The sequence below is a fragment of the Lactuca virosa genome, chromosome 6 (assembly GCF_052849685.1).
Source record: "Lactuca virosa cultivar CGN04683 chromosome 6, Lactuca_virosa_CGN04683_v6, whole genome shotgun sequence".
NCBI classification, from domain to species: domain Eukaryota; kingdom Viridiplantae; phylum Streptophyta; class Magnoliopsida; order Asterales; family Asteraceae; genus Lactuca; species Lactuca virosa.
In genome coordinates, this window is record NC_136431.1 from 232051225 (window position 1) to 232123313 (window position 72089).

The 72089-nt window shown below is 37.6% G+C and overlaps 3 protein-coding genes across 3 annotated transcripts in view; 2 read left to right on the plus strand and 1 right to left on the minus strand.

Moving 5' to 3' along the window:
• The first annotated feature begins 14483 nt into the window (after positions 1 to 14483).
• LOC145120971 (uncharacterized) lies at positions 14484 to 16076 on the plus strand. Its single transcript, XM_079056756.1, has 2 exons — positions 14484 to 14657; positions 15344 to 16076. Exons 1-2 carry the CDS (start codon positions 14513 to 14515, stop codon positions 15925 to 15927), a joined length of 729 nt encoding a protein of 242 aa, XP_078912882.1. The 5' UTR covers positions 14484 to 14512; the 3' UTR covers positions 15928 to 16076.
• A 3000-nt stretch (positions 16077 to 19076) lies between these two features.
• LOC145122823 (Cupredoxin superfamily protein) lies at positions 19077 to 21243 on the minus strand. Its single transcript, XM_079058392.1, has 4 exons — positions 20984 to 21243; positions 20558 to 20670; positions 19330 to 19866; positions 19077 to 19198 (listed from the first exon to the last, which is right to left on the minus strand). Exons 1-4 carry the CDS (start codon positions 21126 to 21128, stop codon positions 19133 to 19135), a joined length of 861 nt encoding a protein of 286 aa, XP_078914518.1. The 5' UTR covers positions 21129 to 21243; the 3' UTR covers positions 19077 to 19132.
• A 50668-nt stretch (positions 21244 to 71911) lies between these two features.
• Positions 71912 to 72089, plus strand: part of LOC145122368 (uncharacterized) — a 1022-nt gene continuing 844 nt past the window's right edge. Inside the window, exon 1 of the mRNA XM_079057976.1 lies at positions 71912 to 71916. Coding sequence (XP_078914102.1) covers positions 71912 to 71916 — 5 coding nt within the window. The remainder of the gene's footprint in view (positions 71917 to 72089) is intronic.

The following is a 72089-nucleotide window of genomic DNA, read 5'->3' on the forward strand; positions in this document are numbered from 1 at the left end:
TTGGTCCTTTCAGGATCCTTGCCCGGTGGGCAAGGTATTATATAGGCTGGATTTACCAGCCGACTGAGCCCGATTCATAGTACGTTCCATGTCTATCAGTTGTGGAAGTGCCTGGGCGATGATTCCACAGTGGTACCATTGGATGATATTCAGGTGGATGAGCGTCTGCACTATGTGGAGAGACTAGTGGCGATTCTTCACAAGAAGACCAAGACCTTGCGGAACAAGGTAGTAGAGTTGGTGAAAGTGCAATGGCAGCACCGAAAGGATTCCGAGTGGACATGGGAACCCAACAAAGAGATGAGAGAGCATTACCCCGAGTTATTTACATCAGCGGACTTCGAGGACGAAGTCTGATTGAGGTGGGGGAGAGTCGTAAAACCCATTTCAGATATGAGTCGATTCATTATATTTTAAGTTTTCAGTCTTGGGTGGCCACGACGTGGTGGAGCTTCACCACGGCATGGTGATGTTCTCATGATCGTGGGATTTAATGACCCTCCACGGAGTGGCAGCTGATTTTGGAAAAAACCCTAATCCTTGGGCTTTTGGGCCAATTTAAAGGACACTATGGCTAGTGTTTCGTGATCATTCAACCTCCATTACCCTCTCAAGATCAGAAACCCTAACCATAGCCTCCCTTGTTAAGTGTGAATAGTTGTGTGGTGTTTTGTTGCATTTTGAAGGTAGAAGAAGAAGGTGTTAGCCCAAGGATCAAGCAACAACTCCTCTCTGTCTTTGGAATCATTCTCTGGACCATTTGTAAGACCTAAAGTTTCCATCTTGATGATTCTTTGTCTGTAGATCTAGTTACTTTGGTCCATAAGAAATTTTTGGTTGGTTTGAAGTGATAAAGTTTGCAAATTTATGACTCTCCTGAGTCCCATGAACAATATATCTTGTAGATCTAGACTATGGTTGGGGTTCTTATCCATGCATGAGTTTTGGTCACTTTTTGCTGATTTTGACCTAAAATAGATTCTAGACATGCATGTCTATAAAGCACCCACCTTTATGTTAGATATGGTATTGGAAACTCTTTTGGAGTGGTTGGGTTAAGGACTTTTCGGATTAAGGGATTAATGATTAAGTCCTTGTTGTATTTTGCCTTATTTAGACCTAGGGTATGAGATCTTGACCTCTTTGGGAGTCTTAATGGATAAAGTTGGAAGCTTTATCCATTTAGACAATAGAATGGACCAGATTTGAGCTTTGGATCTCTTAGAATTGAAGAAAATGGCTTAACACATTAAGTTGTTAGAAACCCAATGCCCACAGCGTGGACTTAGGTCGCCACTGCATGGCGAATAGGAAATGCCCGACTGTATTGTTGTATAAGGGCCACATCGTGGTCATGGATAGCCACGACGTGGCGGTTGACTAATGTAATGACCCAAAAATTAAGACTAAAAACTTTTCGTTTTTAAATTAATAAAACTATTATCCAAAACATCATCATAAAAACCATGGTGGAACAAGCGTATCAACAACATCACAAAACATCAGAGTAACATAAAATATGGAACGAGGTGGTGTGCGCACGACAATCATCCTGGGCTCTTCCCTTCGCACCAGAAGTACCTGAAAACATAAACTAAAAACCGTAAACACAAAGCTTAGTGAGTTCCCCAAAATACCACATAGCATACATAATAAACATATAATGGGCCCCGCTCGGTATACAGATCTGTCAGTCATCGGGCCCCGCCCGGTATACATATAAACATATAACAGATAAACACATAACAGATGCAACAATCACAAAGATAAATAGCATACAGAATGGTCATCGGGCCCCGCCCGGTAAACATATAAAGACATAACATATGCAAGAGTCACACATACATCTAGCATCCTAACCATAATAAACCATGGGCCGGCATTAGTGCCTTCGACCCACTGAACACAATGAGGAAACTCATCTCTAGCTGCTGAAACACTCAAATGAATCTCGGTCTGCTGGTCCGAAAAATCCCCGCCCTATCATCATCAAAATAATATCCAATTAATAATTGGATCTCGACCCATAACCAAGAATCTAAGCTTCTTAGCCCATAGCCAAGGTAAAAGACCATTTTACCCTTTTTCTTACTTGGCCCAAAACCAAGGCCCAACCCAACTGCTCAAAAGGCCCAAATCCTAAATGGCAACCCAAAGCCCAATATGGCCCAATCTTCCAAATTGGGCCTAAAACCTATAATGGGCCTAAATCCAAGGAAGCCCAATATGCTAGTCAAAAGCCCAAATCATAAGTCTAATGGCCCATCAAGGCCCAACGTACGTCTCAGACTCCCAAACCACTTCATTAAGCACTTAGACAGTTAAGACCGTTTGCCAAACTCTCAGATCTGGTCCCTAAGGGCGACTTAATACGTAAAGTTGGCAACTTTACACCCATGCATAGCTTAATGAGACCCAACACTAAAAAAGAAGCTTAATAAAGCTCTTAACACTTGCATGGACCAATATCTTTCATAAAGTTTGCATTTTTATGAACAAGGGACCACCATGGAGCTAATATCTAACATCCATTGCTTCTGGAGTAGATCAAAAACTCAACTTTAACTCAAAAGACTCAAAGATGCATAAATAAAACCATAAAATAAATCTAGCACAAATGACCATCAAGGTGAGAGCTTTTTACCTCAAAAGGCTTGCAAAGGTGAAGGTAACTATGTGACAACCCAAAACTTTGTCCGTTTCCGTTGCGTGATTTCCGTTAATAAAATTTCGAATTCATTAACTTTTCCGTCAAACTTCTTGGTTTAGAAAATGATCTAGTTATATATAATTAAAATTATTTACGAGTCGGAACCAAAAGTCGCGCGGAAACCCGAATATCTCGAAAACCAAACAATTCCGGCCTAAGTAGGGTTACGACCGTAAACTAGTTTACGACCGTAAACCCGTTTACGGCCAGTAAAGAGTGAACCCCACCACCGACCACAAAACCCCTATAAATACGAGACCTCCACCTTCATTTGAACACTTCTGGCCGAAAACTCTCTCCTTCTCTCTCTAAGAACCTTGACCGTAAACACCTAAAAACACCTTCAAACTTCGGGAAACATCGAGAAACACCGTTTGGAGTCACTTCGGAACGTATGGAGCACTTATCTCTTCGAAATCAGCACCGTTGTTCTTGAGTTTACGGTCCATCTTCAAAGACCGTAAACCCTGTTCTTGAGTTTACGGTCGTAAACTCACCAAGCCTTCAGAAATCGTAAACTATCAGTCGACCGTAAACCCTTGTTCACGGCCGTAAACACCTTTTAAGTGGTGTTTTTGGCTGAAAACCCACTTTCATCGATTCGATCAGTCCCGGTAACATTCCACAACCGAACACAAGTGTTCTTCTAACACTTGATCTATCGAAATCGCTAATTTAGATACATATATGTATTTATTTGATAATAGGATTCCGTTAAGTGTCACGTGCAACAACTCGAGGAATCTTCATTTCAGTCAGCGCTTTCACACAACAACTGTGAGTTCATACCCCTACATTTTCCATATTTTCAATGTTTTCAGGGGGGGGGGGAATACAAGCTATACATAAATGTTTTCAAAAACTCATGCAAACCTCATACTTTAACCCTTTTGCACTATGTTGAGCATAAGGGACGTTTTCACAATAATTGCATAGTTTTCCGGACACGCTATTCACTATACATGCAGACTATAATCGGTATAGTTTGGGATTTTTCTAAAACATATCAAGTATAGAACTTTCACTACTAAACGTATGCACTAAGACAGAAACAGTTTACAGTTTACATCACTACTTTATCATGGTATTCATAACTGTAATTATCGCTACATACGGTATACATACGGATTTTCACTATGGTAGAACGCTACTACACTACATGTAAATTAGATTGTACGATACTGTGAGGCGCTACTTCACTACTGTACCCTTAGGTGTACAGGGATAAATCCTATCATAGTATAACCAGAGTCTCCTGGAGGGAGAGCGTGAGATTTGTGAATAGATCTATTCGGGACTGACAATCCTACACCCGAACTGCTAGCTACAGTTGGGCAGGCATGCCTAGGGTGACAAATGTCATTTAACTCGACGCCTGAAGAACGTTGGAAAGGTCTCTAGTCATATCAAGCATGGTTATACGACTCACAATATGTATAAATCACCTTTATTTTACAACTTGACATTCTTCAACAGTTTTATTTACACTAAATAGAACTAATACACACTACAACCGGAGAACTTTCAGGGTTTTCAAATAGAAACGAACATACAATGGTTGCACGCACAAAATACTATTACATCATGATTAGCATTAGCTAGTCACATGAAGTAATAATTTCGCATATCACTACAGTTTTTAGTGACAAACATTCATGGTTTTATACAGAATTGAGAACACTACATTTTCACTAAAGAAAATATCAGATTTTCTTGGAACTATACAAACATTTTACGAACTCATCAACGATTTTCACTACAAACCACCGCTTATGAACTCACCAGCTTTATGCTGATATTTTTTTTCAAACTGCTTGTATTCTCAGGAAATCAGTAGACAAGTACTTGCTGGATTTTCGAGGAACTGGAGCAATAAGAGTTTTATGTTTATACTATACAAAACTAATGGACGTAATTTAAACAAAGTTTCAACTGATGTAAACATTTTTTTTAAGTATTCACTGTAATGGTTGTGTTGCTATGATTGCTGTTATTCATTGGTTGTGATGCTACACATGACGTCCTCTGCCCCGGAACGTTTCCGCCATCGATTTCGGGGTGTGACAGATTGGTATCAGAGCCATTGTTTATAGTGAGCTAGTATACCGAACCTTACGTGGTATACAACTATAAACACTAAGGGGCCTCTGTGCTCTACGCTAAAAGTACACTTTCAAAAATATGAATATTTTTATAAAAAGTATACGAGCATGCATACCTAACAGAATTCGTGTCACTAGTAGAACAAAACAAAAGTATTTGGATGTTGGAACGCTGCGGTTAAACCTGGGCAGTTATGTAATCATGTCTAGGGTGAATATAGTCTGATCAACTATATTCAGTCGAGACATGACCAACATGTGCTTGAAAGTAACTGTGGTGTTACAGCAGACCTAAAAACTTACCAAAATCATTCCACATAAAATACTATAGGAGTATTTTAGCTAGAGCCAAACTCAGTATACATATTCACTCTAAGCGTTTCTACCTCTTCTTCCTTAAGCGATAACTTACTTGCGTTAATAACCTTTCTATGCTTATCGCTCGGTAGTGTACTTTTATTATCAGGACGAGATATATCTTGTTTTATATATATCTCGAGGACTTACCATCCTCTTCTTCCTGATTGATTTCTAGAATGAGATGCCTCCCCGACCAAGACCCATCAGAAGGAACGACGACACTCCGCCACCACCACCACCTCCTCAGTTCGACCCTGTCATGTTTCAGGCAGCAGTTACCGCCGTCGTGACTGCAGCTATGGCACAAGTGAATGCTGGTGGGGATGGAGGTGGAACCGACCCGCAGAGACAAGATGGAAGTCAGGGACATCAAAAGGAGTGTTCCTACAAGGACTTCATGACTGCAAAACCCAAGTCCTTCGACGGAAACGGAGGTTTCATCGCCCTGACTCGATGGTTCGATAAGATCGAATCCATCTTCGAAATTTGTGTATGTTCTGAAGCAAACAAGGTGAAGTTCGCCGCCTGCACCTTCACCGACAGATCCTTGACCTGGTGGAATGGTCGAGTCAAAACCCTAACCCTGCCAGTGGCTAATGCCATGGGTTAGTAAAGACTGAAGGAGCTCATGCTCGCAGAGTACTGCCCGAGGGGCGAAGTGTAAAAGTTGGAGCACGAACTCTGGAACTTAAAGATGAAGGGTTCCGACATCGCTGCCTACACCGCTAGATTCTGTGATTTGGCTCTCCTCTGTCCGGGGATGGTCACCCCGGAAAGCAAGAAAATCGAAAGGTACATCTGGGGACTGACACAACCAACAAAAAGGAATGTCTTGGCTGCTAGACCAATTACTTTTGAAAACGCCAAGGATCTGGCACAGACTCTAATCGATCATGGAATCGATCTGGATGAGGTGGCAGCTGTCTCCGATCCACAAAAAGAAAGCGGTGGGAAGAAGAAGAAGTTTGGTAACAAACGGAAGGGTCAGTCTTCGCAGGAGCCCTCCAAGAAACATCAAACAGTGGCAGTTCATGCTGTTACTGCTCCAGCCACTGTCCCAACCACTCAATCTCCTACCAGTGGTTATGCTGGAAAACTAGCCCTGTGCAACAAGTGTAATTTCCATCATCACGGGCCCTGTCGTGAGTTGAATTGCAACAGCTGTGGGAAGAAGGGACATACAGCTCGATACTGCAAGACACCGGCTCAACCAACCAACCAGGCTCCGAGAGCAGGCGCTGGTCAAACTTGTTATGGATGTGGAGAGGTTGGGCACTTCAGGAGAAACTGCCCCAAGGCAACGACTGGTGGCAATACAGGAAGAGTTCTGGTGATGGGCCAGGAGGAAGCAGTTGCTGATCCTACCGTTGTTACGGGTACGTTCCTCCTTGATAACTCTCATGCATGCATTCTTTTCGATTCTGGTGCGGAGAGGAGTTTTGTTAGTCATGCATTCAAACACCTAATCAAATGTAAATCCTAACCTTTGACCAAAACATTTACCGTCGAGATCGCTAACGGAAAGAAGGAGAGCACTAACGACATATTCATAGGCTGTACTCTTACCCTAGACAATTATTCGTTTCCCATCGACCTTATGTCTGTGTCCATCAAGAGCTTCGATGTCATTATCGACATGGATTGGTTGAGTCCCAATCGTGTTGATATTCTTTGCTTCGAGAAGGCTATCCGTCTCAATCTTCCCTCTGGTGAAGCTCTCATGATTTACGGAGATAAGCTTACCTCGAACCTCCGTATCATTTCATGCATCAAAGCTCAGAAGTATCTGCGAAAGGAGTGCCATGCATTTCTAGCTCACATTGTAGACGAGACGCAAAAAGTTAGAAACCTCAAGAGCCTCCCCGAAGTCTGTGACTTTCCTAACGTTTTCCCCGAAGATCTCCCAGGAATCCCTCCCGAGCGCCAAGTCGAGTTTCGTATCGACTTAATCCCCGGAGCTACTCCTGTAGCTAAATCTCCTTACCGTTTAGCACCAGCGAAAATGCAGGAATTATCCAGCCAGCTCAATGAGCTGATCAGCAAAGGATTCATAAGGCCGAGTTCCTCACCCTGGGGAGCTCCGATCTTATTCATGAAAAAGAAAGATGGATCCTTTCGGATGTGCATTAACTACCGAGAGCTGAATAAGCTGACCATCAAGAACCGTTATCCCTTACCCAGGATCGATGATCTCTTCGACCAACTTCAGGGAGCCAACTACTTCTCAAAGATAGATCTAAGATCAGGGTACCATCAGTTGCGGGTTCATGAGAATGATGTGCCCAAAACAGCATTCCGAACTCGCTATGGACACTACGAGTTTTTAGTAATGCCCTTTGGTCTAACCAACGCACCAACAGTATTCATGGACCTGATGAATCGGCTGTGCCGCCCTTTCTTAGACAAGTTCGTGATTGTGTTCATCGACGATATACTTGTCTATTCGCGGAGTGATAATGATCATAAACAACACTTAAGGCAGGTGTTGGAAACATTAAGGGCAGAAAAGCTATACGTGAAATTCTCGAAGTGCGAATTCTGGATCAGGAAGGTAAATTTCCTTGGACACGTGATTAGCAAGGAAGGAATACACGTGGACCCTTCCAAGATCAACGCGATAGAGAATTGGTCTGCACCGAAGACACCCACAGAAATCTGGCAATTCTTGGGTCTCGCGGGCTATTATCGCCGGTTTATTCATAATTTCTCCAAAATCGCAAGGCCTTTAACTACCCTGACACAAAAGGGTATAACCTTTAGTTGGGGAGTTAAACAAGACACTGCGTTTCAAACCTTGAAACAGGCCCTATGCAGCGCACCTATCTTGTCCCTGTCCGAAGGAACGGAAGACTTCGTAGTCTATTGTGATGCATCCAATCAGGGCCTAGGGTGTGTGCTCATGCAGAGGGGAAAGGTCATCGCCTATGCTTCGAGGCAGTTGAAAACACACGAGGTCAATTACACAACTCATGATTTGGAGTTGGGAGCAGTGGTCTTTGCGTTAAAGATCTGGAGACACTATCTCTATGGAACCAAGTGCACTATCTTCACCGACCATAAGAGCTTGCAACATATTTTTGATCAAAAGGAGTTGAACATGAGACAACGGCGATGGGTAGAGCTACTCAGTGACTACGAGTGCGAAATTCGTTATCATCCCGACAAGGCCAATGTGGTATCAGATGCCCTCAGTCGAAAGGAGTATTCAGGACGTAAGGTAAAGGCACTAACAATGACCATCCATTCCCATTTATCCGCGCAAATCAAGGAGGCTCAGCTGGAAGCCTTAAAACCAGAGAACATGCCGGGTGAAGCCTTGAGAGGAATGGAAAAGAACCTAGAGATCAAGGGAGACGGAGTCTATTATTTCATGGACCGGATCTGGACCCCAAAGTTCGGTGGTTACAGAGAGGTTGTAATGAACGAAGCTCACAGGACGAAATACTCCGTTCACCCAGGGTCGGATAAGATGTACTTGGATCTCAAACAACTCTATTGGTGGCCAAACATGAAAGCGGAAATTGCTACTTTCGTGAGCAAGTTCCTGACTTGTGCCAAAGTAAAAGTAGAATATCAAAAGCCCTCAGGTTTACTTCAGCAGCCGGAAATACCTGAGTGGAAGTGGGAAAGGATAACCATGGATTTTATCACCAAGTTACCCAGATCTCCGAGTGGGCACGACGCCATTTGGGTAATTGTCGATCGGTTGACAAAATCCGCCCACTTCCTGCCAATCAAAGAAAGCTTCAAGATGGAGAGACTCACACGGATCTACCTTCAAGAGATAGTTCACCTTCATGGTGTACCTGCATCCATTATCTCCGATCGAGATAGCAGGTTTACATCGAAGTTCTGGCAGTCACTACAGAAAGCTCTTGGAACTAAATTGGATATGAGCATGACTTATCATCCGCAGACTGACGGACAGAGTGAGAGAACAATTCAGACATTGGAAGACATGTTGAGAGCCTGCGTCATCGATTTCGGCGCATCATGGGACACTCATCTTCCTTTGGTTGAATTTTTCTACAACAACAGCTACCATACCAGCATCAAGGCTGCGCCGTTTGAAGCCCTCTATGGCCGTAATTGCAGATCCCCTATGTGTTGGGCTGAGGTGGGTGACACGTAGCTAGCCAGGGGTCAAGTCCCCGACAGTACTCTCACTGGTCCCGAGATCATCCGAGAGACAACTGAGAAGATTGTACAAATCCGGGAACGACTGAAAGCCTCACGAGATAGACAAAAGAGCTACGCCGATAAGAGGCGAAAACCATTGGAGTTCCAGGTTGGTGACCGCGTCCTTCTGAAGGTCTCACCCTGGAAAGGCATGATACGCTTTAGGAAGCGTGGAAAGCTAAACCCAAGGTACATTGGACCGTTTGAAATCCTTGCTAGGATCGGTCCCGTAGCATACAAACTCCATTTACCGCGAGAGCTCAGCAACATCCACCCTGTTTTCCACGTATCGAACCTAAAGAAGTGTCTGTCCGATGAGACACTTGTGATTCCTCTCGATGAGATTGAAATCAACGAGAACCTCAACTTCGTGGAAGAACCGGTCGAAATCATGGACAAAGAGGTCAAACGAACGAAACAAAGTCGCATCCCGATAGTGAAGGTTCGCTGGAATGCCAAACGGGGACCTGAATTCACTTGGGAGCGCGAAGATAAGATGAAGCAGAAATATCCGCATCTCTTTCCTAATCCATGATTTGTATTCTATGTTCGAATTTCGGGACGAAATTCCCTCTAACGGAGGGATGATGTGACAACCCAAAACTTTGTCCGTTTCCGTTGCGTGATTTCCGTTAATAAAATTTCGAATTCATTAACTTTTCCGTCAAACTTCTTGGTTTAGAAAATGATCTAGTTATATATAATTAAAATTATTTACGAGTCGGAACCAAAAGTCGCGCGGAAACCCGAATATCTCGAAAACCAAACAATTCCGGCCTAAGTAGGGTTACGACCGTAAACTAGTTTACGACCGTAAACTCGTTTACGGCCGTAAACCCGTTTACGACCAGTAAAGAGTGAACCCCACCACCGACCACAAAACCCCTATAAATACGAGACCTCCACCTTCATTTGAACACTTCTGGCCGAAAACTCTCTCCTTCTCTCTCTAAGAACCTTGACCGTAAACACCTAAAAACACCTTCAAACTTCGGGAAACATCGAGAAACACCGTTTGGAGTCACTTCGGAACGTCTGGAGCACTTATCTCTTCGAAATCAGCACCGTTGTTCTTGAGTTTACGGTCCATCCTCAAAGACCGTAAACCCTGTTCTTGAGTTTACGGCTGTAAACTCACCAAGCCTTCAGAAACCGTAAACTATCAGTCGACCGTAAACCCTTGTTCACGGCCGTAAACACCTTTTAAGTGGTGATTTTGGCTGAAAACCCACTTTCATCGATTCGATCAGTCCCGGTAACATTCCTCAACCGAACACAAGTGTTCTTCTAACACTTTATCTAACGAAATCGCTAATTTAGATACATATATGTATTTATTTGATAATAGGATTTCGTTAAGTGTCACGTGCAACAACTCAAGGAATCTTCATTTCAGTCAGCGCTTTCACACAACAACTGTGAGTTCATACCCCTACATTTTCCATATTTTCAATGTTTTCAGGGGGGGGGGGGATACAAGCTATACATAAATGTTTTCAAAAACTCATGAAAACCTCATACTTTAACCCTTTTGCACTATGTTGAGCATAAGGGACGTTTTCACAAAAATTGCATAGTTTTCCGGACACGCTATTCACTATACATGCAGACTATAATCGGTATAGTTTGGGATTTTTCTAAAACATATCAAGTATAGAACTTTCACTACTAAACGTATGCACTAAGATAGAAACAGTTTACAGTTTACATCACTACTTTATCATGGTATTCATAACTGTAATTATCGCTACATACGGTATACATACGGATTTTCACTATGGTAGAATGCTACTACACTACATGTAAATTAGATTGTACGATACTGTGAGGCGCTACTTCACTACTGTACCCTTAGGTGTACAGGGATAAATCCTATCATAGTATAACCAGAGTCACCTGGAGGGAGAGCGTGAGATTTGTGAATAGATATATTCGGGACTGACAATCCTACACCCGAACTGCTAGCTACAGTTGGGCAGGCATGCCTAGGGTGACAAATGTCATTTAACTCGACGCCTGAAGAACGTTGGAAAGGTCTCTATTCATATCAAGCATGGTTATACGACTCACAATATGTATAAATCACCTTTATTTTACAACTTGACATTCTTCAACAGTTTTATTTACACTAAATAGAACTAATACACACTACAACCGGAGAACTTTCAGGGTTTTCAAATAGAAACGAACATACAATGGTTGCACGCATAAAATACTATTACATCATGATTAGCATTAGCTAGTCACATGAAGTAATAATTTCGCATATCACTACAGTTTTTAGTGACAAACATTCATGGTTTTATACAGAATTGAGAACACTACATTTTCACTAAAGAAAATATCGGATTTTCTTGGAACTATACAAACATTTTACGAACTCATCAACGATTTTCACTACAAACCACCGCTTATGAACTCACCAGCTTTATGCTGATATTTTTTTTCAAACTGCTTGTATTCTCAGGAAATCAGTAGATAGGTACTTGCTGGATTTTTGAGGAACTGGAGCAATAAGAGTTTTATGTTTATACTATACAAAACTAATGGATGTAATTCAAACAAAGTTTCAGACAAAGTTTCAACTGATGTAAACATTTTTTTTTAAGTATTCACTGTAATGGTTGTGTTGCTATGATTGCTGTTATTCATTGGTTGTGATGCTACACATGACGTCCTCCGCCCCGGAATGTTTCCGCCATCGGTTTCGGGGTGTGACAGATTGGGAGATGGAGGCTGGTCAATAAATGCACTTAGGGTTTCGTTTTCAGGGTATAGGGAGATGGAGGCTGGTCAATAAATGACCAATAGGTGGTTTAAGTTGTTTAAATAAGGTGCAAACTGTAATTTTTAGGGTTTTCCCAAACCATGCGTACGCCCAGCGTACATGGGTGAACCCCACGACCAGCAAAGAGGTAGTACGCTAAGCGTAATCATAGAGTACGCCCCGCGTACTAGCCAAGGACCAAAATTAAAATATTATGCAATAAGGTCTAAAAGGAAACTTACAATATTACGAGTGTTACAACTAAATTCAACGTTGATCGTTGACTTTGACAGTTGACTTTTTGGCTTGAGTTGACTTTTGGTCAAACTCCTAGATTTGGAAGAAGATCGAAGGGATTGCCTCGTGTAACTGTATAGGTGGTGCATAGCATCGGTATTTCTGGCAGTGAGAGCAGTAGCAGTTGATTATCGACTGAGAGGTGAGTCTCTTCACTATACTCATGGGTCGAAGACCAATATCGGCTTATTGGATTATGTTTGTAGGATGATAGATGTCTTTGTGACACTTGTTGACATGCTTGTATGTGCTTGTTATCTTTATGACTCTTGTTGATATGATTGTATGTTGATTGTATGTGGGGTGAAATAGACCTAAGGGTGAAATAGACCCGTTTGGTTGAAAAATATCGATTGAGTTGAAATAGACTAGGGGATGAAATAGGCTCGGGGGTGAAATAGACTCGTTCGGTTGAAGAATACTGATTGAGTTGAAATAGACTCAGGGATGAAATAGGCTCGGGGTTGAAATAGACTTGTTACAACTTCGAGCCGATATGAATGTATGGTATGGGGTAATTTGGAGAAATTCACTAAATTTTGTGCTTACGGATTATGTTTATGGTTTCAGATACTTCCGGTTCCAAAGGGAAGAGCTCGACATGAGTGTACCTCATCCACCAGTATTCTGCATGATTTGATTGATTTGTACTCTGATGATTGTATGACATGTTTTATACTATGATGGGTTTTCAAATTAATTGAATGGTTGTTTTGATCGATTTAAAAGGAAAAACTTTATTTAGAAGTTTTGAGACGTTACAGTTTATTACCCTACAAGTCTGTTAGTTGTTAACTAATTTTTGTTAATGACCGAAAAATTAGGCCAATACGAGATGTCGACTATTGTCGAGCTTTCTGATCGGCCTAACACTTGGGCGTGGCAATTATCTAATACGGATGTCTTTATGGTTAACTATATTAGGAGAACTTTGGATGATTATTTTTACCGAATACCAATATCGAGACCAGATGCAATAGGTCGCTTAGAAAAGTTAATATTTTTGTTTGGCGTCTAGTTTTGAATCGTCTTCTTTTACGTCAAAATCTGGTGGAGAAGGACTTGGATATTCCCTTGGTCTATTGTCAGGTATGTCATGGGGACCCCGCATATATTTTGCATTTGTTTATTAAATGTGAGATAGTTGTGAGAACGTGGAGTGCTATATTCAAATGGTTAGGGTTAGGTATGCCTTTAGTGTAAACGGTAGCTATGTTGTTCCAATGGGCAGGCATGAGTTCGTTGAGCATAAAGAAGAAGGCATTGGTTGCTTTGATCCTGATCACTATCATTTGGGTGCTTTGGAGTTATAGGAACGATGTCCGTTTTGCAAGGAACGCATACATAAAACAGTTTATTTTTAATTCGTATAGAGATTTTTTATTTATTTGGCTCAAAAGTAGAAACCCAAAAGATATTGGATTTGGGGTTGACTGGTTAAGAAAACCAAACCAAATGCCATAGCTTTGTAAGTTTTCGATTTCCTCTATTGCTAGAATCCGTGATCAAAATGAGTTAGGGACAAGAGGGAAATTATCTTTTGTGCACCTCAAAAGTGAAGTGAGCCAACAGTTGTACCCAACTCAAGTTTTGACATTTTAGAGACACCAAAAAATTTACCCCTTAAGGCCCAGATGCAGGCTTGAAAGTTGAAACTAAGGCCTACTTTCATTTGATAACACTTCTTTGTTGTGGATGTCCTAGAGAAAAAAGATATAGTAAGAACAATTTTTTTCTTTTTGCAAATTACGATTTATCTTTCCCTGTCAACTAAGAGACCATCAAAGAATTTATCCCACTCCTAATAACATTTCTCCTAAATGTAATAAGGTTTCTTTTTCTAGTAAATAATTGAACATGTGCCAAACCTGAAAAAGTAGTCAACTTCACACAACAAGAATCCTGGCCCAAAAGATTAAATTGCAGCCCATTTCAAATATTCCACCACAACATATGAGAAGCAATGCATCTATTCCTTAACTTGTCATGTTCCATAGCTTTAGAAACACACCTATATACTAATATATATGTATTATCCTCTATAACTTTTCAAAACTCACCTTCCCTTCAAGTTTCGTACAACATATTCATAGAAAGATGTCACTTAATTTCGACAAAAAACTCATGAAAGTTGCTGATGAATTTGCCGATTTCGACCTTTTAAAGACAAAGAACCAACCTGGTCCTCATTTTCGGACTCAAGAGACAGAATCCATGTTCATCCTCAGTGTCCAACTCCAAGGTTTGTATGAAGTTGACATGCATAAAATTTTGAATTAGCTTTTTTGATTGTTAACATAGTAAATATATTTGATGTAGTGTTCAATATTATAGGATGTATAAGAACCCAGTAAATATAATAATAATATGTTATGTCAATGTTCTATGGGTAGTGTTTGATGTGAACTCAAGGAAACAAATAAAATAATTCCTTCTATTGGAATATGAAGATGTTGTCTTGTCTGATATACAAAAGTGGACAATGTAATCATTTTATTAATTTTCATTTCTTACTCGGACAATATCTTTTCTTTCAATCAGACCTCGAATGGAATGGAATAAAAAAAATTCCAATATAACTAAATTATATTATTATTTATTAAAAATGACTAGAAAATATGTTTTTGTTTTTGTTTTTGTTTTTTTTTAGTGATCTTTTATTATCTTTCTTTTGTTATTCTCAGAAATAAAAATTTCATTAACCAAAATTAAATGATGTAGAGACTAGCGTATAGTTATAACTTGTAACTATACATTGTATATATCCATAGAAGTTCCTTTAAAAATTCGTTACATTCTTATGGTCGATCAAAACATGCTCATATAATGTAAAGACTTATCTCATATCTTATTCATTCTATTACTTTGTTCATTATATTTCATCCAACAAAACAAGCTCTTAGTTTTGAATTGAATGAAATCCTACAGGTTATAAACGAACACATATAAAGGTTGAGAGAAACAAAGATGGGAATATCACAATACATGGCGAAAAACCATTTCAAGATACATTGATGGTTGGAGGAAAAGTCATAAAGAAAGATATCAAAATGCATGGATTCCGAAAACCATTCAAAATCCCACAAGGGGTTGTTTTGGATAAAGTTAAAGCTAGGTTCAATGAAGACAACTCAGAACTTGTAATTCGAATCCCAAAAGCTACAAAAGGCTTCATCGGGATTGGAATTGAGGAGTTGAAAACAAAAGAAATCCCATCAGAATCCACAGAACTATTACATATTTATTCCAATGGAGAGTTGTCAGAGCAAGAAATTGAAGAGAAAAATGTTCAAGATTTCACACAAAATGTAAAAGAAGAACAAGTTGAAACTAATGATGGTGAAAGCAAAGAGCATGATAGCCAAGAACCAAAATTGCCACAAAGGAGGTTCAATATATGCACTCCAGTCGTGTTTGGATCCACTATCTTTGTGTCTCTCATCGTATTGGTTTTCCACTTGGTCCAATCTAAAAAACCAATAAAACAACAAAAGAAAACAGATGAAGATTAGTTTAAAAGTAGCCTTTATTAACGTTATTGATCATGAAAGATCGTTTGCTATAAGAAATAAATTTGTAATAGTATGTTATATTTATGATTTGTTTTTTATTGTAAATCACTTGTATATAGTTTAATTGGAATGAAAAGTTATTTATTGTTTCTAAATTTATTATATTTTTGCACGGGTGAAAAAAAAAACATAAAACGGAATCTAAAAATTACATGGGTTTTGTGGCTGCAAAACCCAATTATATAAATCTCCCTGTAAGTTGCCTTTTTTTCGTAAGTTTCTTCTAGTGTTTTTCTTATTTATAACATAAAGTTGTTAAAAAAAAAAAAAGTCTAAAAATTAGTAAACTAGATATATAGCAAATTATCTAAGTACTCATGTGGTTGACTAAAACTTGTAGATTCGGTTCAACTTTTGATTTCGCATTTTATTGTGGTTTTGCATTATGGTCCTTCAATTTTTCATTATGTCCGAAATTTATTTTTATTTTGTAAAGAAATTTGGGGTATTGACATTAAAACATTAAGGAGTAATGTTTTAATATAAATTAAGTAGGTGTAAGATCCGTGTAGTATACGGGTTTATTAAAAATAAAAGTTTAATATAAAATTATAAGCATTATTTAATTTTTAAAGCAATAGTTTAACATAAATACAAATAATATAATAAATAAAGTAATTAATTTAATATATATTCTATGAGATTTGAAACAAAAAGAAAGAAACATTTAAAGAGCATTTATTCTGATATTTATTATAATGATCTACCTTATATATATAAACCTTACTAAATTTTGATTTTAAATTTAAGAAAAAATGAAAAATACAAAAAAACAACAAGTGGAAAAAAAATAATTCAAAAAATCCTAGAAAATGACACGTGTCAAATTCAATAAGAACATGACATTTGGCAAAAATATTTTTCATTTATTAGGTTAGATTATTATATGGTATGATTTTTTCATCAATCTTTTTGTGTTCTGTAATAGCATGTCTAATCCCTGATTAGTTGGTTGTTATTATAAACATTATAGTCGATCATAATCATATTACAAAAGTAATCATGAATGAATATTTGGTAATATAAAAGTAATCGTGAATGAAGATTTAGTAATATTCATGGGGATGAATATTAAATTTTGAGATAGCAAAATTCACATGTACTCACTAGTGATGTAACGTTGTCATGTAGAAAGGGCGATTGTGTTATTCTTTAATGTATGTCAGGTTCCAACTATTACTCGTGTAATTTGCCTGTGATATATTACACAATCGTGTAATACATTGGTTGAAATTCTTCATGTCTTTATAACTTCTTCGATACAGATCTAATTGTTTAGCCTCTCAGCATAAAGTATTGTATAATTGATTAGGGGATTTTTATGTATCTAAAATAATGACTCTAAAAGTAAATAACATATAAGTAAAATTGATGATAAGTCAAAGTTTTTGAAAGATCCGATGGATTCTATTTTATGAGACCATGTTATCATTTATGATATAACATTGTATTCCATTCTATATAAATTGATACCAAAATACTAACATAGTATCTTTATTTTTCAAAGTATTTAACCAAAACAATCTCTTTGTGAAAAACAAGCTCATGAGTATTAAAGTATGTAATCTTTGGTTAACACTAACATTGATTCCAACAATTAAGTGTTTGTTAATTCCATCTCACAAAACATGTTTGCATTTCACAAATTGCATAACTTGAAATTGGCCATGGTGAAAATAGTTGACAATTATACATTTAATGAAGAAAAAAACCAAAGATTGTAGATAGATTTGAGACCTAACAAAAAGTCATGAAATCAAAAACATAGTTCTTAACTAGAAAGAAAGATAGCCACACATGACTTACTAAAATCGAACTCTAAAGCAAGATAAATCACCAAATTTAACTTACAAAATGAAAACTAAAGTGCTTTTAAGTGTTTGATTCAACAAAGTCTCTTCAAAAATCGTCTTGTCTGAACTTTGGAATACGCAAACACAGTCATGTTGCTGTTATTGGAATTCTTTACCTTCCTTTAGTTACATGGCCGTGTAACTTCGTACTTTGGAAAGCACGGTTGTGAAATTCTTCAATACATGACAGGTTCCAACTATTACACGGTCGTATAATCAATTTTTGAAATATTACATGGTTGTGTCATATACTAATTGAAACTCTTTATGCATTCATAACTTCTTTATTATATTGATCCAAAAAACTTTAAACTTTGCCCACAGCCTCTTGATGTTGTTCCAATAAACAACTAAAAGTGTGAATTTATTAACTTGGGATACTGACTTCTAACTACTAACCATCTACTAACCATCTGTTAAAAAAAACAATGTGCAATTAATAAACTCCCACAAAAAAACAATGTGCAATTAATAAACTCCCACAAATTTCCTGAAAAGGGACAATAAAAACATAAACTAAAATACAATGAATGACATTAAATAAACATGTAAAAAAGTGCATTATATACACTATAAAAGAAAGAAATGGTTCTAGGATAACAATTTAAAAAAATAATAATAATTTATAATAAATAAATAAATAAGTAAAGGTCCGTAAGTGATCCCTACCATCTCGTCACTTTAGGCTTCTCTCTTGCTACCAACCTCTTGAGTTGCAATACACAAATTTTGCATTGAAAACTTATTGTTCTAACCTAATAACCTTTATTAAATTGTTCTAATTTTTATAAAATTGAAGTGTTACAACACGCATGTATTAATATTTTTATGAAAATTAAAGTGTTACAACATCCATGTGTGCTTCCAAAGGAATATGAGATTGCTTATGGCTATATTTCAACCACACAGGAATATACCACATTAAGGTCAAGATTCCTACCTTATATGGAAATTTTGATCTATAAGTTTTCATTCAAAAGTCCTATGAACTAGAGAAATCTTTTGACACCACGAACATAGAAGCTTTGAGGACAAATATATATATACAATGACATTGCACTCTTTGTTCAATAACAACAATAATAAAAGGGAAAGAAAATATGAACAACAAAGCAGCCAATTATTCTAAAGTAGGGTCCAAAAATGATCCATAGAAAGATTGGTACAATAATCATCAAATTTCACCATATTAATTCAAATCTCACATGCACCTACCCCACCCCCCCCCCCCCCCCACCCCACCACCCTAACCCGAATCCACTTTCTCTTTATACATAACCTGCCACCCATTTTCACAGCAACACCACTAACAAAACCACACACCAAAAAGCTTTAACAACGCTTACAAACCCCACAACCTGCAAAAAGAACAAAAAAATTCCAATAATCATCATCACTTTATTCCCCACATGCATGGTTATGTTCTTCACATTAAATAGATTATTTAAATGATTACTGAAAAAAGAAATTATGTAATGATTACTAATACCTGTAATAATCTATGATGACCAGAACTTGGCACCGGTCGTATGGTGGCGGAATCCACTTCTCCGGTCGGCAAAGGCACCGCCGGATTACTGTTGATGAAAGGTAAAGAACTGCCGCCTTTTCTTGGACCACCACCCATGGGCCCACTCGTCGGAAAAATTGCATTCATCGGAGATGGGCTAGGAGATGTTAGTTCTTGTGGAAGGTTAGGCCATGGGTAAGATGGAGACGATGATACAATACCTCCACCTCCACGTCCACCACCACCGCCGCCGCTAGAGCTAGTAGGTGGTGGGGTTGAGGATACAGCTTTCCCATGACCACCACCGGAGCTAGTAGACGGTGGGGTTGCAGATACAATATTCCCAGAGGGTGGCTGTGCCGCCGCCGTCGGTGGTTGAGGGAGTGGTGGCGCCGGTGAACTTTCCGGCGTGTGAGAAGAGTAGACTTTAATGGCGAGCTTGTGGTCGTCGTCGCAGGCTTTTGTGGAGACATTTTTGAAGGCGAAGTAGAAGGAGCCAAGACGCGATGGATGCCACTTCATTCCAAAACAAAAATAAATAAATAAATTATTTAAAAGGGTTAACTTTTATATTTTTTTATTAATACTTTTGTAATTATTAAAGTTTACTTTGAATATATAATCATAAATATAACTGTTTTACTTTTTATTAAATCAATAATGAACTGTTTCAAGTAATGGTTACAAATGAGTAAAAAATGATATTTTATAAATAAAAACATCATAATTACTTTTTTTAAGGTTAATATAAATTTTATTTATTGCAGCCACATTAAACTGAATATCAGGATTTAAAATCACATAAGCAATTTTTAATGCTGTTAAAAAAGTGTCAAATTTAGGATTAAATTAAGGAGCTAATTAGAGGGGGAAAAAAGTCGACACTTTTACTAAAAGTGAAATGTATAACAGATAAAGCCGATGCTACAATGATTTAAAGGATTCAATGCTTTTTAAAAAGAAAAGTAAATGTTGTTCGTAGTTGACCTTTTTCTTTTATGGAATGTACAACAGACGATGCACGCTGTACAATGGTTTAAGACACTAATCCATTAAGTTTAAGCAAAGAAAAACACAGAAACAAACGCATGGAAGCTTTGCTTCGAATAGAATGTACAACACATAAAGCATATGATACAATGGTTTAAGCAACAAAAATAGCACACACTAAGTGTGTGAGAGAGAAAGAGAGAGTAAGAGAGATTACAGTGAAGGTGGGAGCTGAAGGAGTGAGAAGAGTTGATTCAGTGAAGTTGCACAAATTGAAGGCTCTTCTGTTCTTGAAAATGTATAGACTGTAGTTGTATTTGTGCCTGAAAACTGAAATTTCCAAAAATTAGATTAAATTAATTAAATAAAATCAAAACCCCACAAAAAAAATTAAGAAAAAGAAAGTGAAATTGGAGGTATTCCATAAAAGAGAAGCAAACATTTGCAAAAAAATGAACTTATAAAACAAAAGAAAAGTGGAATTTGGATTCATCCCACAAAAAAGAAAGATTTTGTTTGTGAGAAATGGGACTTAGTAGTTAGAACAAGAAAACGATATAAACAGAAAGGTGAAATTGGACTTATCCTATAAAAAGGAAATATAAATTGCAAAAATGGGGTTCTTGAAGCTCTTGAAACTTACTAATGGAGTCACCAATTTGAACACTAGGGTTCTTCCATTGAGAAACCCCATCAACCACAAGTGTTGAGGAATCAGTAAACTGTTGCAGAAACAGAGTGATGAAAGTGAAGAAGATTATCACACCATTAATGTATTTCACCTCCATTAAAACCCTTCTCTTCTTCTTCTTCTTGTTAACTCACTTGATAATTTGCAGAGAAATAGAGAGGTTTTAGTGAGAGTGGAGAGAAAAATGAAAGCTTTGAGGTTGATATTTGAAAGCAAAAATGGGGCTTTTTTGGTCACGGGGAGAGAGGGGGACTGGTAAATTCTTGAAAAGTGTGTAATTATTTTACTAGGGTTAATGTGCATCTTTTAATGAATGATGTACAAGTGTGTGAAGCATTTATAACCTACATGGAGAAGAAGGTGGTGGCTTAAAGTAGAAAGAGTTTGCAAAGATTTAAGGGAGGTTTGTCACACATAATGTACAACCATTATGACATGTTGTACATGTCAATGGAGCTTCGACTCTTGGTCTAGGCAAAACATGGTTTGCAAATATGTAAGCCAAAAAATAGCAACATGTTTATATTTATGAATTATGAAAATTTACAATTATCGTGTTGTGTTTTTTATTTTATTTAAAAAGAAATTGTATTTTCTAAAATGTTTGGTGTGTTTAAATTTTTTCCTGAAAATTATTATATTTTGAAATTACTTTTCAGTTATAATTAGATTTGCATTTGGTGTTAGTTATAATTAGATAGAGTTTTGGGAAAACACAATAGTATATAGGAAAATTAAGAATATTATGTTATAATACCAAAACAATATTTAGATATGTTGCTACTTTTTATTACATTTTAGAGACTCCACAATGTAAGTAGTATAAGAGTTGAATAAGGTGATGATTAGAATTGAATACGAGTTGAATGAAATGTGGATGATGACATGAAATAGAGTTGAATAGAAGAAATGACTGATCATTAAATGGTTCAATAGAATGAATAAAATGGTCATTAGGATTGAATAGATGTTTAATGAGTTGCGGATGATATTGTATAGATGTTTAATGGATGATGTCATTGAACTCTATAAAATTTAATAGATTGTAGATGTCCTTAAGATTTTGGTGGACTTGAATGGTTCATTAGAAACTCCAACCTAGGTTTACTTGCTACCATTTTATTCATTACTTTAATATTTTTGTTTTATATTAAATTATTTAACAAAAATAAAATATGTATATAAAACTGAAGTTATGTTCAATATTTGTCATTTTCATAAAAGTAAAAATAAAATTGATTGATAAAAATTTGAGTAAAAATATTTGACATCGATTTCATTTTGAACATATCCATTAGATTTGTTAATGGTGTAATCTATTTTATATTTTTTTATGTACTTTGTTATAAATTAAGTTATTATATAAAAATGATTCCGATGAAAATTGAAAATGTAAACCAGGAGGATATAATATTATAAGTTTAAAGTAAGATGGAGGGAGTAAAGGAAAATATGTAGCAAAACTGGGACCACTTTTTACATCCATCGTGGGGAAGAAACGTCCTGTGCCACATGGCTTGAACCTTATGTACACTACGGGAGAGAAAAACCTTGGACCGACCAACACAGATAGGAATAGGGTTAGCATGATGTGATTCTTTGTGGTGTTTGTTAGAATTAAACTGTAAATTATAATAATATTTGGGTGAGTATTGGTGGCATGAGTATGGCAAAAGAGGAGGTGGCACACGTGGTATTTAGAACATCTCCAATCCATTTTTATTTTTCATTTTTTTCTTTCATTTTTTCTCCAACCCTCTTATAGGATTATGAAAATGACACATTCTTAATATCCTATCCTCCTCTGCTATAAAAAATGACACAGTTTAATCATGAAATTAAGGCATTTCAGTGTGACAATGGGGGAATTTAACAACGATGCCTTTTATGACTTGTGTGATACTAATGAAATTTCCATTCGTTTTTCTTGTCGATATACATCTCAACAGAATGGTAAATCTGAACGTATGTTGTGACCTATCAACAATACTATCCGAACAATACTTTTTCATTCTCATCTTCCACCCACGTTTTGGGTAGAAGCCTTACATATGTCATGTCACCTTCTTAATATCCTACCCTCCTCTGCTGTAAACAATGACACACCATACTTCAAGATTTTTGGTAAACACCCCACATGCTCTTGCCTTAGAGTTTTCGGGTGCCTTTGCTACCCGCATCTTAATTTAACTCACAAACTTTCCCCTCGCACAACTCCATGCATATTTCTTGGTTACCGTTTTCAACAACGGGGTTACCGGTGTTACGACCTCTCCTCTAATAAAATTATAATTTCTCGACATGTTACCTTTGATGAAAGCATCTTACCTTATGGTTTCTTCACTCCTAATAACCCCCCATCGTATGATTTACTTGAAGAATTTTCTGATCACTCCCTCGTGGCTCAAAAATTTTGCACCTCCCCTCCCCCCGGTGATGTCCATGCCTCGGTTGTTACCCCAGCTGATTCCATGCTAGTTGTCACACCAGCCACTCCGTCCTCTCCTACCGTCGCTCCCACGGTCTCGTTTACTCCTTATTCGACAGCCCCTCCCCCTCATAGTTTCATAGCCCCCACTCCTTCCCACTCGATGACCACGCGGCCCAAACGCAAGATTTGTAAACTTGTTACCTGCCTTAATCTTCTAACCCAATCTGATTCATCCCTTCCTCAATCTTATTTACATGCTTTAGATGATCCTAAGTGGCTTTCTGCGATGCAATAAGAGTATGATGCTTTAATAAAGAATAATACGTGGACTCTTGTTCCACAACTACAAGGTGGTTAATATTGTTAGATCGATTTGGTTAATTAAGAAGAAGCAAAATGCAGATGGTTCCTTTAACAACTATAAGGCTCGCTTGGGGCTAATGGCAAAAGCCAACGGTTGAGTATTAATTGTGATGAAATATTAACCCGATTGTAAAACCGGCAACTATTCGTGCCGTTCTCAGTTTTTCTCAGCACTGGCCTATTCATCAACTTGATGTGAAGAACGCTTTTCTTCATAGTCAGATGCAGGAGACTATATACATGCACCAGCCCCCGGGATTCTATGACTCGTCTCATCGTGATTATGTATGCCTTTTTCAAAAGTCCCTATACGACTTGAAACAAGCCCCTAAAGCATGGTACCATCGTTTGCTGAGTTTGCTACTCAGATCGGTTTCTCACAGAGTCATTATGACTCCTCTCTTTTTAATTATCGAGTGAGACATACTTTTGCATATCTACTGCTTTATGTTGATGATATTGTGCATCCCAGGATCTACTCCAACAACTTATTACCTCTCCCCGTACTGAATTTGCCATGACTGATATGGGGCATCTTGATTATTTTCTTGGTATCTCCATTCAGCACACCAGAACCGGCATGTTTCTCAATCAAAAGAAATATGTTTTGGATATTCTTGACAGGGCTCAAATGATGTCTTGTAACTCGTTCGCACTCTAGCCGACACACATGCTAAGTTAGGCTCATCGGGTTCTCTCGTTGCTGACCCAACTCTTTACTGGAGTCTTGCTGGAACTCTTTAGTACCTCACTTTCACTTGCCTAGACATTGATTGTGTGGTTTAGCAAATCTATTTATAGATACACGACTCTCGCGAGCCTCACGTACATGCATTGAAGCTTATTCTTCACTATCTTCGAGGCACTATGGATCATGGCATCCAACTTTATACCTCCTCTTCATGGGATCTTATTGCATACTCTGATGCAGAATGGGGGGATGTCCTGTAACGCGTAGATCCACATCTGGCTATTGTGTTTTTCTGGGCAATAATATCATATCTTGGTCGTCTAAACGCCAAGCCACCATTTCTCGCTCTAATGTTGAAGCAGAATATAGAGGTGTTGCTAATGCAGTTGTAGAGACATCATGATTACGAAATCTTCTCAGAGAGCTTCACTGCCCACCAACTAAAGCAACTATCGCTTATTGTGATAATGTTAGTGTCGTCTACATGTCCACCAATCTGATTCAACATCAACGCACGAAGCACATTGAGATTGACATCCACTTTATTAGAGACAAAGTCGCCATTAGAGATATCTGTGTTTTACATGCTCCGACAAGTAGACAACGTCTCAGTATGCTGACATCTTTATTAAAGGCTTCCCATCTACACTGTTCCTTGACTTTCGATCCAGTCTAAACGTCTGACATGCGCCTCCCGTTACGATTGCGAGGGATGTTAGTATATATGTTTTATGTAGTTATGTATTCAACCCATTATTTGGCCCAAGGCCTTTTGTGTTGTATTGTATGTCGTGTATATATTTTGGCAATTATAATGAGAATGATTCATTGGGAAATATATCACATAATAGAATTCAATCAAGAAGCCTTCTAGCTAAGTGAAAACATTCTTAAAGAAATGCAAGATAACGACTATCTCAAGGATAAATCCAAATCTCATGAATTCTTTCTGAAAAAGCTTGAGGTCAATTCTAGAAATGAACCTACCTCAGGGTACACCTCAAAGATGGGGATATGAGACACACTTCCTAAGATAATTAAATTTCATAGTGTATGACAACATTGATATACTAAATGGGAGGAAATGCTCAGCTTGATTTCTAATTCCAAGCAAATTTCCTAGAAGTTAAAATTCCATAAGCACCTTAACATACTAAAAAAACATATTGGAAGTAGACGATTGAGACGATCCACATGTAACATCATCCCAAAATGGCATTTAGGTACACCTTAATTGTATCCAAATACATCATGGATGGTATACATGTTAGTGAATATCAATTTTGTAGAAGATTTAGTCTTGTGTTAGCCCCATTTTGTTTAAATGGATTTGATGATGACAACTTATTGTAAGTGACTTGTATTGTGTTAGTATATGGTGTTAGTCCCATTTTGTTCCGCTAGAAATATTACAAAGTATTGAAAAGATTACTCTTTAGACTCTTAGGCCTCGTTTGTTTTTCTATACTTTTTGAGCACTTTTCCCTTCTGGCGGGTACACGTTTCGCAAGTGCACGTCTTCTTCCGCAAACATGGAAAAAGACAAAAGATATTTAACCACTTCGAAAACAAACAACACCTTAGTCTCAAAAACGTCTTAACTTCCTATTAAAATATAGTATAATATATAAAAATATTTGACGTATATATTTTCGCTCAATTATGCCTTTGACTATAACTAATTTTATAATACTGAATAATGTAAAATTACATCATGTTATGTAAAATAATAATAATAAAGAGAGTGACTATATTCCATTAAGTATTAGGGAAATAGTTTTAAATATTACTTCTTAAAAAGAGAAAAAGGAAAGGAAAAAGAAGGTGTGGCCAGAATGATCATGATGATGTTGATGATGGGTATTATTATTCTAAAATCATTGCTCTTGTGATCAGCAACCCTCTAAAGTTCTGTGTGTGTGTGTGTTTGTGTGTGTGTGAGAGAGAGAGAGAGGGATGTTAACTGGAATCTTTGTGATTAGTTTGAGGAAGTTGAAGAACGTATAATATATATACGTGGGTTGAATTGAAAGAATAAAATCTTGAAAGAAGGCATGGTTTTGAACTTTGATACAACAACAAAGGGACAATTCAAGAAAGAAACAAACAAGCATTCTCAAATCTCAAGCACGCATATTTATATCATCTGTTACTTTTAACATCAAATAACTGCAATAGCAACAGCAACAGACCCTTTTAACATCAAACAATCTGTTAAAAACGTATTGTGGGCCAACTATCGATCATTCTATCAAAATGCTTTGATCTTTTCAACTGACTAGCTAAATTCTTTTCATTTTACCTATTATAAATAAAAGAAAACATCTAAAATGGAATGACGTATAAAAAATAAAGATTGATTTAATAAAAATAAAAGGTAAAAAATGGTTATTATTTGAATAATAGAGTAAAATTGATATTGTCTCCAAGACAAGTGCCGAAGAAAGCAATGAAGCAGGTGGTGGCGGGGGTTTGCTTCCAAAAACAGAGCCAGGGCCTGAGAACGGAGCCATGGGCCATGGGGTGGGGTTCAGACTTCAGGCCACCAGGATTTGTCCCTTTAAAACCTTAAAAGGATAGAAAATCCAGCTAAAAGACAACTAAACTTTTCTTACACACATATTTATCTTTTACTTTTCACTCACTTTTTAGCATCAAAACTATTTTCACTGACGTTATATTATCTTCTTCTTTTTTAATATTAACAGAAAAAAAAGACTATTAGAGTTGATCAAAATGATTAAGTTTTGTCATTTATGTGTTTTTAAAATTTTCTTTGTAGAAATGATCCTTTTAGATTGATAAAATTATATATGTTTATTGTATGGATCGAATGTAGACAATGCTATTCAATAAAATGATTAAAAGAATAAGTTGTTTGGTAATGTGACAACGTTCAATCTAACACAACTATTGATCATGTATTCTTACTATTTTTTTTTTCATTCATCGTTTTTCACTCATTTTCATTCTTATAGAATACGATTATCAATAAATATTCTGATAACATTCTGACAGAATGAGGAAAAAAAACTATAAAATTCTTATAAACTATTTAATTAGTGAGAATGAAAAATAATGACAATAATTATGTGAGTTTGAATGTATTCACATTATCAAACAAGATATTTTCTTAGTCATTTTCACAGAATAACATTGTCCACACGTTCGTACAATAGATGTTCATCCACATTTGGACATATATATATATATATATATATATATATATATATATATATATATATATATATATATATATATATATATATATATATATATATATATATATATATATATATAGGTTCTATGGAAAACAAAAAAACCCTAAAAATCATAAAAATCAATAAAAAAAATACTTAGAGATCACAAATCTTTTTTTTTTTACTTTATATTCTTAAAAATCGCAAATTTTTATATAATTTCGTTGAATTTTTTTTTGAAAAAAAAACCAAAATAAATAAATAATAATAAAATAAAAAATCGATTTTTTAATTTTTTTTCAACGAATTTATAAAAAAAGTTGTGATTTTTATAAATATAAAGTCAAAAAAAAAATTTGTGATCTCTAAGTATTTTTTTATGCATTTTTAGGTTTTTTTATGGTTTTTTTGTTTTCTATATAACCCTTAGGTTTACGTTCTTTGGAAAACAAAAAACCCTAAAAATCATAAAATTCGATTAAAAAAAATACTTAGAGATCACAAATCTTTTTTTTTTTACTTTATATTCTTAAAAATCGTAACTTTTTATCCTATTTGTTATATATATATATTTTTCATTTTTATTAGATTTTAGTAAAAACAAAGTTTTTTTTCTCGAATTTTCGGATTTGTTTGTTAGATTTCAAATTTGTTTTCAAATTTGTTTTTAAAATTTAGAAACACTTTCGAGAACGCCAAACGATTAATCCACGATTAATCTCCGATTAATCCTGATTTTTGCAACCATGATTTTTAGTAATTTAACCAATATAAATTTGAAATAATTATTACTTAGCATAATTAATTACATCTATTTTTCTTGTTATTCACTAAAATATCATATTTTGTTCTATTATTATGTCAGACTCGCTAAAAAAATGTTTTCTAATTCCGAATGTCCTTTTTATGGCACATAACTCCATGAAAGACATAAATTTTCAAGGTCATGGGTTTTTATTCATGAATATGTTATAGTGTAAGGATTTATGTTTCAAGTCGTGAATTTACTTTCAAAGTAGAATTTTACCAAAAGAAAAAAAACAATAACAGCAACATTTTACAATATTCAAACTCACACCCTCTCGTATACATGTCATATGCATCAACCACACATCTATCTACAATTAAATCTCATGACATTTACATTTAATATATTTCCTGAGTTTGTTTGAAAAAAAAAAGATTAACAGGATTTGAACTCAACAAGGGTTTTTTAGGTTTACCCGAGACGCTATTGATTCAAGATAAGTTTTTCATGCAGCGATATGTGGCACATAAGGGATGAAACAGGCATGAACAAATATAATGGACGAAACATACAAACTATAATAATCATTGTAGTCATCATAAATTCATAATCCATGGACCATACAAGAGGCCATGGACATGCAAGGGACGTGAGGCATGAAACATGCATATAAAACATATAAAACATACAAAAGTCCATAAGTGATGAACATCTAAGTAACTGAACCACACAAAGTCTGAAAGTCATATTGTTCACGAACCTCATTTCATCATCAAAGCATCATAATAGCCATAAAATCATCATCAAATCACCATTCAATAGTGTAGATCGAACAAAAACTATGTTAAACCGAAAAATACCAAAATGTTAGGTCTTTTGTGAAGATGATATTTGGTCTTTTTGTGAAAAACTAAAAAAGTATAAGCCAACGTTAAAGTTAATCAAGAACCTGCTAACTTTGTCAAATGGAAAAGACATACTTAAAAGTTTTCATTAAAAAAAAGTTGAATATTTAGGTTTAAACCAGAAAAATAGAAAAATATTAGATCATTTATGAAAAATATTTACTATTTAGGTTTAAATCAAAAATTTTGAAAAAATGCTTGTAGCTTGTCTAGTTCATTCATTTTGTCATAGTTAAAACTCTTTATCCCTTTATGTATTCGAAATAACATGTGCTATATTATTGGTTTATTCTAAAATTAACATTTTTGGCAAAAGATTTTCTGCTTGTTTGATTTATATAACAACAATATATTTTGAATAAATCTCGTAACTAGATAGGTCTAAAATATTAAATACCAAAACAAACATAAAACAACCACTTTAATAATCCAAAAATACACAAAAACCTAAAAAGTTTATTCTTTTTCTAGGCTCCATATTGACAAACGTGCCGTTGAATAGAAAATTATTTGAATAAGACCAATGCAAAGAATTTTGATTTTCTTTACATTTTTTATATGGAAGCGCATATTGATTCGGGAAAGCTAGAGATAGGTTTGGTCAGCCATGAGTAATTTTTTAGTTAGGTTTTTTTTAAAGAAAACTTTTATTTTTTCTGTATTTAGATATAAAATTTTATGTGATTTGAACTTGAGATTACTCTTTTAAATTTTTTAGACGGTCAACCATGTTAAATTGACTCTTAGGATGGCCAGGACGGTGAGCGCGTTGAAAAAAGTTGTGGGACGTATCGTCGGTATCTCCATGAACATCATTTTCATCAGGGCCGGCCTTATGTACATTTGAGTAAGGGTAGGGCTTAGGGCCCCAATTTTTAAGGGGCTCTACTTAATTCACAGTCCAGTTTCACACATTTACTTTTTTGTATCGATCATGCGTCTGACTCCCAAAAATCAAAAGTATTGATCAACTACAACCGGCGATTACTCTTCCTCTTCCTATTCTTCTTCTTCTCTACAATTACACTTCTGTTCTTCTTCTTCTCCATTCTCGAACTCTGATTCTCAGTTCTAGCCTTCTAGGCATCTCCGATCTCGATTTTAGGCATCTCCGATCTTGATTCTTCCACACCGATAGGGGCTGAAAATACCTTCTGTTCTTCGGTTCTTATTCTTCCTTCTTCATTCTCGGTTTCTACATAGACTCCATTGTTTAAAATCATTGATGATTTAACTATTCAAGGTTGTCACTGGACACTGAAACGGTAATGTTTTTGTGTCTTCACTTTTGATTTTTTTCATTATTTAGGGTTAATAGCCGATTAGGATTAATCTTTTCAATTATACTTTTTGATTCTAGATTTCATTGTTAACTTCTGATTGATTACTACTGACGTGAATCAACTTGGAATGAAATTTTCAGTTTTCTAAATTTGAGCTTTACATTATCTGAGGGGTGGTATAATCCTAGTTCATATCTTCTACACTTATACCGGTTGTCTTGGTGATTGTTTATTGCATCTAAAAAAAGCTAGAAAAATTAACTTTACGTCTTAAATTTATTCACAAAGCATATATACATAATAATAATAATAATAAGTTTAACTCCGCCATTTATAAATTTTTTAGTTTATTATTGCCGGTCCTACGGACGAGGGTTTATATCATTGAGTATAGTAAATGCTAAAGGGCCCGAATTTTTTTGTTTGCTTAGAGTCCCCAAACTGGTTGAGCCGGCCCTGATTTTCATCATGAAGACACATCCTAGTTGTGTGTTATTCAGCTGGCTATATAACATGCTTATTTTCTCTCTCTTTAGACTCTCTTTCTTTATACATTTCAAGCTTTGGTTACTTGTAAATAATTCATTAAAATCCAAATTAGTTCTATATATTTTTAATTAGTTTGTGAATTAGTTTTGTATGTTTTTAATATCTTTGTTAATTAATTTGTATGATTCTTTGTATTTGTTTTAAAGCTAAAAATTAAATGACTTGGAAGTGATAGAAATATAGACTTTCATGTGTTAGGGAGGACGAAGGCGAGGTTGGGCTCGCTGGCGGTTTCGGGTGGTATCGTCGGGTCATGGCCCCTTCAATGGTGGGTTCCAGCGGTTTAGGAAGGTAGGAGCTCTTCTGCGGGTTGGTGAACCCAATTCATGTAACATCCATAAAATTCATAAAAATTTAAACTTTTCAAACAATTCCACAAACCATCGTTGTTTACAAAATAGTTTCCAAAACATGTTTATTATCAGAGTTTTCCCAAAATCATAGAACAAAACACGAGGAGGTGCACGATCACGCCTTTGCCTTCCCACAGTCATCTGAGATACCTGAAACATAACCCAAAACTGTAAGCCCAAAGCTTAGTGAGTTCCCCCAAAATACCAACACAACACAAACCAACATAATCACAATAAACACCATGCATACAGAGCCTTCAGGCTGACTGGAACGCCCTACCTACCTGCAGTCTACCTGGTACGCTCACAGAACCTACAACATGACTGGCACGCCACACCGGGCCTTCAGCATATCTGGAACGTTCTCCAGGCCTTCGTCCTGACTGGTACGCCCCACTGGCCTTTAGTCTATCCGGGGCGCCTTGGGTCTGTTGGCCTTCAACACAAAGCAGGATCGCCTCAACCCAACCATACACACATTGCGTCGACACAAAATATATAACATATAATCATACAATTAACCAACCAATAACAAGCAGACAGATCTTAAAGATCACTAAGCATAGCATCATCCTATCTACCAGGATACAGATCTAACAAATAACTACATTACTCAATCATACGATAACCATGATAACAATCCAAAGGGCCGACCTTGGTGCCTTCGACCCGTAAGTACAGTGAGGAAAAATCACCTCACAACTGGATAGAACTGATGAGGCCCTCCTCTGAATCTCAGCTCTCGACACAAAACCTAAATCCACCAAGTGACCAATTCCATCAAAATCCCAAAATACCCAAATGCCCTCAAAATCAAACTTGGTCAAACTCAAATTCAACAGGTCAAGATCAACTGAGTCAACCCAACCGAGTCAAGTCAACATGGACTGACTCATGTGAGTATGCGGGACATACCGAGAAGTACGCTTAGCGTACGTAAAGCCTCGCATTGACCAGGTTACGGGGGTGGCTGACCGAGTACGTGGAGCATAGTCCCACCTACGCGGGGCGTACCCTCGTAAATCCTACAACTTCATTAAGTGCTTAATGGCTTAAGCACTCAAGCCCAAACTTCAAATCTATCGTCCAAATGCACCCTAGAGTCATAAAGTCTCCAACTTTATGACTTTACACGTCCAAAAATTCCTTAATACAAGGTCTTAATTGTAAATTCCCAAAATCCATAGCTAAAAATTTCATTGTTAATCAAGTAAGTATAAAACCAGTAGTCTGAAACATCCATAGTATTAACTCATTTCATAATCAAAAACCAATATTTCAAATAAATAAAACATGTCATAGAAGCCCAATGTATGGCCCAACAAGACTCATAACTAAGGCCCAAGCCCAAAACTATTAAGGTCCAAAACCATAATATCCATAAAAGCCCAATGTATGGCCTAATTTCCAATTGGGCCCCATTCATTCGCATGGGCCTCAACCTAGAGCCCAATAATGCTTTTCTAGTCCAAAAGATCCAAGTCAAAGTCGAAGTCAACGCTCCGAGTTGACTCAACTCGTCGAGTTTGCTCTTCAACTCGCCGAGTTCTCATGAATCTCAAAATCGTGACTTTTCGCATCAACTTGTCGAGTACTCCCTCAACTCGTCGAGTTTTTCATTTTAAGAGTCAAGACATTTCAAGAACAACTCGGCGAGTTCTCTCATGAACTCGTCGAGTGCTTCAGTCTATTAAGCCCTTCTTAATGGATTAAGCTCCTATCCTTCTGATCTAATCTCCATACTTCATATTCATACTGAAAATGTACTTTTAAGGGTAAAGTTTCCAACTTTACCCATTAATACCCTTTCTTAATGGATTTAGCTCAAATCCTAACTCTTTAAGACCTAGATCGTGGTCCACAAGCCATCAATACTCCAAACTAAGGCATATACACTAAGATTTGGACCCTATGTACTTCAGAAATACATAAAGCTTCTAACCTTCCTTCCATGCATGGCCTTTTGGAGCTTAAAAGGCCAAAATGACATCCTAAAGCTTGCATGGGGCTTCAATGGCCATAAATTTTGCACCTTTATGCCATGAAAGCCCTCCATGGTTCTAGATCTGAAGGTACACTCACTTGGGACGTCCATTTCCCAAGGATCATGCTTCTTGGACCAAAAACTCAATAAAGTGATAATAGGGAGATCTAAGAATTCACTAAGCAAGTTTTATACTTGCTTACCAGAAAATGCTGCAAATGGGGTGGAGTTTCTGGATCTATAATCTCCTTCTTGAGTCCTCAAGCTTCTCCTTCTTCCTCAAGTTTCACAGGCACAAGATTTCTCTCAAAAATGTCTCACAAACTCACACAATGCATTAGGGTTTCGAGATCTAGGGTTTGGGACTTGGAGGCTGGAAATGAGGCCAGCCTATGGAGGTTAAAGTGTTTAAATAGGGTGCAAAACCCTTAAAATTAGGGTTTCATCTTTCAGCGCCAACTCGTCGAGTTGGACCTCCCAACTCGTCGAGTTGGTCTTCCAAAACGCGCATGACCCATATTCCTACTCATCGAGTTTTTGCCTTAAACTCAGCGAGTTAACCTTTAGAATCGATGTTTTATTTCCATAATTACCCATCTAAATTCCGGGTGTTACAACTCTCCCCCACTTAATTTAGATTTCGTCCTCGAAATCGCTCTTTATTAATACTTATGCTAATACAATCAACTTGATGATCATGACCGGAAGTTCTGCGCGTAAAACAACCTTCTCCAGGAAACCAGAACTCCTATCCTGGGAATAACACCCGAACCTTCCTCCCTTGCAGCCATCTCTGCCTTCTGAGACCCGACATCTATAATGACCTGACTTCCCGACAGCTCGCCCGTGTTGAAACCACCTACTCCTCCACCCAACTGATGGCAAGCCAATCATAACCCTTCCAACTATGATCATACAATGAATACATAGAATAATTCTTCAAACACGGTGAAGACGAATCCTCAATCCTTTCAAATAAAACCTACCCTACTTCACCTGAAATTCGAAGCCGAAGTCTCAATGGCCTGACTCCTTGTCGGATCTGCCACCAAACCATCCTCATATAGTTTCGCACCACACAAATTGCTTCCAATCCCTGCTCCCCCTACTATCTCGAACGGAGCAAAGTCACCAACCATATACCGCTACAGAACACTCATACTTGACAGAAGGCTCAGATAATCCTTCGAGTAGAAGATTCATCCCTGCAACGGTTAGACTCATACGAGAGCTACGCAACAGAGTCAAATCAACTACTTTGAGATTATTTAATCCCACTGCGAGTGGCTTATCACTTCCCAATCAATCAGTTACTCCCTCCGTACATGGAATCCTAAAACACCAATACTGCCCGAAACACTGAACTGCCTGAAACACTAAACTGCCTGAAACATTGAATTGCCTGAAACAGTATGTTGCCTCCCGGCTGCTTTCCAAAATCCATCGAGACCTCCCTGGTCTCAGTTCGTCTTCCAGTCATCTGAGATACCGGGTTCCATCCCGGTTCCTGAGCCAAAAGACTCCCACACAGTCGCCCCACATGACTTCCGAATGAAATAGTTTCCATTAGTCATCTTGCCACTATGGCTCTAACGACCTTCTGATCCAACCAATCGGGTCCATACGCCAATCCTGATGTCACCAAATCCAAGGCTAATAATAATTGCTACATCACCAAAGATAGCCTTATATCACAAACGACTTTACGTGGTTCATTGCTTCCTTGACCTCATGATTTATGTGGTGTTCCTGTTGGATTAGGTTTCTAAGCCCATAACTATAATTGGTATGTACTTGACCCGATAGTAGCATGGTCCATTTCGGGTTGCCTTCATCAGGACAATTTAATAGGATGGATATTTGAGTAAGAGGTTATTTGTGATTTATAAATATATTATAAGTATAATATATTAATTGAGAAATCATATTATTTAATTAGTATTGATCAAGATTTAATTTGGAATTAATTTAGTGGTCAAAAGAGACTAATTAAATTAGCGGGGACTGATTATGTAAATCAGTGAGACATATGGTTTGAATGATCCATGATTAATTTGTAATGGGCTAAGCTTATGTGAAATTCCATAAATTTTTAGTCCATGTAAGTTATGGATTATAAGCCTAAGTGTAAGAATTAGGGTTACACATAACTCTTGGAATTCTACACTATATATGTGTAACCCCTTTAGCCAAAATTGGTCCTAAGAGTGACATTACAAGAGTATGGACGATTTCTTGGTGCCTAACCTTTTTCTCAATATTCTCCAATTGTGCATGATGTTTGTGACTTGTTTGAGGCACAACACTTGGGGTGCTAAGCTCTTGAAAGGCCAAATTCAACAAGCTACAACAAGAGGTAATCTTCTAACTTATTTTTATGATTCATATGTCAAATTGCATGCTAGTTGTAGGCTTCATGCTTTGGATAATTTTTGTTGCATGTATAACTAGAGAAAACTTAGATCCAAAGCTATTAGGGTTGTATGTGCACCATAGGAGTGTTATAGTACCTAAAACCCAACAGTGATATCAGAGTCATGAGTAGTTTTTTGTTATATTGTTGCTTGATTAATTGTTCAAAGATGGAAAAATTGAAAAACTGCATTCTGACTGCTGGACTCGACGAGTCCATAAGGGAACTCGTCGAGTTTGATCATCTAGGATGAACTCGTCGAGTCCATGCCCTGACTCGACGAGTTGGGCAGTCTGGTTGCAAAAATTTTGAGTTTTTTGGCCTATTTTGGATTAGGATCATTACCACAAACTGTTTTGGTTCATAAAATTTGATTTTGTTGATATGGTAACGATTATCCCCATCCAATAACATGATGATTGCCAAAATTTTAAGATAATTACTTGATTTTGTGAAAAACTAGTTATTTGTAAATTTTGAATAATTTTGCTACAATAGTTGAATTAGATCAATTTAGTAAAAGATAAAATGATATGATTGTTTTATTAGTTTAAAGTTTGATCTAAATGTTTTTTAAGGAGTTACAAATTTTTGTCATCAAATTTGGAACTCAAAAGTTTTTTTAAGGAGTTACAAATAAATATTAGTTAAATTGATCTTAATGTTTTTGAAGAGTTTCATAAGTTATGGAACTTGAAAAGTCTCATATTCATAAAACAAATTAACTCCTTAAGTTTTGGAGTTCAAAAGTTTTTCAAGAATTACAAAACTTACCCTCAAGTTTTAAAAGTTGAAAAGTCTCAATTAAGAAACATTGAATTCATAGAAACCCTAGTAATTTGAAAATTTTTCAAAAATGTAACTCATGGGTTCATAACTCAAAATTAATTAAATAGTTTTAATTTGATTTAGCATCTTGATGTTTTCGAATAGTTCAATTAACTCTTATGGACTTTATTAATAGTTAATTAAATGTTTAATTAAAAGAGTATTATTAAATCCATAATCATATGGTTTAAGTTTAATTAAATTAAGAGTATAATTTATTAATAGATTAAACCATCAAGTATTTTAAAAGTTTAAAATACACCCTTATACTATATAAAATTCAAAGTCTAATATATTATATATGTATTATTAAAAGGTTAGTCTTACCATTATTAGGCCTCATTCACGAAGCCAATCTATAAGAGGGGGGGGGGGGGAGGTATAAGGAAACTGCCTATAAAATGGCAGTTGAATGGGTGTCCACTCTCACCCACCACTTCCTTGATTGGTGGAGGGTCGTTAGCTGAACGGGTAGGATGGCACACAAACTTCCATTAAAAGTATAATGAAAATACTAAGTAACTAAACACTTATAAATTCCCAATCTTAGTTACTTAGGAAAAATGTGAATTTGGTGCTATTCCATGAAATTGCACTTTGCACCTTGTTAAGTCGTTAGTGGAGCGTGTGTGGTTAACTGGCACACTAATTTGGGACTAACAATGTGTGGAAAAGGGTAGCTTGATGTTAATCATGGATCAATGGAGCGTGTGTGGTTAACCGGCACATTGATTAGGTGATTTGTAACATTGAGAGTACCAAGCATATTTGCATGGTTATTCACACCTTGTTTGTGATCCTCGACATCCCAGTCACAAACTTGAAGGGCATAATTGAGATTAAACATGCCATTGAAAAGTTCAATGAATCTCAAAGAATCTAGGAATTTCAATTCATTTAAAACCAAAAAATTCATTTTCGTTTTTCATGATGGAAATTGGTAAATCTTCATTTACCTACCTTCAAATATTTTTCAATTGGATTACAGAATCCCTCTTCCGAATTGTAGAATATTGTGTTGGGTCCTAGCCTTAATATTTCATTTTGGGTGTTATATTAAGGACTTAAATCAACTAGCTTGAATTTCTCCCTATAGATGTCTAGTTCTGACAACTATGGTCTTCCCGAATCTTATGGAAAAAGCTTTCCTCATGAAGATGATGTTCCCATAAATCATACTTCACTTCCTCCACCTACTCCAATAGTTCTCCCTAACCCACATGTTCTAATACTTGAAAAGTTCAAGATCAATCAAGCCCTATTGGCAAGCAAACATGAAGATGGAAAGTCTGTATGTGCTCACGTCTTGGACATGAAGCTTCATATTGACAGGCTGAGAATGTTGGGTGTCGTGTTCCGAATGAAGTTGGCTGTTGACTTGGTTGTTCATTCATTACCTAAGTCATATAGTGAGTTTGTTAAAGACTACTATGTGACAGATCACGGCGTGACCCTTATCGATCTTACCTATTTGCTTATTGCTGTTGAATCAGCAATGATTTGACGCACTGGTAAAGCAAACCTGATTGGAAGATCTACTTCCCAGGCTGCCATGGTCATAGGCAATGACATGGATATCTCAGAAATAATTCCTTCTCCTAAAGGAAAGGAATTGGCCATGGTCAAAAGTTTTGATCATAAGAGAAAATCCAGTTATGAGATAGTTCCATGTGCAAATGCCAAAGAGTCCACTTGTTTCTACTGCCAAGAGAAGGGGCATTGGTTTCGAAGCTGCCTTATTTACCTGAAGGATCAGAAGGATGGTAAAGTCAAAGTGTTTGACTCTACTTAAGGTAAGTCCACTGTCTAACTCTATTAAGTTCATATTTGTAGATTCTTAATACATGATGTGATAAGATTGCATTTTGATGTTTTGTAGGATCGAAGAAAAGAAAGGAAGCTTAAAGGAAGAGTAAGCAGAGTCTGATCGCGAAGAGATGGATTTCGATCGCATGGATCGATGATCAGATTTTTGAACTACTGCTTAAGAGTTATGATAGATTGCTTAGAAATATCTAGTAACATAGTTTTCATTTGTAATTGCATTGTAAGGACAAGTTTTTCCACAATTTTTATAAATAAAGAAAATTTTTGATTTTATCTTATTTTATATTTCCTTACAATGGCATTTGTGAAAAATTGATGTTTGTATGTTTCTAATTTTTAGCAATATGGATTTGATTCTTTCATTTGTGGTAATGTCTAAAATTACCAAATAAGGAAAGATTCTCATCACCAAGTTTCAATTGGGCAAAAACTTGGAATCATGCAACTTATACTGTATGATGAATGAGAACTTTCGTCTTTGGGAAATTAAGACTAAATTCCTTATTCACATGTATATATGAGTCAAGTGAAGGATTAGGGGATCTAGTACACATAGTCGTGCACTGGTCAGGTCCACCATAACGAACAATAAGACTATTCGTCATGATTTACTAAAAGTTTAGTAAATATGGTTATGCTTACAAGTTTAAGTATAATTCTGAATCATTGAAAAAGTTTCAATGTATAGGAGAACGAATAAGAAGAATCAAATTAGGCAGAAAGATAAAGGTTTCTCCAATTTGAAAGGAAAGGAGAATACTTTAGTATCATATTTGATGATCATCCGATTGATTATGGAACCATATCACAATTGATCCTCTAAGGACACCTTAGTGTACTTATATGGCTAAAAAGAGGAATCGAGAACTGTTGAAATGGTTAAAATCAAAAGGTGAGTCATACTTCATTCCAAAATCAAGTCTTAGAGTCATACTCCAAGATTGTAACTTGAGTGACATATCTTAAGTAGGTTATAACACATTCAAATTAGTAGTTGTGATGTTTTGGATAAAACAAAGATCAACTAAGACCAATTGTGTGAAGTGTTATTCTTGATAAGAATCTGCACCAACCCATGAATATTTATTTGTCAAGGAATGGTTGTTGACAAGAGAATCTTATATGTCAAGAGGACAGTGGGAGTCTTAATGATCTTGAATAGTTTCAAAAACTAATCAAGAATAAAACCTATTGTTTATCACTAGCACACGACTTGAGTTTTTTAACCTATCGTGTTGACATATTCGTGTTTCTGTGCCCATTCCAGTTAAGTTGACTACGCATGTGAGTTGTATGAGTTCTCAATTGTTTGCATAACAACCTGGAAGCAATGGTAGGCCCTTGTGCTGCCAGGTGGCAATAAATCAAGATTGAACAAGTTCAGTCCATATGAGTTTGGATTTATCACTAACCTTGTCTTGTGATTATGGTTATGACAAATTCACATGGATAGGAAAACATACACCATAAAATCTAAGTGACATAAGGTTTCTCACCATTTCATGAAAATGATTGTGAGGAAACACTTTCACTAAGAAGATTATAAGGAGATAGCAGTTGTGGTAATTGAATTCTCAAATTCGCTTATGATTACAGCATCCCTCTTCATAGTTCTAATTGTGAGAAATGTCAAATAATATGAACATTCGGAACTTATTGTTGTAGGTTCTGAAATAGTTTAGACACACATATGAGCTTTCTAATAAAAGGTGTATGACCTTAGATAAAGGCTTATCGAAGCATCTTGTATCAGAAATCTGAACTTTGGTAAGAAAGTCAATAAGTATTGATTTCTAGAAGTCCAACTAATTTATGGGTACATGTCAAAGCTAGTGGGAGCATAAGTGTTATGCTAATAAGAATGTAATTATTATGCTAGTGGGAGCACAATTATTACATTAAGTGTTATTAGTTATCAATGTTAATTATAGAAAACAAAAGTTTCAATTCGCAAAGTTGCAGGGTTTGAAAAGTTGTTTTGCTATAATTAAGGGAGAGGAACATACTTCATTTCAAATCTAAAAGCTTAGATTATGAGATTTTAATCAAATTTAGTCAAGGATATATATGAATGTTATGTTGAAATGATTCAACATAAGGAAAATCCATATAAGGAAATGTTGTAGTAAGAGATTGGTCAAGTATCATGTCTTTATGTGAAACATTATGTATCGTATCCCATATGCTCCGGGTATAAGATCGATTGCATATGCTATAATATTTATGTGTTCTGCTTTTTCCAAATGCCTAGGGCATTAAGAGGGAAAGAGGATTAGAACCGGATATGACTAAAATAGTTAAACAACTGTCAATGACGATCTAAGGTTTGCCAAAGATTGGTCACTTATGGGCAGTTAGTAGTATAGTAATGAATGGACTGTATTGACAATATTATGAATAGATAGGATTCTATTAATAATGAGTTGTCATATGGAAAATATGGAAATGTTTCCATAATGGGAGTTGGATATTAAGAATCTATGTGTAGGTTAGAAACTTTTGTGCAAGAAGGATGTTCAAAGGAATGTACTTTGAAATTGAGACTTCACTTCCATGGAATTGTTCTTGTAACAATCTCCAAAGGAATACTTTGTAATATCGTAGGCAAAGTCTCTGTGACTTATATACCTCGACATTACGAAAGGAATCATTGCATAATAGTTTAGAATCTAACACATTCTTATAGTGGCAAGAATTAGGTATTCTTACACTAAGTAATAAGGATTTGGAATTGTGAAATGAGTTTCATTGAAGATGTATTCAACTGATCTATCTCACAAAGAAAGGACCATAGGTAAACATAGTGTGCATGCTTGGAGCATGGGATAACTATTGTTTTTAATTCAAGTATTAAGTTGATTAATCGAAACATTATACAATGAATAATGTGTAATCAATATGGTGATTAAATAAAATGTGTTTTTATTTATACTCAAAAGTTTTGAGACCATATTGGATTCAATTATTGTTGTGTTTCACTTTGCATGTTTTGACTTCCCGAATAACTAGGTTATTCAAACTATCCACAGTCGATCATACTTTGGAAGTAGGTATTGAAGCTAGACTGTCATGAATGGGTCTGTAGATTATCTAAAGGTGTTTAGACATAACACAAGTTTGCAGTATTCATGAGTACTCCTGTAATAAGATTTGAGTATTAGACTAAACCCACACTCATTTGAATCACTTCATGGATTTTATCACGAGTGATCATGAGACGATAATATATTATATTCTTGAAATGGAGAGATATGAGTTGCAGTTTACAAGTTGGTTACACACTGATGATGTGAAAACGCACCAGTAACTTAGTGTTATAAAAAATATCATTGTGTGTGATTTGATGAGTAAATAGAGCAAGCACACGAGTCGAAGTTTATCCGTTCGTTTTATCCAATGTGGGATAAAAGCGATATATGTGGGCCCCTCGATGATTTAGTGATGACACCCTAAGCGCTTGGCCAAGCCTGGACTGATTTGATTTGTTCAATTAGTCAGTCGTCATAAATCGAAAATCGGGAAACAACACATGAACAGAGAGAATGATTATAATCCATGTCTCAGTTCATACGCTATCTAGAATGGAGGAATATATGATCTCTTATCTAATGGACGCCTTTCTAATAAGATCAGAGTTCGACAACGAATTTTGAGAGCTACGATTGCTAATCAGATTTTGGAGTCGTACTTTCAATAATAGTTATTAGACTTATCTAAGTGGGAGACTGTTGGATTAGGTGTCTAAGCCCATAATTATAATTTGTATGTACTTGACCTGATAATAGCATGGTCCTTTTTGGGTTGCCTTCATCAGAACAATTTGATAGGATGGATATTTAAGTTAAAGGTTATTTGTGATTTATTAATATATTATAAGTATAATATATTAATTGAGAAATCATATTATTTAATTAGTATTGCTCAAGATTTAATTTGGAATTAATTTAGTGGTCAAAAGAGACTAATTAAATTAGCGGGGGCTGATTATGTAAATCAGTGAGACATATGGTTTGGGCTAATGATCCATGATTAATTTGTAATGGGCTAAGCTTATGTGAAAGTCCATAAATTATTAGTCCATGTAAGTTATGGATTATAAGCCTAAGTGTAAGAATTAGGGTTACACATAACTCTTGGAATTCTACAATATATATGTGTAACCCTTTTAGCCAAAATTGGTCCTAAGAGTGACATTACAAGAGTATGGACGATTTCTTGGTGCCTAACCTCTTTCTCAATATTCTCTAATTGTTCATGATGTTTGTGACTTGTTTGAGGCACAACACTTGGGGTACAATATATATGTGTAACCCTGTCAAATTGTATGTTAGTTGTAGGCTTCATGCTTTGGATAATTTTTGTTGGATGTATAACTAGAGAAAACTTAGATCCAAATCTATTAGGGTTGTATGTGCACCATAGGAGTGTTATAGTACCTAAAACCCAATAGTTTCCACGGTCTTATCACTGGCTCAACCAGATCTAACCCATCTGAGTAATTCCGTAACCCAATCCGTAGATTTTCCATGCCCTCACTGCTGCACCCAAACTGATGGGTACTACTGTTCTTTCTGCGATCTAACAATACTCCCATGCTATCTACCAACCTGGTGAATGCTACGATTACACTTGCAGCCTTACAACATCCTAACACTATCTGCCAACCTTGTGAACGCTACAATTACACCCGCAGAATTACAAAACTCTAACACTATATGCCAACCTTGTGAATGCTAAGGCTACACCCACAGACTTACAGCACTCTAGCACTATCTGCCAACCCTGTAAATGATACGGATACACCCGCAGACTTACAACACTTTAGCACTATCTGCCAACCCTGTGAATGCTACGGCTACACCCACAGACTTACAACACTCTAGCACTATCTGCCAACCCTGTGAATGCTACGGCTACACCTGCAGACTTACAACACTCTAGCACTATCTGCCAACCCTGTGAATGCTACGGCTACACTCGCAGACTTACAACACTCTAGCACTATCTGTCAACCTTGATCCTACCACCAATCCAACTATTCCCATTCTGGGTCGAACAAGCACTCGACCTAACACTCAACTGGACTCGAGTCCTAACTGGACCCCTAACCTGTTTCCCGAGGCCTGCCATCCGATGCCAAGGGAAAGCGTGGACCAAATGTTGGAACGTTTTCCGAACTCCCAACTCACAAAATCCTCAACCTAGACGGCCACTCGGCCGCCTTCTTTCCTGACGGGGATGTGAAATTCATCCTAGTTTCACACCTATTTCTACTCCTGAATACCTGATCAATTCCCCCCCACTTAGATTCGACTAAGTCTTCACAATACATGAAAATTGGAAGATTACCAATCCTTCTTGCTTTCTAATAATCCACTGTTGTCAACCTGTGCTTACCAATGCTAGCGATAATTACCAGTCAAACCCTAAGATCGCCCATCCTCTGAAATCTTGAAGAGTACTCTTGCGATCTGATCCAGTCCGATACCTCAATCTACCTCTCATGCTGACTACTGGAGACCTTAATCTTTACCCTGGCTGACGAATCCTCGTTCCCACTTCCATTCTCGCAGAATCATTGAACTCTACCCAAACACCACCCATGCGAAACTACAATTCTCTTGAAACATCCAATGACCAAAAACTTATGCTTCCAACACTCGTATCTTTCTGCTACCGCTCCTCTCCTAGCAACGGTAGTGCCAGAACCCAAAAGTTCTCCCATAGGCCACCGCTGATCGTACCAGAACAGATGATGAAACTACTATGCCCCGTCGATACGGGGGGACTAGCCCTGATGAAGCTAACCCCAAAACTTCTACATAATACCCTTGACTGATCTCTACTACGAACCGAGAGAACACTGAACACCCCGAACCAGCAAAAGGGAACGACCTTTCACTAACTACTTATAATTCATAGGATGCAATTGGCATATGACATTTCTTGAAAATATAATCCAAACATAAGCAGAGAGCTGACCCCATAGATATGCTTGCTCAAATCTGATGCAAGAAAACAACCACAAAATACAGATACAACCGAAAAGAGCAAAAGATACATACCCACAACGTCGTCTGCTGTATACCTGATCTCTCCTGCATGTTACTGCAAAATCCGACTCCTCTCTGCTGGGGCTCCTGCTCTACCCTCTCGTCCATCAGTGATCCTCAAAGTGCCTGGGGCAGGCGCGCTCACTGATCCTCCCCTCGTCGTCGGACAATTGGCCTTCTTGTGGCCCACTCGATTGTAGTGAAAACACAACAGACTGCCCCCTGAGGATAATCCCTGCTGACGTGATCAACCCTGCCAAACTTGTAGCAGCTTAAACCCCTTGAATGACAAACTCCCTTGTGCACTTTCCCGCATGTGCTGCACTGACTCCGGCCATGCTGGCCTTTCACCTGATGATCAGAAGTCTTGGATCTCTTCCCAATGTGGTCCAAATCGATCTTGCATCCTCGGACTATGGAAGTCATACCCTTTAGGGTCTGACACCCTGTCACGCTCACCAACTCACTTGCCACTGACTGAATTGCAACAACTGGAACATCCTCTGCCCTAAACCGGGTCACAAACTCCTCCTAAGACATAGTCTCCAATTCAGAAAGCGTAATAGATCACCTAATTAATTCCCAACAACTCATTGCCGCCCGATACAGGAGATCCAAGGCGAACTGAACCTTGGCTCCTTTGGGTTAGGGACTAGTGCGGAAGACACCTTCCATCTCCTCAATCCATCGCGAACTCAGAATCTTGGCAGTCCTTCCCTCGACTGGCTCACTTCCTGAGCCGAGACCTAATCCTGAACCAGCACCGTCTACCTGAGTGCTCATCTCCGAACTGAAAAACCATCAAAACCACTGATCAAGAAATACTCAAGGATTCTCCTCCCCGAAGCTTCTCAGATTCTCCAAGACTCTCACCGATTCGTGTATGGATCCTGTGCTTTCAGTAGTACGGGCCCAATACTACCTTCCACACTTCTCCAACTTTCCTCAAAAATCCTCCCGAATCATCCAAGTCACTTCCTTAACTGATTCACCCAAGTCTCACTAAACATCACTACTAACCCACTGAAGCATATCCTAGGCTTTCCTAGGTTCCCGAACCCACCCAGTCCTCAACTGCTGAAAGATTCCCAACAATGTTAACTAGCTACCTCATGAATATAGCAACATGTAGTAGATATCAGATAATCCTTTGAGTAAAATACTTATCCCTAGAACAGTTGGACTCATACAAGAGCTACGCAATAGGGTCAAGTCGATCACTCAAAGATTATCCAGCCTGTGCCACATGCGACTTAACATATTCACTTAGTAGCTAACTCAAATTGCTAAGAGCCCCACAACGCACAAAGCAAGCAACATTTGGACAATGGAAAAAATATAACCAACATACTCCAATCAAACCATTCTATCCTCTTATCAGGAATCTATACTGGCATGATAATCTAAGGCTCATACTATCCGGCATAATCTAAACAGGCCATCCTACTACTGACTTATCAGTACTAGCATGGAGGTCTACAAGCACAGACAATAGGCATATAAGGCATCCTTCCTAGATCCTTATCCCTAATCTAGCATGTAGTTCACATATTCTCAATTCATATCATATCATAACATAACATAACATGTATGGGTATCTTGGGGAAAACTTACTTGAGCTCGGCTGATTGCACACATCACACTCCTTCTTCTTTATTAAAACCCTTAATTTTTATTTTAAAAAATGATTTTTCTTGTAAAAATTCCTTCAAACCCTAGATTTGAGTCCAGACACACCCGAGAGTGTGTCCGAATCCCTCAAACCAAGGCCCTGATACCAACTTATAACATCCCAAAATCCATAGCCAAAAATTTCATTTTTAATCATGTAAGTATAAAACCAGTAGTCTGAAACATCCATAGTGTTAACTCATTTCATAATCAAAAACCAGTAGTTCAAATAAATAAAACATGTCATAGAAAAGTATTATCAGAGTACAACTCCTAAAGATCTCATAATGCGGAAATCATAGTGTGATGCGCTGCGATCCTGCCGGCTCCGTTCCTTTTGAAAAAGAAGTACCTAAAACAAAAACTGTAAACCGTAAGCACGAACCTTAGTGAGTTCCCCCATCATACCACATAAACACATACTGCCAGGCATATCTGGTGCCCGACCTACCCTGCTGAGCATACCTAGGTGCTCAACCTACCCACGTCAGGCATACCGGGGTGCCCAACCTATCCCTGTCAGACATACCGGGGTGTCCGACCTACCCCTATCAGGCATATATGGGCGCCCGACCTACCCTTCGATTTATCTCAACCGGTTACGGGGACTATTTCACCCCGTACGACTACCACATAATAACATATCATAAACATATTGCTAGGCATATCTGAGTACTGTCTACCCCTTCAGTCTCTTTCAACCGGTAACCGAGGACTATTTCACCCCTCCTACAACTATCATATAATATCATAGCATACTAGCACATAAAGCTAACAGATAGTGACATACCAGACAATTATCACAAAGACAATCATCTCAACTATAATCAACTACTAGTGGGCCATCATTGGTGCCTTCAACCCACTTCTACTGGAAGGTAACTCACCTCGAATGCTGAAGCTCATTGCCTGAACTCCCTAGCTGTTGCCCTGACGGCTTCCCAAACTAACAATTTCAAACATAAGATCCAATTAGCAACTAAGTTCTAAACCATGAACCATAATCCAAATCTTGGGGTAAAGTGACCATTTTACCCCTGGCCCAACAAGACTCATAACTAAGGCCCAAGCCCAAAACCATTAAGGTCCAAAACCATAATATCCATAAAAGCCTAATGTATGGCCCAATTTCCAATTGGGCCCCATTACTTCGCATGGGCCTCAACCTAGAGCCCAATAATGCTTTTCTAGTCCAAAAGGTCCAAGTCAAAGTCGAAGTGAACGCTCCGAGTTGACTCAACTCGTCGAGTTTGCTCTTCAACTCTTCGAGTTCTCATGAATCTAAAAATTGTGACTTTTCGCATCAACTCGTCGAGTACTCCTCAAATCGTCGAGTTTTTCCTTTTCAGATTCGGGACATTTCAAGAACAACTTGTCGAGTTCTCTCATGAACTCGTCGAGTTCTTCAGTCTGTTAAGCCCTTCTTAATGGATTAAGCTCTTATCCTTCAGATCTAATCTCCATACTTCATATTCATACTGAAAATGTACTTTTAAGGGTAAATTTTCCAACTTTACCCATTAATACCCTTTCTTAATGGATTTAGCTCAAACCCTAACTCTTTAAGACCTATGGCACTCAGATGTCAGACCATGTGGGGGAGCCCATGACTTTCCAGCTAAAGACCATAGCGGGGAGCCCATGGCACATAGGTATAAGACCATGTGGGGGAGCCCATGACATCCTGGAGTAAGACCCTGGGAGGAGCCCACAACATCCTTATTTGTTTGTATGCATAGCTTATGTGGTTTATGTAGCTTTTATAGCTAATATGGTTTATGTGATTATGTGGATTCTTTGGGGGTATGCTCTGGGGAACTCTGTGACATCCCCATTTTCATGGCCAGAAAAGACCGATTATGTTTATGCTTTATAAATATCAGAGTATCTCTTTTAATAAAAGTGTTGCGGAATTTGTTCCCAGAAAAACATGATAAATACGTTATCAAAGCATTTCCGAAGAAATGTATTTTTATTCATTTTCAAAACCTTGGGATGTCATCGTCAATACAGAAACATAAGCATAAACAGAACTTACATTTATTTACACTACTAATATACATCTCTTTTAAATCTCTCAGTGTAAAGTAGCTTCATATCGACACCTGTGATATAAATAAGTTTGAGTGGGTCAGGTTGGGAAACCTGGTGAGTATATAGGGTTTTCAACCCACAATAATATAATTATTATGTCTAATTATCAAACAATTAACCCAATTACCCATCCCCATTCTCTTCTTTACTCTTAAGGATCTACCCTAAGAGTCAGCTATTCTTCATTCATTCATTCCTAAGGTTTTTCCTAAGGAATAGGCATGAAGTCCATCGTTGCCTATGACACAGCTGTCAAGCACCTCTGCTAGTTCTATCACTTAGGCGCAGCTGCCAGAATTGTGACATTCTCTATGAGGCGCATCTGCCGGTATAGTCCTTTAGGCGCATCTGCCGGGGTTATGAGGTTCTCTATTAGGCGCTTCTGCCGGTAGAGTCCTTTAGGCGCATCTGCCAGGGTTATCTCATTTATTGACAGTATCGTTTTCGAGACTCCACTCGCGATACAGGTCAATGGGTTTTTAGAGTACACCGGTGAACACATCGTTCACAACACCTACAGGTTGCGAGCCTGCTAGTGTTCCACTGGACTGTCTAGAATAGTCTGTGGTTGTCATCCATACTCTGCTAGATGACGGGGCCAACATTTGGGTAAAAGGCTTCTCACATCGTCCACCTCTCACCCTCACCTCATGGTCTATTTCACCTCTCACCTCATCATCCGACTCATATTTCATCTACCCATGTTTTACCCAACATATTTTGTAGATATAAAATATATATATACAGTTTAAATCATTTAAAACATGTATAAAATCTTTCATTTAGCATATACAGCAAGTATTCAGACAATATGCACACATAGCACGTAATTTATATTAAAATACTTCATATCTATGTGTAAGATGAAAGTAACTATGCACTCACAACATGTAATTTATGTTAAATACTTCATATCTATGTGTAAGATGAAAGGGACTATGCACTCACCTGATAAGGTGGTGACTCGGTTCTCGGACAACGCTTCGTTTACTTAAAACAACTTCGTTCGACAAAACGTAGTATCATTACCACTAGGGTTTAGTCTAATATTCACCAAGACTAATTAATAGTCTAGCTATTATTACTATTATATAAGCGTTAAACAACACTCTTATATAACTCATAATAATAGCCCAAATAATTATTTTAAGGTCGTAATAACATTACTATATTGAAACATAAGATATACTAAAGATAGGTTAGGCGTAGCTCACTTACAGCGGGTTTTTCTCAAAACCGGGCTCCGCTGGAGCAGCGTTCCTGAGCCGAAAGGCTCTTCTTCTCGGAGCCGTCGGGTGCTCTGGGGCTTCCGCCTCGTGCTAGGGAGGTTCCCTAGGCTTTTCGGGGGGTTTCGGGGGCTAGAGAGAAGTTCTAGAGAGAGAGGGAAGTGATGGGAGGTGTGAGGAATGAAGAGGGATTCACTTCTTATTTATAGGAGGCTGGAGGGTCACTCACGTCGTGAGTTTTATGATGCTCACGTCGTGAGCCAACTTGGGCACCAAGTCACAGCCTGGTGCTGACACGTGGCATCGCACACAGGGTGGAAATCAGCCGATTTTCAAAAGTTTATAACTTTCGCATACGAGCTCCGTTTTCGACGTTCTTTATATCCACGCGTAGGTAAAAATAAGATCTACAACTTTCATTTTGACTCCATTGGCTAGTTCTCGACTGATCTTAAATTTAACAGTAGGAGGAGATTAGACTGTTAAATGACCGCGAAGAATTCGTAACTCCTTCATACGGACTCCGTTTTCGTCTGTCTTTTTATCGTTGAGTTCCTATTAATGAGATCTTCAACTCTCATTTAGGTCGCGTAAGCCAAAAACCGCTCCAACTAAAATTCGAGTTTCGGGCTGTGCACTGCTATGTCAAATCTTAGAAAATTCATAACTTCCTCATACGAAGTCAGATTTGGGCGTTCTTTTTATGGACGCTCTCGGTTTAACATATTCTACAACTTTTGTTTAGATTGCTAAGGCTAAAAAGCCATCTATCATAAATTCACTATTTACGTTTCCCGGTGCCGTGCCGGTTTTGCCGTAAAACTTCGACGGGGCATAACTTCTTCGTTATAACTCGGATTTCGGCGTTCTTTATATGTACGGAACCCTTGAGACATATTCTAAAACTTTGTTAAGATTATTTATTCTAAATAATCTTTTGTCGAAAAGTCGTTTTCGACCCCTATTGTCTCTAAATTGACTATCCCGGATCTACGGGCGTATTAGTGACCTGGTCGTTCGTGGAACTCATAATATTTTGATTTGTTGCTTGGCTTGTCAGGATATTTTCTCATGTTGCGTGGTTTGTCGGAGATGACTATCACATATGGTCGTCTGTGTCGTCTGTCGTCCCTTTGGAATGGACGATGGGGTTTGTGGTAGCTTCTTCTTCGGTTTCCTTAGTTTCGATCGAATTAGTGATTACCATGGTGTTCTTTCATCTTTCCTTTTTAGGTGTCTGCTGCTTTAAGGTATGCTTCTTTTTCCAATGCACTCTCTTCTTGCATATGGTATTGTTGTACTCTTTCATTCATATCTTGTATGGTTGTAGGTATCTTCCCGAGGAATTTTTAGATAACGTTCCAAGCAGGAGGCCATTTGTGAAGGCTCTGGTGACAAGGTGGTCACTCTGCCTTGGGACGTATAATGTGGCTTCGTTGAAGCATTTGACGTAATCTCTTATCGATTCCATTCGTATTGTTTGCATCTGTTGGGTATTATAAGTTGCATCATTGTGCCGTTTTACTTAGTCCATTATGTACACGGTTTGGGCTTGTCCAACCGTATTAATTATTAGGGTTATAATATATATAGTGCATGCATGCACCGTAGTTGCTTTTAGTTGAATCGATGTTTTCATTGTAACCCTAACACGTATCTACAGTAGCAATTATTTATAGAGTTCTTCTAAGGTTGTGTCTTTTAATCATTCGACACCAGTTGATACATCTTGTGTTCTTGTTTTCATATTGTGCTATTACTTTACCTGTCAGAATCTAATCGATCAAAAAGGATTTTATTCTTAACAATTGGTATCAGAGCAGGAGGCTGTGTAAATCATACGCATCTTTTCTGTTTGAAGAAATCATTAGGGTTTCCGCTATTATCGAATCTGTTGGAGCCGTCATTGCTTTGTTGACGTCACTCCATGATTTTGATATTACCCTAATACGATCTTACAAGTCTGATTCTTTACAGGTACAGAAAAACAAGTCAAAATTTCGCACGATGATTTTCAATCCAATCCCATCAACATCTCAAACAACATAGGTTCTACCACAAGAATTCTGATTCTATATCCTCACGAGTATGAAGTGTGGGCTCTTCATTTTGAAGACTATGTTCTCGGTTTAGAAGACAATGGGTATTTAATCTGGGAAGCTATTACTTTGGGTCCTTTTGTTCACTCTGAAACCAAAAGAACCATCAAAACTCAGAAGGAATATAACCAGTTGCTCGTTGATATGAAGGAGGTTCCTAAGGATGAGAAAGACAAACTCACGAGTAACATTAAAGAAATGAGTATTATAAGGTTCGCTCTACAGTCTGACACATTCCGCTTGGTGAGTTCATGTGAAAAGGCGAAAGAAATTTGGGACAGGCTTAAAGAGCTTTATTCCACAGATGCCAATCTCGAACGTTTTACCCAAACACTCCTGCTTTCGGAGTTCGGTGACTTCAAACAAAAGCCGGAAGAGAATCTTAGCCAGACATTAAACCGATACAATCATCTTCTTAGTAAGATGATTAAGCATGAAATAGAACGAAATCTGATCGAGCAGAAGGTCACTTTCATGAATGGTCTTAGACAAGAATGGATGGCGGTAGTCTCAACTGTTAAAGCTCATGAACAGTTCAAGAATTATTCGTTGGCCAAACTAGTTGGTATTCTTAAGTCACATGAAAGTGAAGTGAAGAAAGAAATGAAAGTTGTGTCCAGTTTGGGGTCCTTGGCTTTCATTTCAAAAGGCAAGGGTGTTGCAGAGGAAGAAACAGAGACTGATCTTTCTGATAATGATCTGACAAGTGAAGAATATGCTTTGATGATTTCAAACCCCAAACAGTTTGCAAGAAATAAATTCCCTACCACTAAGAACCGAAACTGACAGGGAAGTTATAGTTCCGAGAAAGCGAAAGAGGAGAACAAAAGCACTCCTCTAAAGGATGAAGAGTATAAGAAGGAAAGCAAGCTGGTTGGCGACTCAGGCTATGACTGTAATTATTGTCATGGCAAGAATCATTTGGCAAAGGAGTGCATGCTGAGGAGGCTGAATGAGAAGAAAGAAGGAGAGGATGATGAGGCTTACCACTTGCGTAAGCTAGAAGAGATTAAGAAGAAAAAGATTAATAATAACTCAATGCCTGCGTTGATTGTGCAGAAAATAAAGTTGAAGATGAGTTTGGAGGAGTGGAGATTTGGTCAACTGACTCAGAGGACGAGGAAGTTCGCAAGCCCACACATGGCAGGGCATTCGTTGCAAAAGAAGAAAGCTCGAAGTTCGCTGGTAGGTGTTTGATGGTGACCAATGGCGGGTCAACAGATAGTGGATATGGGAATGCAGAGGGAAGAGGAGATGACAATTGTTTTGCTGCGAAACCTATTAGTGAGCAAATCCATGAGTGTGATCAACTGATCAAAAAGGTACACACCATTCTTGAATCTCTTAATGTACCTATATCTAACTATGAAACTGAATTAAACGACCTAAAATTCACCTTTTCAAGTATAAGTAATAGTCTTAAACAAACTCGTCTAGCGAATGCTAACCTAACTGATCAAATGAGTAGGACGTCATCCAAGAGTGAGGAGCGAAGGATGTGGATTGGGAAGATAGAGTTTGAGTTGTCTAGGTCTAGAGACGAATCAATTTATTTGCAGAGAGATAATTTGAAGTTTTTGAAACAAAGAAACATTTTTTGTTTGATTGCTAAACGAATTTATTCGAATATTACTCAGTTGCATTTAGATTGTGAGATAGGTAAAAAGATTCATAAAATGATCTTGCCTTTCCTTGAATTCAAGGAAGACGAGATTGATGCTGATTGTTACAAGTGTGAATCTATCGTCTCTTCAGACGAAACCTCTGAAGCTTACAGAATTGGACTGGACAAAATTGAATCTTTTATTAAGTCCAAAGACCATAAGGACATGTTGAAAAACTTGCTTGATGAAAATGACAGGTTGAAAATCAAGATCGAAACTGTACAGAAATTTGACTCATTGCATTCCAAGTTAAGTTCAGAAAATAAAACCAATCTTGAAAATACATCTGAATTTGACGAGGAAAGTGAAATGAGCGAAATATCTGTAGAGGATGAGGTTGACTGTTCTGAGTTTGTGAAAAATGAACCCGAACCTGTAAAAGTCATGATTTCTGAAACTCAGTCGACTTCGTTCGCATTTCTCAAAATAAACCAAAAATTTTGAATGCAAAAGCTACGATTTATCCTAAAGTCCAAACGGTCCCAAATCAAGTTTTCAAGGTCGATGGAGTGGACAAAACTCAAACAGTGGAATTAACTTCACTTGTAGAAGAAGACAACAAAGATGGGTGTGACGATTACTTTTGGTCTGCACCAATTGATAATGCGGATGAAACGATAGGTCTGTCTGAAAGAACCTCCTGGAGAGTTAAAGGACGTTATGGAGCTGAGCCAATAAACAAGCCTTCAAGTTTTGAAAAAGGCAGTCCAAGTGGTACAAAGGAATGTCCAAGCGAAGCTTCTTCTAGAAAGAGCGAATCTTGTGCAAGTGAATCGAAGCGAAAGGCGAACATTCACAAATCTTCAAAGCAACTTGCTGAACAAAAACGACTACGGAATAGGAGATACCAGCAAAATCTCAACGAAAGGAAGCAATTTTGGCAATCCCAAAATTCTAGCTATGTTCGCAAAGGGAAATCTTCAAATCAAAAGGCGAAAGCTAGTTCGCTTGCAAATTCTAGTCAATGTTCACATTGTCAGTCTTGCAATCAGAAAAGGCAATCAAAGAACTTTGCTCCAAAACCTTATTCTTCAGCGAAATCAAGCCATAAACCAAAATCTCATCTTCCTCAACCAATAAAAACTTTACCCAAGGATGTCAAAGGAAAGGGAAAGCTTGTCGAGGAATCTAAAGTTCCAACCAAGAAATCGATATCTGATTCTAAAATAGTGGAGAGAGAATTCGTCAAAAATCAAATAAAAAATAAACGAAAACAATCTGATTTAAAAGAGACGAAACTTCAAGATAATAAAATCAAAGTTTTCACTATCAAAAGAAAAGACGAATCCACTTTTGTGACAACCCGAATTTTTTTTGCTTTGAAAGCTGAGTCAGTCAACTCAACTGAGTGTCAGACTCATTGGTAATGAGTTCTAGCCTGGTTAAAGGTCGTTCTAAGGAGTTTTAGCCTAGTACACTTAAGGAATAAGTGTTGGGAAGTACCTGCTAGAGACACTGTGCAACATTAGGGCCTTAAACCTCATCATAAGGAGTTCACGACCACAATGTCAATGAGTTTACGGCCGTAAACTCATGCGGCCGTAAACTCAAGTCCATATATATGGCCCTTGATCATTTCTAGCCATTTCTTACATTCCAACCCCAAGAACTCGAGTTCTCTCTCAAGTATCATCGAGTTCATCATCTTAGATCATCAAAAACGTAATTGTTCTTTCCTTGAATTGTTGGTACACTTCATCTCCTAGTTACACTCTTTGATATCATCCATGGAAATCAACTTTTCTTAGATCTTCAAGAAACACCAAGAACACACACTAGTGTTCTTGGCTAAAATCAACCATTTCAAGCCTCTATATCGTAAGTACTCTTCCCTATACTTGATATCTAGTTAAGACTCATGCTTAGAGCCTTGAAAACATCAAGAATGCAAGACCAAAAGGAGTTTACGACTAAACAATCTCCCATGGCCGTAAACCCCTATAAGTAGGCCATTTTGGCCATAAACTCTTCCTAAGACTTGGATTTGAGGCTAGAACACTCCCTTATGCTTTGTAAGACCTTGAATCACCACCAAACTCATCATTTAGAGAGTTTACGGCCCAAGAGTAAACACCCTTGGCCGTAAACTCCAATTATGGTCAAGTCTTGGACCTTAAACACATCTAGGCCTTTGCTAACCTTTGGGACATTTAAGACTTTGAAACTCCTTACCTTTAAGACCCTAAATGTGACCATTTAGAGAATTTACGGCCAAGAGTAAACTCCCTTAGCCGTAAACACCTCAACACTCTCCATTGAGTTGGTCCTTCTCGTCCTTGTGTAGAGCAAAAGTCCCTCAAGCTTCCATGAGTAAACTCCCTAGCCTTCAAACACCCTCTTATGCATGTTTGACCATGAGTTTACGACCGTAAACTCCCTTGGCCGTAAACCCATGGCAGTAAACTCATGGTAGTGTCATTCCACTTTCCTTTGATGAATCACATGTGATTCCAACACTTGGTCAAAGTGTTTCCTAGTCCCGGAAGGTGTTTCCTTTCATATAGTTGCTTATAAACACTATATTTATGTCAGTATATGCCAATATATGTCATCTAGGAATTGTTGTATCTCGGGACTTCATTCGTGGAACTTCTCATCCTTACGCACGTATTCGTTTGAATCACCCACATCAGGTGAGTTCATACCCCGTAATGAATCTTTTAACTGTTTTAAATACTTTTAAGGGGGGGGGGAATACAAGTTGAACACAATGATAATTGTGTAATTGTTTGTTATAAACATCTATCAAAAGATTGCTTATGTCTTTTATAAGTGATCAAAACATTTAAAAAACTCTTTTAAAGTTATGTTACTTTATAGTTTTACGAAACTCCGTTTTTAAAGTACAGGCATAACTTAGTAGATAAATGAGTCTTTTCAATAACAGTTCAAGTAAAACATTAGTAAACTATAATAGGTATAGTTTAGGAAGACACTACTCATTACTTCTAGTACAATGAAGCATTCAAAGAGTCAGTTCATACATGAGTCAGAACACACTATTATGAGAAACAATACACACTACACACTATACAAGAGGATATACTATACATTAGTATAGAAAGAACATTGCTACACTATGACTTACTATACAAACACTGTTATAAGATAAATTAATGTGACATACTATTTAAGGATACAACAATACAATGTTGTATCATATTGTAACTAGATTCTCCTGGAGGGAGAGCGGGCATCTTGTGTATAGATCTATATGGGACAGACACTCCCACACCCCGACTGCTAGCTACAGTCCCAGCCGATAAGGCCAAGGGGTGACAAATATCACCTTACTACATATGACACCGGAGGGTCATCATTTATTCAGCCGCCGATCAGCATAGTTACATACGAGTTCACATTTAAACCTTTAATTAACCGACTAAGGATTAAAGGCAAAAAGACTCCCCGAGGTGAATTGTACATTTGATACTACCTGGAGTCTGTATTTTATCACTTTATAGCCAGCAGTGTCACTGCTGAGGAAAAACATTATTTTCCCTATTACATTTACTTTGTGATCTTCTCACATATTCATTAATGTATAAACTATATTTAGTTAAAGATAGTCTCACTTGGGAAAATACACACTCATACAAGAAACAATCACACATAACATTAGATGCCTTGGTAGAAGGCTACGTTTAGTAGAAAGGACCATAATGCTAACCTTATGATTTCTTAATGTATACATCAAAGGATACATATATATCAAATAGGATCTGACAGGTAATAGGATGTGTGCTCTCTGCTTCATTTCCTATTCCTTGTTTGGTTGTGGGCTTGGAACGAATTCACCCAGTCTATTTTCTATTCGATTCAAAAATATATATATGTTCAGTACACATTAAGTCATCATAAGGGTACCAGGTATGGGTCAAGTCATAGGACACATAGTCAACGCACAGTTTTCTAGTACAAAACGTACTTTCCAAATCAGAACTTTTGGTATACAAAACTAGAAACTTACCAGTTAAGGGTTTAATCCATTTTATTAAACTGGTATAAACTTAAAGGACCTTAGGTGATTAACCCTATAATACTTTAGTTTATACATCATGGTTACATATCATTAAGACCCAATAGGTAGTTGGATGTGTGCTTTCTGCCTTACTTCCTGTTCCTTGTTTGGTTGTCGGCTTAGGGCAGATTCACCCAATTAACTATCTATTCGATATTAGATCATATATAGTTAGTATAAACTAAGTGATTATAGAAGTAATCACTGTGGTCACCATTTTATTATAAGGAATAAGGGTTTTCTTAAAGAATATTTTCATTAAATATAAAGGAACCATTACAATTAACTCCATGAGTAACAAGTGAATACGCCAGAGTTATATACAACAATGATCTAACAAACAATGGGATGTCCGCTATCCGCCTTACTTCCTGTTCCTTGTTTGGTTGTGAGCTTAGGGCAGATGCGGAAAGTCGATTGTTTGTTTACTCTGAGTTTTATATCACTTGTATCCATTTAGTACTCATAGAAAGGATTGTAGAATCATTTTTACGTATCTTTCATCAAAGTAGGAAATATAGGATTTTCTAAGAGGAACAGGCGAACTTTTCTAAACAGAACTTACAACTTACTACATTTTTCAACTACATTTTTAACAACATTTTACAACAACTTTCTACAAATTACTACATCACTAAAATCTTATGAACTCACCAGCTTAATTGTTGATCAACTCTTTCAAATAACTTGTATTCTCAGGAGCCTAGTAGACAGGTACTCGTGTTGGGATTCAGAAGATGGAACAGTATAGCTTCAAGTCTTGTTTGTTATTTGCTTATGTATTTTATGCTTTGTGAACACACACTTTGTAAACACTTTCTTTCTAATGAAATGGTTGTTCATTACTTTGATTACTATGATGCATGTCTTGTGATACTAAACATGACGTCCTCCACCCCATAACGTTTCCGCCGTTCCGGTTTTGGGGTGTGACAGATTGGTATCAGAGCATCGTTTATAGTGAATTAAGTATATCAACCGATAAAAGATATACAACTATAAATACAATGGGGCTTAAGTACTCTGGATAATGATATATTTTAAGAGTATAACGATAAGTTATAAAAATATACCTACTTGCTTATACATGTACATATTAGACCAAGTATCACAAGAAGCATAAAACTGAAGTATTTAAATGTTGAACACTGTCGTCAAACCTGAACAGTTATGTAATCATAGCTAGGATCAATATAGCCTGATCAACTATATTCATTCGAGATGTGACCGACATGTGTTTGGGAGTGATGTGGTGTTTTAACAGTCTTAAAACTTACCTAACACCAGTCAAGAGAATACTAGATCAAGTACATTAGAGTTAGAATACTATAGGAGTATTCTATGATACTATAACGCGATAACAACTTTAAAACATACCAAGTAGATTACATTAAAATACTATAGGAGTATTTTAGGCACTATATAAACAACTTACATGATAACTTTAAAGGACCCTTACGGATAGGTCTATAATCTTACAATGTATACTCCCAAGGTTTTATATAATTGAGATCTTATAGACTTAGAATTTGTGATCTACGCTTCACTACCCATTTCTTATTTGGTTGTGGTTTTGGAGTAGGATCACTTATTTGAAGGTCTATTTAATCTTGAATTATATACAACTTGTATATATTGTGCAATTATAGGAGGACTCTGTAAGCATTACCCCATAATGTTTCACTTAAATCTCATAGATTCTTTAGTCACTTCCATTCTCGCACGACGAGCCCAGATAGATGTAACCACTTCCTCATAGTAGACAACAGAAGAGTCAGGAGGAAACGAGAGCAAGATCATGAGGAGCTTTCAAAGAAGTATCAACCGAAGTAACCAAAACGTCTTATGCGTCACACTAATAAATAATAATCTTGTTTAACTTAATGAGCGAGTGGAAACACTGCTCACATTATGTGTTATGATTATTTTCTTACATGCAGCTGGTAACAGTTATTCAGGTAACAGATATTCATTCGAGGATAGCCATTTCAAATTCATAGAGTTTATTAGGTATAGACTCTTTTATGAATTGTTTCTAGAACCCTGTGGAAGTCATGACCCGATACACCCAGAACTAGGATAACCTCGTCTTTTCAGCTTTCGGCTTGTGTCCATTGCTTTAGACTTATTCCGTCTCATCTTTGTATTCTTTTAGCAAAGATGCCTCCTCGCAGATCAAACAGACGGACTACTCCGATAACTCCAACTCAACCGCCACTACCCCCGCCACAGTTCGACCTAGCTGCTTTTCAGGCAGTCGTAACAGCAGCAACGACAGCCGCCCTAACCCAAATTCGCGCAAGAGGTATCAGTGGATCTGGTAGCGGTGCTCACCTAAACAACTAAGGAGATACCCACGAACACCCAAGGGAATGTTCGTATAAAGACTTCATGAACTGCAAATCCAATTCCTTCGACGGAAATGGTGGAGTCATCGCTCTGATGCAATGGTTCGAGAAAACAGATTCGGTCTTCGAAATCTGTTCATGCCCAGAAGGGAGCAAAGTTAAGTTTGCTGCCTGCACCTTCTCCGGAAGAGCCCTAACATGGTGGAATGGCCATGTTAAGTCACTGACTCTAACAGTGGCAAACTCTATGGGCTGGGAAAACTTGAAGGAAATGATGATGGGAGAGTACTGCCCAAGGGGCGAAGTACAAAAGCTGGAACAAGAGCTATGGGAGCTCAAGATGGTTGGCTCAGACATAGTGGCCTACACTGAAAGGTTTAGCGACTTGGCAACACTATGCCCCGGGATGGTTACCCCGGAGAGCAAGAAGATAGAAAGGTACATCTGGGGTCTGACTGCTCCGACCCAAGGAGATGTGTTGTCTTCTAACCCAGCCACATTCGATAGTGCCAAACGCCTGGCCCAGCGACTCATCGACCACGAAGTCCACCATGGCGTAGAAGTCCCGGTTCCCGAGCCATCGAGGGAAGAGGACTATGGACAAAAGTCGGAGAACAAGAGGAAGAAGAAGCGAACAACACAGGACACCCCACAGGAGGAACGAACGAGTACTATGTACACCGCCACAACACCTGCTACTCCAGCACCTACCAGTCGATATGCTGGAACCCTTCCGAAGTGTGGGAAGTGCAACTATCACCACACCGGAGTATGCCGGAAAATGCAGTGTCTGAACTGCCACAGAAAAGGACACACAGTCCGTTTCTGCAGGGCACCGGCTCAACCGATCTCCCAATTTCCCGGAGTTGAAGATAACCAAGCCTGCCATGGCTGTGGTGAGACTGGACACTACCAGAGGGACTGCCCGATAACAAAGAACTCAGGCGCGAATGGAAGAATTCTAATGATCACCGCAGGAGAATCGACCTCAGAGTCGCCATCGAGCAGTGGTACGTTTCGATTTAGTAATTGCTTTGAAAAATTAATTTATATCTATATAAGATTAAAACTTGGGGATAACACTTAAAAGTAATTATAATAACTCACTCATTGGAACAAGTCGCAGTATTCAAGATAACTAAAGGATCCGTTTAGAGAAGCTATGATGGCTGAACATATACATCAGGGTTGTGCATAACTAAGATGTTGCAGACTTAGAGTGAGTAATTCCGCCTTAATTCCTGTTCTTTGTTTGGTTGTGGATTTGAGGCAGAGTTACTCAGTCGACCGTCTTATTCATCTTAAATATTCATAACTTGTATATGACAGGTGATCGTAGTGGTACCGAGGAGGATCATAATATAAAGTATCATCACCAATTATCAAAGCACTTTCATTCGTATGTACTCGCTCATCGCGGTACGATACGTAGAAGTGTCAACATCAAGGGGAAAACAGAAAGCACAAGAACATTTACAAAGAGTACATTTTCAAACACACTAAGAGTACATTGTCGAACGCACTAGGGGTACACTATCGAACACACTAAGGGTACATTGTCGAACGCACTAGGGGTACACTTCATCTCCTAGTTACACTCTTTGATATCATCCATGGAAATCAACTTTTCTTAGATCTTCAAGAAACACCAAGAACACACACTAGTGTTCTTGGCTAAAATCAACCATTTCAAGCCTCTATATCGTAAGTACTCTTCCCTATACTTGATATCTAGTTAAGACTCATGCTTAGAGCCTTGAAAACATCAAGAATGCAAGACCAAAAGGAGTTTACGGCTAAACAATCTCCCATGGCCGTAAACTCCTATAAGTAGGCCATTTTGGCCATAAACTCTTCCTAAGACTTGGATTTCAGGCTAGAACACTCCCTTATGCTTTGTAAGACCTTGAATCACCACCAAACTCATCATTTAGAGAGTTTACGGCCCAAGAGTAAACACCCTTGGCCGTAAACTCCAATTATGGTCAAGTCTTGGACCTTAAACACATCTAGGCCTTTGCTAACCTTTGGGACATTTAAGACTTTGAAACTCCTTACCTTTAAGACCCTAAATGTGACCATTTAGAGAATTTACGGCCAAGAGTAAACTCCCTTAGCCGTAAACACCTCAACACTCTCCATTGAGTTGGTCCTTCTCGTCCTTGTGTAGAGCAAAAGTCCCTCAAGCTTCCATGAGTAAACTCCCTAGCCTTCAAACACCCTCTTATGCATGTTTGACCATGAGTTTACGACCGTAAACTCCCTTGGCCGTAAACCCATGGCAGTAAACTCATGGTAGTGCCATTCCACTTTCCTTTGATGAATCACATGTGATTCCAACACTTGGTCAAAGTGTTTCCTAGTCCCGGAAGGTGTTTCCTTTCATATAGTTGCTTATAAACACTATATTTATGTCAGTATATGCCAATATATGTCATCTAGGAATTGTTGTATCTCGGGACTTCATTCGTGGAACTTCTCATCCTTACGCACGTATTCGTTTGAATCACCCACATCAGGTGAGTTCATACCCCGTAATGAATCTTTTAACTGTTTTAAATACTTTTAAGGGGGGGGGGGGGAATACAAGTTGAACACAATGATAATTGTGTAATTGTTTGTTATAAACATCTATCAAAAGATTGCTTATGTCTTTTATAAGTGATCAAAACATTTAAAAAACTCTTTTAAAGTTATGTTACTTTATAGTTTTACGAAACTCCGTTTTTAAAGTACAGGCATAACTTAGTAGATAAATGAGTCTTTTCAATAACAGTTCAAGTAAAACATTAGTAAACTATAATAGGTATAGTTTAGGAAGACACTACTCATTACTTCTAGTACAATGAAGCATTCAAAGAGTCAGTTCATACATGAGTCAGAACACACTATTATGAGAAACAATACACACTACACACTATACAAGAGGATATACTATACATTAGTATAGAAAGAACATTGCTACACTATGACTTACTATACAAACACTGTTATAAGATAAATTAATGTGACATACTATTTAAGGATACAACAATACAATGTTGTATCATATTGTAACTAGATTCTCCTGGAGGGAGAGCGGGCATCTTGTGTATAGATCTATATGGGACAGACACTCCCACACCCCGACTGCTAGCTACAGTCCCAGCCGATAAGGCCAAGGGGTGACAAATATCACCTCACTACATATGACACCGGAGGGTCATCATTTATTCAGCCGCCGATCAGCATAGTTACATACGAGTTCACATTTAAACCTTTAATTAACCGACTAAGGATTAAAGGCAAAAAGACTCCCCGAGGTGAATTGTACATTTGATACTACCTGGAGTCTGTATTTTATCACTTTATAGCCAGCAGTGTCACTGCTGAGGAAAAACATTATTTTCCCTATTACATTTACTTTGTGATATTCTCACATATTCATTAATGTATAAACTATATTTAGTTAAAGATAGTCTCACTTGGGAAAATACACACTCATACAAGAAACAATCACACATAACATTAGATGCCTTGGTAGAAGGCTACGTTTAGTAGAAAGGACCATAATGCTAACCTTATGATTTCTTAATGTATACATCAAAGGATACATATATATCAAATAGGATCTGACAGGTAATAGGATGTGTGCTCTCTGCTTCATTTCCTATTCCTTGTTTGGTTGTGGGCTTGGAACGAATTCACCCAGTCTATTTTCTATTCGATTCTAGATATATATATGTTCAGTACACATTAAGTCATCATAAGGGTACCAGGTATGGGTCAAGTCATAGGACACATAGTCAACGCACAGTTTTCTAGTACAAAACGTACTTTCCAAATCAGAACTTTTGGTATACAAAACTAGAAACTTACCAGTTAAGGGTTTAATCCATTTTATTAAACTGGTATAAACTTAAAGGACCTTAGGTGATTAACCCTATAATACTTTAGTTTATACATCATGGTTACATATCATTAAGACCCAATAGGTAGTTGGATGTGTGCTTTCTGCCTTACTTCCTGTTCCTTGTTTGGTTGTCGGCTTAGGGCAGATTCACCCAATTAACTATCTATTCGATATTAGATCATATATAGTTAGTATAAACTAAGTGATTATAGAAGTAATCACTGTGGTCACCATTTTATTATAAGGAATAAGGGTTTTCTTAAAGAATATTTTCATTAAATATAAAGGAACCATTACAATTAACTCCATGAGTAACAAGTGAATACGCCAGAGTTATATACAACAATGATCTAACAAACAATGGGATGTCCGCTATCCGCCTTACTTCCTGTTCCTTGTTTGGTTGTGAGCTTAGGGCAGATGCGGAAAGTCGATTGTTTGTTTACTCTGAGTTTTATATCACTTGTATCCATTTAGTACTCATAGAAAGGATTGTAGAATCATTTTTACGTATCTTTCATCAAAGTAGGAAATATAGGATTTTCTAAGAGGAACAGGCGAACTTTTCTAAACAGAACTTACAACTTACTACATTTTTCAACTACATTTTTAACAACATTTTACAACAACTTTCTACAAATTACTACATCACTAAAATCTTATGAACTCACCAGCTTAATTGTTGATCAACTCTTTCAAATAACTTGTATTCTCAGGAGCCTAGTAGACAGGTACTCGTGCTGGGATTCAGAAGATGGAACAGTATAGCTTCAAGTCTTATTTGTTATTTGCTTATGTATTTTATGCTTTGTGAACACACACTTTGTAAACACTTTCTTTCTAATGAAATGGTTGTTCATTACTTTGATTACTATGATGCATGTCTTGTGATACTAAACATGACGTCCTCCACCCCATAACGTTTCCGCCGTTCCGGTTTTGGGGTGTGACAGATTGGTATCAGAGCATCGTTTATAGTGAATTAAGTATATCAACCGATAAAAGATATACAACTATAAATACAATGGGGCTTAAGTACTCTGGATAATGATATATTTTAAGAGTATAACGATAAGTTATAAAAATATACCTACTTGCTTATACATGTACATATTAGACCAAGTATCACAAGAAGCATAAAACTGAAGTATTTAAATGTTGAACACTGTCGTCAAACCTGAACAGTTATGTAATCATAGCTAGGATCAATATAGCCTGATCAACTATATTCATTCGAGATGTGACCGACATGTGTTTGGGAGTGATGTGGTGTTTTAACAGTCTTAAAACTTACCTAACACCAGTCAAGAGAATACTAGATCAAGTACATTAGAGTTAGAATACTATAGGAGTATTCTATGATACTATAACGCGATAACAACTTTAAAACATACCAAGTAGATTACATTAAAATACTATAGGAGTATTTTAGGCACTATATAAACAACTTACATGATAACTTTAAAGGACCCTTACGGATAGGTCTATAATCTTACAATGTATACTCCCAAGGTTTTATATAATTGAGATCTTATAGACTTAGAATTTGTGATCTACGCTTCACTACCCATTTCTTATTTGGTTGTGGTTTTGGAGTAGGATCACTTATTTGAAGGTCTATTTAATCTTGAATTATATACAACTTGTATATATTATGCAATTATAGGAGGACTCTGTAAGCATTACCCCATAATGTTTCACTTAAATCTCATAGATTCTTTAGTCACTTCCATTCTCGCACGACAAGCCCAGATAGATGTAACCACTTCCTCATAGTAGACAACAGAAGAGTCAGGAGGAAACGAGAGCAAGATCATGAGGAGCTTTCAAAGAAGTATCAACCGAAGTAACCAAAACGTCTTATGCGTCACACTAATAAATAATAATCTTGTTTAACTTAATGAGCGAGTGGAAACACTGCTCACATTATGTGTTATGATTATTTTCTTACATGCAGCTGGTAACAGTTATTCAGGTAACAGATATTCATTCGAGGATAGCCATTTCAAATTCATAGAGTTTATTAGGTATAGACTCTTTTATGAATTGTTTCTAGAACCCTGTGGAAGTCATGACCCGATACACCCAGAACTAGGATAACCTCGTCTTTTCAGCTTTCGGCTTGTGTCCATTGCTTTAGACTTATTCCGTCTCATCTTTGTATTCTTTTAGCAAAGATGCCTCCTCGCAGATCAAACAGACGGACTACTCCGATAACTCCAACTCAACCGCCACTACCCCCGCCACAGTTCGACCTAGCTGCTTTTCAGGCAGTCGTAACAGCAGCAACGACAGCCGCCCTAACCCAAATTCGCGCAAGAGGTATCAGTGGATCTGGTAGCGGTGCTCACCTAAACAACTAAGGAGATACCCACGAACACCCAAGGGAATGTTCGTATAAAGACTTCATGAACTGCAAATCCAATTCCTTCGACGGAAATGGTGGAGTCATCGCTCTGATGCAATGGTTCGAGAAAACAGATTCGGTCTTCGAAATCTGTTCATGCCCAGAAGGGAGCAAAGTTAAGTTTGCTGCCTGCACCTTCTCCGGAAGAGCCCTAACATGGTGGAATGGCCATGTTAAGTCACTGACTCTAACAGTGGCAAACTCTATGGGCTGGGAAAACTTGAAGGAAATGATGATGGGAGAGTACTGCCCAAGGGGCGAAGTACAAAAGCTGGAACAAGAGCTATGGGAGCTCAAGATGGTTGGCTCAGACATAGTGGCCTACACTGAAAGGTTTAGCGACTTGGCAACACTATGCCCCGGGATGGTTACCCCGGAGAGCAAGAAGATAGAAAGGTACATCTGGGGTCTGACTGCTCCGACCCAAGGAGATGTGTTGTCTTCTAACCCAGCCACATTCGATAGTGCCAAACGCCTGGCCCAGCGACTCATCGACCACGAAGTCCACCATGGCGTAGAAGTCCCGGTTCCCGAGCCATCGAGGGAAGAGGACTATGGACAAAAGTCGGAGAACAAGAGGAAGAAGAAGCGAACAACACAGGACACCCCACAGGAGGAACGAACGAGTACTATGTACACCGCCACAACACCTGCTACTCCAGCACCTACCAGTCGATATGCTGGAACCCTTCCGAAGTGTGGGAAGTGCAACTATCACCACACCGGAGTATGCCGGAAAATGCAGTGTCTGAACTGCCACAGAAAAGGACACACAGTCCGTTTCTGCAGGGCACCGGCTCAACCGATCTCCCAATTTCCCGGAGTTGAAGATAACCAAGCCTGCCATGGCTGTGGTGAGACTGGACACTACCAGAGGGACTGCCCGATAACAAAGAACTCAGGCGCGAATGGAAGAATTCTAATGATCACCGCAGGAGAATCGACCTCAGAGTCGCCATCGAGCAGTGGTACGTTTCGATTTAGTAATTGCTTTGAAAAATTAATTTATATCTATATAAGATTAAAACTTGGGGATAACACTTAAAAGTAATTATAATAACTCACTCATTGGAACAAGTCGCAGTATTCAAGATAACTAAAGGATCCGTTTAGAGAAGCTATGATGGCTGAACATATACATCAGGGTTGTGCATAACTAAGATGTTGCAGACTTAGAGTGAGTAATTCCGCCTTAATTCCTGTTCTTTGTTTGGTTGTGGATTTGAGGCAGAGTTACTCAGTCGACCGTCTTATTCATCTTAAATATTCATAACTTGTATATGACAGGTGATCGTAGTGGTACCGAGGAGGATCATAATATAAAGTATCATCACCAATTATCAAAGCACTTTCATTCGTATGTACTCGCTCATCGCGGTACGATACGTAGAAGTGTCAACATCAAGGGGAAAACAGAAAGCACAAGAACATTTACAAAGAGTACATTTTCAAACACACTAAGAGTACATTGTCGAACGCACTAGGGGTACACTATCGAACACACTAAGGGTACATTGTCGAACGCACTAGGGGTACACTTCATCTCCTAGTTACACTCTTTGATATCATCCATGGAAATCAACTTTTCTTAGATCTTCAAGAAACACCAAGAACACACACTAGTGTTCTTGGCTAAAATCAACCATTTCAAGCCTCTATATCGTAAGTACTCTTCCCTATACTTGATATCTAGTTAAGACTCATGCTTAGAGCCTTGAAAACATCAAGAATGCAAGACCAAAAGGAGTTTACGGCTAAACAATCTCCCATGGCCGTAAACTCCTATAAGTAGGCCATTTTGGCCATAAACTCTTCCTAAGACTTGGATTTCAGGCTAGAACACTCCCTTATGCTTTGTAAGACCTTGAATCACCACCAAACTCATCATTTAGAGAGTTTACGGCCCAAGAGTAAACACCCTTGGCCGTAAACTCCAATTATGGTCAAGTCTTGGACCTTAAACACATCTAGGCCTTTGCTAACCTTTGGGACATTTAAGACTTTGAAACTCCTTACCTTTAAGACCCTAAATGTGACCATTTAGAGAATTTACGGCCAAGAGTAAACTCCCTTAGCCGTAAACACCTCAACACTCTCCATTGAGTTGGTCCTTCTCGTCCTTGTGTAGAGCAAAAGTCCCTCAAGCTTCCATGAGTAAACTCCCTAGCCTTCAAACACCCTCTTATGCATGTTTGACCATGAGTTTACGACCGTAAACTCCCTTGGCCGTAAACCCATGGCAGTAAACTCATGGTAGTGCCATTCCACTTTCCTTTGATGAATCACATGTGATTCCAACACTTGGTCAAAGTGTTTCCTAGTCCCGGAAGGTGTTTCCTTTCATATAGTTGCTTATAAACACTATATTTATGTCAGTATATGACAATATATGTCATCTAGGAATTGTTGTATCTCGGGACTTCATTCGTGGAACTTCTCATCCTTACGCGCGTATTCGTTTGAATCACCAACATCAGGTGAGTTCATACCCCATAATGAATCTTTTAACTGTTTTAAATACTTTTAGGGGGGGGGGGGGGGATACAAGTTGAACACAATGATAATTGTGTAATTGTTTGTTATAAACATCTATCAAAAGATTGCTTATGTCTTTTATAAGTGATCAAAACATTTCAAAAACTCTTTTAAAGTTATGTTACTTTATAGTTTTAGGAAACTCCGTTTTTAAAGTACAAGCATAACTTAGTAGATAAATGAGTTTTTTCAATAACAGTTCAAGTAAAACATTAGTAAACTATAATAGGTATAGTTTAGGAAGACACTACTCATTATTTCTAGTACAATGAAGCATTCAAAGAGTCAGTTCATACATGAGTCAGTTACACTATTATGAGAAACAATACACACTACACACTATACAAGAGGATATACTATACACTAGTACAGAAAGAACATTGCTACACTATGACTTACTATACAAACACTGTTATAAGATAAATTAATGTGACAAACTATTTAAGGATACAACAATACAGTGTTGTATCATATTGTAACCAGAGTCTCCTGGAGGGAGAGCGGGCATCTTGTGTATAGATCTATACGGGACAGACACTCCCACACCCCGACTGCTAGCTACAGTCCTAGCCGATAAGGCCAAGGGGTGACAGATGTCACCTCACTACATATGACACCAGAGGGTCATCATTTATTCAGCCGTCGATCAGCATGGTTACATACGAGTTCACATTTAAACCTTTAATTAACCGAGTAAGGATTAAAGGCAAAAAGACTCCCCGAGGTGTATTGTACATTTGATACTACCTGGAGTCTGTATTTTATCACTTTATAGCCAGTAGTGTCACTGCTGAGGAAAAACATTATTTTCCCTATTACATTTACTTTGTGATCTTCTCACATATTCATTAATGTATAAACTATATTTAGTTAAAGATAGTCTCACTTGGGAAAATACACACTCATACAAGAGACAATCACACATAACATTAGATGCCTTGGTAGAAGGCTACGTTTAGTAGAAAGGACCATAATGCTAACCTTATGATTCCTTAATGTATACATCAAAGGATACATATATATCAAATAGGATCCGACAGGTAATAGGATGTGTGCTCTCCGCTTCATTTCCTGTTCCTTGTTTGGTTGTGGGCTTGGAACGAATTCACCCAGCCTATTTTCTATTCGATTCTAGATATATATATGTTCAATACACATTAAGTCATCATAAGGGTACCAGGTATGGGTCAAGTCATAGGACACAGAGTCAACACACAGTTTTCTAGTACAAAACATACTTTCCAAATCAGAACTTTTGGTATACAAAACTAGAAACTTACTAGTTAAGGGTTTAACCCATTTTATTAAATCGGTATAAACTTAAAGGACCTTAGGTGATTAACCCTATAATACTTTAGTTTATACATCATGGTTATATATCATTAAGACCCAATAGGTAGTTGGATGTGTGCTTTCCGCCTTACTTCCTGTTCCTTGTTTGGTTGTGCGCTTAGGGCAGATTCACCCAATTAACTATCTATTCGATATAAGATCATATATAGTCAGTATAAACTAAGTGATTATAGAAGTAATCACCGTGGTCACCATTTTATTATAAGGAATAAGGGTTTTCTTAAAGAATCTTTTCATTAAATATAAAGGAACCATTACAATTAACTCCATGAGTAACAAGTGAATACGCCAGAGTTATATACAACAATGATCTAACAAACAATGGGATGTGTGATATCGGCCTTACTTCCTGTTCCTTGTTTGGTTGTGAGCTTAGGGCAGATGTGCACAGTCGATTGTTTGTTTACTCTGAGTTTTATATTACTTGTATCCATTTAGTACTCATAGAAAGGATTGTAGAATCATTTTTACGTATCTTTCATCAAAGTTGGAAATATAGGATTCTCTAAGAGGAACATGCGAACTTTTCTAAACAGAACTTACAACTTACTACATTTTTCAACTACATTTTTAAGAACATTTTACAACAACTTTCTACAACTTACTACATCACTAAAATCTTATGAACTCACCAGCTTAATTGCTGATCAACTCTTTCAAATAACTTGTATTCTCAGGAGCCTAGTAGACAGGTACACGTGGTGGGATTCAGAAGATGGAATAGTATAGCTTCAAGTCTTGTTTGTTATTTGCTTATGTATTCTATGTTTTGTGAACACACACTTTGTAAACACTTTCTTTCTAATGAAATGGTTGTTCATTACTTTGATTACTATGATGCATGTCTTGTGATACTAAACATGACGTCCTCCACCTCAGAACGTTTCCGCCGTTCCGGTTTTGGGGCGTGACAACTTTGATAAAACGAACATATATGGTTGATCTTTCTATTGTTTTTCCCCGTTCCGTAAAAGGCTCACCAGGACCCAAGCAACTTTGGGTTCCTAAATCTGCTTAATATTTGCAGGTTATTTGTGACGAATAGTTTGACGACGAATGGTACAATGACAGTGGATGCTCACGTCACATAACTAGGAGAAAGGAAGAGCTGAGAGAGTTTCGCGCTCTGAAAGATGGAGGAAATGTAAAGTATGGTAACAACTCGTTTGGAACGATCAAAGGCTATGGGATGATATCTAACGGAGATTTCTCAATACGAAAGGTGGCTTATGTGGAAGGACTACAACACAACATGATTAGTGTCTCTCAATTGGTTGTGGGAACAGGCTTAAAAGTAAGCTTTGATGACGAAGGTTCTGAAATCATAGAGAAGGAAACGAAAGCTGTTCTTTTGAAGTCTCCTTGGAAAGGCGAAATGTGTCCTCTAAATTTGAACCTTATAAGAGGAAAACCTGCTGTTTGCCTACTAACGAAAGCTCACTCTGATGATAGCTGGCTATGGCATAGACGACTTTTGCACCTAAATTTCAAGGATATCAACAAGCTCGTGCTTGGTGATCATGTGAGAGGACTTACTCTATTAAAGTTCGATAAGGATCATTTATGTGCAGCATGTGAAATGGGAAAGCAAAGTAGGAAAAGTCATCCAACTCGAGTAAACACGAAAATCATTGAATCCTTAGAACTTCTACACATAGACCTTTGTGGACCTTCTGCAATCGAAAGTGTCGACGGTAGTAAGTATATTCTTGTTATAGTTGATGGTTTTTCACGTTTCACTTGGGTGTTCTTTCTTAAACAGAAATCTGAGGCAACTCATACACTTAAGAACTTTATAAAGAAAGTTGAGCTTTAACTGAGAAAGCTGGTTCACAACATTCGCAGCGATAATGAGCCGAAATTTAAAATCAAGACTTCGAAGAATTTCTGGCTGATAAGGGAGTCACACACAATTTTTATGCTCCTTATACCCCACAATAAAATGGCGTAGTTGAAAGGCGAAACCGTTCTTTGTGTGAAGCTGCTCGAACAATGCTTACCTTCGCTTCGCTTCCTCTGTATTTCTGGGCAGATGCTATTGCAACTGCATGCTTTACCCAAAATAGATCCATTCTGAACAAGCGATTCTCTCTTACTCCATATGAAATTATTAACAATCG

What these genes read in the sequence shown, in the direction of transcription:
- LOC145120971 (XM_079056756.1), top strand. Translation starts at nt 14,513, where the DNA reads ATGTCACTTAATTTCGACAAAAAACTCATGAAAGTTGCTGATGAATTT. An exon ending in CCTCAGTGTCCAACTCCAAG is followed by an intron (nt 14,658 to 15,343) that starts GTTTGTATGAAG and finishes GAAATCCTACAG; the next exon opens with GTTATAAACGAACACATATA.
- LOC145122823 (XM_079058392.1), bottom strand. Translation starts at nt 21,128, where the DNA reads ATGGAGGTGAAATACATTAATGGTGTGATAATCTTCTTCACTTTCATC. An exon ending in TCAAATTGGTGACTCCATTA is followed by an intron (nt 20,671 to 20,983) that starts GTAAGTTTCAAG and finishes TGGAAATTTCAG; the next exon opens with TTTTCAGGCACAAATACAAC. An exon ending in CTTCAGCTCCCACCTTCACT is followed by an intron (nt 19,867 to 20,557) that starts GTAATCTCTCTT and finishes TTTGGAATGAAG; the next exon opens with TGGCATCCATCGCGTCTTGG.